The sequence below is a fragment of the Procambarus clarkii genome, chromosome 31, assembly GCF_040958095.1.
Source record: "Procambarus clarkii isolate CNS0578487 chromosome 31, FALCON_Pclarkii_2.0, whole genome shotgun sequence".
NCBI classification, from domain to species: domain Eukaryota; kingdom Metazoa; phylum Arthropoda; class Malacostraca; order Decapoda; family Cambaridae; genus Procambarus; species Procambarus clarkii.
In genome coordinates, this window is record NC_091180.1 from 29,133,198 (window position 1) to 29,193,813 (window position 60,616).

General features: G+C 42.0%; 2 protein-coding genes across 5 annotated transcripts; one reads left to right on the forward strand and one right to left on the reverse strand.

The window, feature by feature from the left end:
- Positions 1 to 15,011: 15,011 nt before the first annotated feature.
- LOC123758796 (tyrosine-protein kinase Src42A) lies at positions 15,012 to 28,710 on the reverse strand. Of its 4 annotated transcripts, XM_045743497.2 has the most exons (12): positions 27,652 to 28,584; positions 26,277 to 26,490; positions 25,493 to 25,625; positions 24,257 to 24,369; positions 23,251 to 23,372; positions 22,330 to 22,493; positions 20,160 to 20,328; positions 19,369 to 19,527; positions 18,722 to 18,894; positions 16,707 to 16,863; positions 16,035 to 16,254; positions 15,012 to 15,899 (listed from the first exon to the last, which is right to left on the reverse strand). In XM_045743497.2, exons 1-11 carry the CDS (start codon positions 27,758 to 27,760, stop codon positions 16,049 to 16,051), a joined length of 1,719 nt encoding a protein of 572 aa, XP_045599453.1. In that variant the 5' UTR covers positions 27,761 to 28,584; the 3' UTR covers positions 15,012 to 15,899; positions 16,035 to 16,048. The 4 variants fall into 4 exon arrangements, with proteins under 4 accessions (XP_045599453.1, XP_045599455.2, XP_045599452.1 ...); XM_045743499.2 differs by lacking the exon at positions 27,652 to 28,584 and adding an exon at positions 28,608 to 28,710 and having other exon boundaries at positions 15,012 to 16,254; XM_045743496.2 differs by having other exon boundaries at positions 15,012 to 16,254.
- Positions 28,711 to 31,487: 2,777 nt separating this feature from the next.
- On the forward strand, positions 31,488 to 55,011 carry LOC123758797 (protein DEK). Its single transcript, XM_045743501.2, has 8 exons — positions 31,488 to 31,645; positions 36,294 to 36,570; positions 37,427 to 37,584; positions 42,031 to 42,185; positions 43,322 to 43,463; positions 48,493 to 48,822; positions 52,707 to 52,859; positions 53,161 to 55,011. Exons 1-8 carry the CDS (start codon positions 31,610 to 31,612, stop codon positions 53,170 to 53,172), a joined length of 1,263 nt encoding a protein of 420 aa, XP_045599457.2. The 5' UTR covers positions 31,488 to 31,609; the 3' UTR covers positions 53,173 to 55,011.
- Positions 55,012 to 60,616: the final 5,605 nt, after the last annotated feature.

A 60,616-nucleotide genomic window follows, 5' to 3' on the forward strand; every position in this document is an offset into this window, starting at 1 on the left:
CTCATACATAATGAAATGGGTAGCTTTATCATTTCATAAGAAAAAAATTAAAGAAAATATATTAGTTCATGAAAACTTGGCTTATTAGGCAAATCGGGCCTTGCATAGTAGGCTGAGAAGTGCGTTCTGGCTACTAGGTACGACATATATATATATATATATATATATATATATATATATATATATATATATATATATATATATATATATATATATATATATATATATATATATATATATATATATATTACACACAACTTTAGAACACTTTCCCACCAGGAGATTCGAACCCTAGCCAGCACAGAAGCCTTACAGCAACTGGCATAACTGGTAAGCCTTTAACCCACTGCACCACAGCTCAGACACTGAGCTCAGAGGCAACATTAGAACACTATATGCCCTGCAATACGAAAGAGTGTTCACTTCTCCTACCACCCCCTTTTTTTTTATTATGATGTACACTTTATTATGCAAGGTTATACAGTTACATATCTGATTTTATACAAAAAATGAACATTAAGAGGACACAAGAAAAAGTTCGCTTCCTAGAGGCTGTAGATTTCCTCGAACTCCTCCGACGCCGGGCAGGAACCGAGGATGCAGCGGGCATTTCCCCTCTGGATCGCGACACTGAGGCGCTGAAAGAGAAAACTTGCTGCTCTAGGGTCTCTTGTGGTGTCAATGAGCTTGGAACCAAGATCCTTAAGAAACCTTCTTGCACTCTCACCCCATGGGCCTAGGGTCTCAGACCCTATTGGAACGAAGTTGTACCTTTGATCTAATTGCCTGTACTTGACTGACTTTTGTTTTTCTCTGTGTGTCGCTGCGGCTCCTGCCGTGCCGGCAGAGAGGGTGATGTATGTCGTTGCCAGGGTGGATACGCAAGTATAGTCCCATGCTAACTGCCTGCCACCCTTCCACGGACGCAGTGTGTCAGTGTCACACAGTCAGTGTGTGTCGTCCGCAGTGTGATTCCACGGACGCAGTGTGATTTGATATATGTATATATATATATATATAATATGTAAATAAATGGTATCAAAGTTTTATTATTTTGTAAATACCTGAAAATTCCCTGGTATACATCATCCCACAACATATATCCCCGCCACACGACCTCCCCCCCAACACACACCCCTCCCCCACACATACCTTCCATGTCCCCCACCATCACTGTAGCCATTTTGCCTACATTATCTCCATCACTGTAACCTAAAGGCTGCACCCAAAAAACAAATCTGTCATCTGAACATACGTTTTGCAAGGCGATATCTGAATACACTAAAGTTTATACAAATGCTAAACTCCACGGACTTTGGGCGACATATTTCATATCCACCAACTTGGTGAAGGGTGTATAGGTGGCTGACATTGAAGGAGGCGTATGGGGCCGACCCCGACCCCCCTCCAACACGCATCGTAGTCACCTTTAACCCTGCAAAGTTTAGTGAAGCTGGCCCCGAACCTCAGTCCTCCACCTTCGGCGAGACCAACAGACACACACACATACACTATTATATGTAAAGATATGTGAGACATGCACATGATACACATATGTGAGTTTGTAATTTGACAACCCATGGTTTAGAAAAGCGAGGTCCAAGAGCTAACTGCTCGTTCTTGCAGCAACAAATCAGTCAGTGAGTCGGGTCTACCAGTCAGTGAGACAGGGGCCACCAGTCAGTGAGTCGGGTCTACCAGTCAGTGAGACAGGGTCCACCAGTCAGTGAGACAGGGTCCACCAGTCAGTGAGACAGGGTCCACCAGTCAGTGAGACAGGGTCCACCAGTCAGTGAGACAGGGTCCACCAGTCAGTGAGACAGGGGCCACCAGTCAGTGAGACAGGGGCCACCAGTCAGTGAGACAGGGTCCATCAGTCAGTGAGACAGGGGTCCACCAATCAGTGAGACAGGGTCCACCAGTCAGTGAGACAGGGGCCACCAGTCAGTGAGACAGGGTCCACCAGTCAGTGAGACAGGGGTCCACCAGTCAGTGAGACAGGGTCCACCAGTCAGTGAGACAAGGGTCCACCAGTCAGTGAGACAGGGGTCCACCAGTCAGTGAGACAGGGTCCACCAGTCAGTGAGACAGGGTCCACCAGTCAGTGAGACAGGGGTCCACCAGTCAGTGAGACAGGGGTCCACCAGTCAGTGAGACAGGGTCCACCAGTCAGTGAGACAGGGTCCACCAGTCAGTGAAACAGGGTCCACCAGTCAGTGAGACAGGAGTCCACCAGTCAGCGTACAGCAGAGGTCTACTGTGTGGCAACAGCTGTCCGCCACTTACCGGACGTGCCTTTAAAAGTCCAAAAATTTACAACTTCCTTCACTTAAGTCTGGTCTTGAGGGCGCTAGAGACGGCTCAGTCCTGGTAGCTGGCTACCATGGTGTGTTACTGTAGCCCAGGCAGCTGGCTACCATGGTGTGTTACTGTAGCCCAGGCAGCTGGCTACCATGGTGTGTTACTGTAGCCCAGGTAGCTGGCTACCATGGTGTGTTACTGTAGCCCAGGCAGCTGGCTACCATGGTGTGTTACTGTAGCCCAGGTAGCTGGCTACCATGGTGTGTTACTGTAGCCCAGGTAGCTGGCTACCATGGTGTGTTACTGTAGCCCAGGCAGCTGGCTACCATGGTGTGTTACTGTAGCCCAGGCAGCTGGCTACCATGGTGTGTTACTGTAGCCCAGGCAGCTGGCTACCATGGTGTGTTACTGTAGCCCAGGCAGCTGGCTACCATGGTGTGTTACTGTAGCCCAGGCAGCTGGCTACCATGGTGTGTTACTGTAGCCCAGGCAGCTGGCTACCATGGTGTGTTACTGTAGCCCAGGCAGCTGGCTACCATGGTGTGCTACTGTAGCCCAGGCAGCTGGCTACCATGGTGTGTTACTGTAGCCCAGGCAGCTGGCTACCATGGTGTGTTACTGTAGCCCAGGCAGCTGGCTACCATGGTGTGCTACTGTAGCCCAGGTAGCTGGCTACCATGGTGTGTTACTGTAGCCCAGGCAGCTGGCTACCATGGTGTGTTACTGTAGCCCAGGCAGCTGGCTACCATGGTGTGTTACTGTAGCCCAGGCAGCTGGCTACCATGGTGTGTTACTGTAGCCCAGGTAGCTGGCTACCATGGTGTGTTACTGTAGCCCAGGCAGCTGGCTACCATGGTGTGTTACTGTAGCCCAGGCAGCTGGCTACCATGGTGTGTTACTGTAGCCCAGGTAGCTGGCTACCATGGTGTGTTACTGTAGCCCAGGCAGCTGGCTACCATGGTGTGTTACTGTAGCCCAGGCAGCTGGCTACCATGGTGTGTTACTGTAGCCCAGGTAGCTGGCTACCATGGTGTGTTACTGTAGCCCAGGCAGCTGGCTACCATGGTGTGTTACTGTAGCCCAGGTAGCTGGCTACCATGGTGTGTTACTGTAGCCCAGGTAGCTGGCTACCATGGTGTGTTACTGTAGCCCAGGCAGCTGGCTACCATGGTGTGTTACTGTAGCCCAGGCAGCTGGCTACCATGGTATGCTACTGTAGCCCAGGCAGCTGGCTACCATGGTGTGTTACTGTAGCCCAGGTAGCTGGCTACCATGGTGTGTTACTGTAGCCCAGGTAGCTGGCTACCATGGTGTGTTACTGTAGCCCAGGCAGCTGGCTACCATGGTGTGTTACTGTAGCCCAGGCAGCTGGCTACCATGGTATGCTACTGTAGCCCAGGCAGCTGGCTACCATGGTATGCTACTGTAGCCCAGGCAGCTGGCTACCATGGTATGCTACTGTAGCCCAGGCAGCTGGCTACCATGGTGTGTTACTGTAGCCCAGGCAGCTGGCTACCATGGTGTGCTACTGTAGCCCAGGCAGCTGGCTACCATGGTGTGTTACTGTAGCCCAGGCAGCTGGCTACCATGGTGTGTTACTGTAGCCCAGGTAGCTGGCTACCATGGTGTGTTACTGTAGCCCAGGCAGCTGGCTACCATGGTGTGTTACTGTAGCCCAGGTAGCTGGCTACCATGGTGTGTTACTGTAGCCCAGGCAGCTGGCTACCATGGTGTGTTACTGTAGCCCAGGTAGCTGGCTACCATGGTGTGTTACTGTAGCCCAGGTAGCTGGCTACCATGGTGTGTTACTGTAGCCCAGGTAGCTGGCTACCATGGTGTGTTACTGTAGCCCAGGTAGCTGGCTACCATGGTGTGTTACTGTAGCCCAGGCAGCTGGCTACCATGGTGTGTTACTGTAGCCCAGGTAGCTGGCTACCATGGTGTGTTACTGTAGCCCAGGCAGCTGGCTACCATGGTGTGTTACTGTAGCCCAGGTAGCTGGCTACCATGGTGTGTTACTGTAGCCCAGGCAGCTGGCTACCATGGTGTGTTACTGTAGCCCAGGCAGCTGGCTACCATGGTGTGTTACTGTAGCCCAGGTAGCTGGCTACCATGGTGTGCTACTGTAGCCCAGGCAGCTGACTTCTGAGTGGCCAGCTGCCTGAACGCTAACAATTTGCTTGGGGATGAGGTACGGCTCTTGGGTTCCATCTCTCAACCCTTTGTCGACCGGTGTATAGGGTCCAGAGTGTATTAGGCACTGCCATATATATATATATATATATATATATATATATATATATATATATATATATATATATATATATATATATATATATATATATATATATATATATATATATATATATATATATAAAGCTGAGCATGGAGTCTACCTCCAACAATTCACCTCTCAGTACCTTCCGCGCATTTGCTAATTTGAAACAGAATTTGTTTTTCTAATGTCTCTTGTTGATTTTAGATACTTAGTTTCCATGTGTTCCCCCCCTTGTTTGTCTGCCTCCCGACGTGGTATGTTAATGTCTGTTCTGTCTATTTGTTTACTATATATGTGGTATTAATGACATCGTCTGATATGATAACATCGACCCTCTTGACGCCACGGTGCAAAGATGTCATGCGCAGTTACAAAGGTGTCTTGTAGCGCCGGTAAGAGGAGTACAGCGCCCAGGGCCCGCGGGGGGAGTACAGGTGTTGCTATGTAACACCTCCATCTCTCATGGCTGTAGTCTGCAACTTGTAAACACCGAGGTGCAACGCTAAGCCGTGTGCTGGTTAAGGTCCACACTAACTTAACTGTGTACCACACTTCCACACTGTGTACACACTGCTGCTGCATATGTTGAGAGTGCAACTGCGTCAGCAACACGCTGACTTGCTGAGATAAACAGATATTACGGTTCAGTTGGTGAGTGCGTCATGTGTGGGTGTAACCTTCCCCCTCACCGCTCACACCATGGGTACGGGTGCTCTCATTACTGGTGGTAGTGCTGGTCCTCTTGTTAATATTGATCTTACTCGTGTTCTTCAGGTTGTTGCTCTCACCGTTTGTGTTGTTGTGGTGGTTGTTTGTGTGGAGTGGTGAGGTCCACCTTGGCGAGGTCCCGCCTGCTTGTCTCTGTGCCACTGTTGCCAACATTAACGAGGCCATAATCATTAAACAGCAGGTGTGCAGTGCACGAAGGTCAATACATAGTCAACATGTGTGGTGTTCTCTCGCAGACACACACACACACACAAACAAACACACACACACACACACACACACACACACACACACACACACACACACACACACACACACACACACACACACACACACACACACACACACACACACACCAGTCTCCAGACTTACAGAAGGACCTCATTCAGACAAAGGCAGGGAAACTTTGCCAGGGAGACATTAAACACTCCCCCCCCCACACACACACGTTTGTGTGTGTGGGGGGGGGGGGCTGTGTGGCCCCCACGGTGTGTGAGGCTTTTTGGTCACACATTGACCAAAGAGCCAAAGCACAACCCCCGCAAGCACAAATAGGTGAGTACACGGTATGCCAAAATGACTTGTCCCGGAACTGAAAGGTATGAGCTACGAGGAAAGGCTGAAGGAGGTGAACCTCGCGTCCCTGGAAAACAGAAGAGTAAGGGGAGATATGATAACCACCTACAAAATTCTCAGGGGAATTGACAGAGTAGACAAAGACAAACTCTTCAGCACGGATGAGACACGAACAAAGGGACACAGGTGGAAACTTAGTACCCAGATGAGCCACAGAGACGTTAGAAAGAATTTTTGTGTCAGAGTAGTTAATAAATGGAATGCATTAGGCAGTGATGTGGTGGAGGTTGACTCCATACACAATTTCAAATGTAGATATAATAGAGCCCAGTAGGATCAAGAAATGTACACCAGTTGATTAACAGTTGAGAGGCGGGACCAGAGAGCCAGAGCTCAACCCCCGCAAGCACAACTAGGAGAGTACAACCACACATCTCAGACAGACACAGACAGACTGTGGTTGAGACACGCGGGACAGACATACACCGACGGCAAAAGCTGTCAGTCCAGAACTTCCAACATGACAGTGAAAGGTTTTATACAGAGGTGACGGTGGGGTCGGGTGTTGTGAGGGGCGCCCCGGGGAGGAGGGAGGGAGAGGCATGATGAGGGAGGGATGATGAGGGAGGGAGAGGGAGGGAGGGATGATGATGGAGGGAGAGGGATGAAAGAGAGAAGTGAGGGGAATCGATGTTGAGTTCCTCCCTCACTGGCTAGTGAGGCCGCTTCGCCTGGCGCCAGGACCACCCCCACGAGGCCCCGACCCAGGACCCGCCCTACACCTCTTCTGCTTTATATTTTACACCGGTGGGTAAAGGGAACAGACGTCCTCACACTTCTGTCAGTGGGCTTACAGCCTCCCCTTCATACAGCTTATTCTACTAGTTTAATCTGGAACACAACCCACCAATTGGCTTAGGTCTCTCTCTCTCAAATCTGTGAGATTGCTTTCCTCTACGCTTCATTTGAATGCCTTCCAATCTACTTTGGTATTTTGGAGTCTAGGAAAGCAGGATTTCTGTATCGGGTCTGATGGTGTTAGTGGCAGTTGGTCACTTGTACTTATTGGTCCTCTTTCTGTGCGGTTATGCAGCAAGTGGTGGTTCTTTGTCAATATAATGTCAAGTTTTCCTCTATGGGCATGTTTGGTGTAAGTTAGGAAATCAAGACCCAGATGTATTATATTTCTGTCCCGTGTCAAATTTTATATGACTTCTCCAACCTGGTTCTTTACCTCATATCCTGGGATGTGTGTTTGAGGCACTTTAGGGTGTACTGTTGTAACACACTCTCCCACCCCTAACTCCCCTCTCCCACCCCTAACTCCCCTCTCCCACCCCTAACTCCTCTCTCCCACCCCTAACTCCCCTCTCCCACTCTCATTCTCCCCCAAGCTCCCCTTCACTACCTCATGACTAAGTCATTAGCAGTTCGGTGTCCTCTACTATACAACTTCATCGACTGTGCCAAATTGAATGTGTTAGTACAGTTAGTGTTGTCATGCAGCCCGCTACTCGCTCGGCCAGGTACTTCTTGGTTGTGTTTACGTCCTTCTAGTTGAGGCACCTGTATGCCTGTTTGAATATTCATATTGCGTGTATATTCCACTCAATCTGTACCTTGTAATTCAAGTGTTATACACATCAATTAGGGAACAAATTGCGAATATCCAGTGGCAACAACAGTTGACATTACTGATTCACTTATAAATAATCTATGTCCACATGAGCACTATGCTTACACTGATGGCTCTGTTCAACTATCAATAGATCGCACTGAAGCAACCTATAAGGTATATACATATACTACTAATGTAATACAAAACAGTTAGCTTTACGTATACAGAATTAACTGCCTGCAACTAGCCACTAATACACTGAAAGATAAATGAATAATTTTTGTGATTCAAAGTCAGCTCTTCCAGTATTTGAAAACTCAACACACAAAATAGATTCACAGTATCCTCCTTTGTGTGGATTCTACCTCACACAGGTGTTGTCCAGCATGATTGTTATGTAACAAACGTGAGATTGACCTGAACAAATCCACAAGGGCCGTAACGAGGATTCGAACCTGCGTCCGAGAACATCCCAAACGCTGCCTTAATCGACTGAGCTACGACATGGTCAAAATCCTCGTCACGGCCCTTGTGAATTTGTTCATTTGATGCATCACGCAATTGTGATTTCTGTGTGTGAGGCTGTCCTACACTTAAGTATCCCGCCGTCTATTTTCATAATCACACTATTTCAAGGCACTTGGGCTGACGGATGAGCAATCACTGGCACTCAAAGAGTAGAAAGCGCCAGTAAAACGAACTATGATATGTTTAGAACTTACAACTAAAATAACAATAATAATTTATTTACAATAAGGTACAATGGGTTGGCGAGATTACACAATATTGGTATTTTTACATTTATGCAACACCACTAACACGATTAGCGTTTCGGACAGGTCCTTAATGTAACATATCAGATAAGATGAAAGGTACATTGAAGCAAGGTTTTATATCAACAAATAACTACATTGTAAGTTGACAGAGGTGATTACATTGGTTAGGCTGTGTCCTAAATACTAATATTGGGGAAGTGGGTAGTACAAGAAGCACAAGGTACGAAACTATGAGGATGAAATTAGGTACTTTTTTATTTTACTTTTGAATAAGGCATAGGTTGGACAATTTTTTAATTCGTCATGGAGTGAGTTCTAAAGATTGAGCCCTTTTATTTGAATGGAGAGCTTGCACAAATTTAGTCTGACTCTGGGGATATCAAAGAGATACTTATTTCTGGTGTGGTGCTCATGTACTCTATTACATCTATCAATTAAAAGTTTCAGATCAAGATTAACCTTTAGGAACAAGGTTTTGAACATGCAGATAGCACATGAGAATGTGTGGAGTGAATGTATGTTTAGCATCTTAAGGGACTTAAATAGTGGTGGGCTGTGTGTTGTCTGAAGACAGAGTTTGTTAAGTTCTGATTCATCAAATTTTTGCTAAGTGATGATAGGCTTGATGTAATTTGCAGTGGTTGAACCCTAAGCCCAGATACCGTATGTTAGAGAGGGATAGATTAGGGCGCAGTATAAGCAGAGGAGAGCAGAGTGGGGAGCATTATATCTGATTTTAACAAGTATACCAACCGTTTTTGAGACTTTTTTGGCTATGTGTTGAATGTGGGTGCTGAACTTCAGTCACATTTCTATGTATAGACCAAGGAACATCCCCTTATTTTAATTGGTATTGTTAACATTGTCTATCTGAAATTGAATCTCATTCGATGATTTACTACCAAAAAAAGTAGAAGTTTTTTTCTATGTTTAGTGTATGTTTGTTAGTTGACACCCAGGAGTGGTATATATATAATATATATATATATATATATATATATATATATATATATATATATATATATATATATATATATATATATATATATATATATATATATATATGACAATGTCAGACCACGGAGGAAAATGAAACAGGAATTTCCTTAAGTACTTTCGTATATTAAATATGTATTTATGTAGATGAAGATGTATTGATTCCTTCTGAAGATGTATTTAATATACGAAAGTACTTAAGGAAATTCCTGGTTCATTTTCCTCCGTGGTCTGACATTGTCACATTCTTAATCACGTGTTTATTTTCGTGATATACACACACACACACACACACACATATATATATATATATATATATATATATATATATATATATATATATATATATATATATATATATATATATATGTCGTACCTAGTAGCCAGAACGCACTTTTCAGCCTACTATGCAAGGCCCGATTTGCCTAATAAGCCAAGTTTTCCTGAATTAATATATTTTCTCTAACTTTTTTCTTATGAAATGATAAAGCTACCCATTACATTACGAATGAGGTCAATTTTTTTTTATTGGAGTTAAAATTAACGTAGATATATGACCAAACCTAACCAACCCTACCTATCCTAACCTAACCTATCTTTATAGGTTAGGTTAGGTTAGGTAGGGGAAAAAGTTAGGTTAGGTTAGGTTAGGTAGGTTAGGTAGACAAAAAACAATTAATTCATGAAAACTTGGCATATTAGGCAAATCGGGCCTTGCATAGTAGGCATAGAAGTGAGTTCTGGCTACTAGGTACGACATATATATATACAGTATATATATATATATATATATATATATATATATATATATATATATATATATATATATATATATATATTTCACTGCTGATAATATTATTTAATGTGTGGGGGTTGGGTTCAGAATAGTCAAAGGAAGTATCGTCTGCAAATAGTATATGTTTAAGAATGTTAGAACCATTTGACTAATCATTGATGTATATAGGAAATAGGAGAGGTCCCAATATTTAAGATGATGCCCTGTGGCACCCCTACTATCCATGGTAAAATGGAGTTATGCTATTGATGACTAGATATTGGTGTCTGCCACAAAAATATTAACGAATATATTACAGAGCAAGGCCTCGGATACCATAGTGGTGAAGCTTCACTAAGAGGTAGTTATATATGTAGTGACAACACAAACCATCCACCAGATAGTGGGACATTATAATGACCAGCATTAGGCTGGGATGTCGTTACTCATAGCAGGTAACTGCAGGTAATTAATCTCTCAAGAGTGAACACTCCAATTATGAAATCTGTGAACAAGAGTTAGGACACACTCCAACACTATATTAATGTTATATATATAGTACATATAAAAGGTTGGACCAGTGGTACAGTATTTGGCGTGTACACTTGCAACATGAGTGCACACATGGTTGTCGCCAGTGATATAGGTTGTACACCTGCTATAGGAGTGACACAAGGAATACCACTACCAGCATGAAGCAGTGATCACATCACTCTCTAATATCATAGTCCCTCCTCGTTCGTTTTCTCTGAACGGAAGCGCATATACTGTAAATTCCTACATATTTCCGCTAGATTTTTAATTCATTAGCGGCTAACCCATAGCATGTGTTTGTAACTCTTGCCACCATGATAGAAGTTGATGAAGAGGAGTTTACTTGTCCTTGTTTTGTGACGAAAAAATTCTAAACAATGTCCGAAACGCTATGTGTGATAGTGGCTTTGCAAAATTGTAAGAACACCAATGTTTTGTTCTCTCTCAACCCAATATAATGTACCTTCATAATGTACATTGAGTTGTGAGAGTAATAATGATACATTATGATAATGTATCATTATCATAATGTATCATAATGATACATTATGATAATATATCATCATAATGTTCCAGAACACTTAAGACAGAGAACGTGATGACTGTAGTCTTGGGGAGGACTTCGTAGTGGTGAGGCTTAGAGTCCAGTCTTCGCCAGGCTGTCATTCTTGGTTAGTGAGAACCTGGCAGTGAGTGAGCACACTTGGGAACAAGTATTATCTAGTAACACGGCTTCTGATAACATGTAACGATTATATTCTAGTCCATTTTGACCTTCACAAGTGCTGGGAGATGGAGCGACCATCTCTTGTAAATAGTCGCTAGAGTCAACATTTATATTCTGACAGACTGTATATATCTTGTGTTGAACAAACCAACAAGGGCCGTGACGAGGATTCGAACCTACGTCCGAGAGCATCCCAGACGCTGCCTTAATCGACTGAGCTATGACATGGTCAAAAGAGTAAGTTGTAAGTCTTACGTAAAATATAAGGTAAGCCTCTTTGGACCATGTCGTAGCTCAGTCGATTAAGGCAGCGTCTGGGATGCTCTCGGACGTAGGTTCGAATCCTCGTCACGGCCCTTGTGGATTTGTTCATTTGAGGCATCACGCTATTGTGATTTCTGTGTGTATCTTGTGTTCTATTTTGTGTTGATATGTTTAATACCTTATTTATATCCCCTTTGTTATACAGTTTTAAGCATTTATATATATTAATCGTGTCGCCCCTTACTCTTATCGTCTTTCTAGAAAATGTATATTAAGCTTTTTTAATATCTCTTCATAAGGGAGGGTTCTAATTCCTGGGATTGACTTTGTACACGTTAAAGGGAATTCACGTACATTCTACAGTACGATGACCACAGCTGAGCTACATAATGTAAAGGGGGGGGGGAGAGGTGTAACACGGTGAAGATAACGCTGGACAATAACATTATAGACCCACCAGCAGACCTCTGGTTGCCCGCCCCTTTGACTGCCTCAGTCCGCAGAGGTCTGTGGTAGAAAATAATAATTAAAAAAAAAAAAACTGCTTTTATCTCTGATCTCTCTCTCCTCTAATTCTATCCCCTCTCTTTCTCTCCCATACCTCTCTCCCTCTCGTAAATAATAAAAATCCTCTGTAAAACGGATATTATATTGTCGTTACTAATAAATGCTAGACCTACTGAAGCCACAAAACAATTATTAAAGAAATATGTCAATAATGAATATTTTATGGAACTAGAACCTCTCCAGGATTCGAACTTGGGTCGCCAGGATACCATACTCCTGGCAGCTCAGTACTATAGCCACTCAGCCAGCAATTGCCTAAGAGTGTGGGGGAAGTCTTGAGACCCAAACAGCCGGCAACACTCGTGGCGTGTATTGGACACAGATATTTCACCAAATCCTATAAAATGCTATTAAGATTCGAATCCTGGAGAGGTCATAGAGTCCACAGTTATACATAGGCTTTACACACACTTGGTACTCAGTGCGACCCCTAGCAGGTTCTAGGATTTGATTAAATATCCGTGCCCAACACGGAAGACAGACCCAGACACAGCTGGGTACCTAACCAAAATATATCCAATCCAACAGACACTTGGGACTAGCCTCGCCCAACTTTCCAAGATGACATATGGGGGTATGCGAGTGTCATAGGCCAGTCGGGGTAGGCCCCAGTGCCAACCTTAAAGAAGTATCGGTATCTATAGTGATCGTCTCCGATTTTCAATAAGCCTGAAATCGGGAATAAGTTTATGTAGAGTTTTCGCAAAATTTTCAGTGTTTTGTAATTCTAAATTTTCTGAGAGTGGGGAGGGGGGGGGGTGAGGGCAAGATAGGGTATGTTAGAAGAGAGGGAAGGATAGGAAGGTGGAGAGTCTGGAGAAGGAGGAGCGGAAGAGGGACAGGGGTGGAAAGGGGAGAAAGGGGCGATAGGAGAAAAGATATAAGAGAGGGGGAGAAAAGGGTTATTCGGAGAGAGGTGAAGAGAGACCCGGGCACAGCCGGACTCCATTAAGTTATAAACCCATGGAACCGCCTGCTGCCGAAGCCGTAGATGTCTTCATGTTAATTTTTTTTTGCTTCATTTTAAATTTCAGATACAAAATATCCTCAGGACAAATGTAGGTACCTTTGACAAACTGTCGGCTTCCTGCCCTTTTCGAGAGCCACTATCTCTCTATAGTGGCCCTCAGGTAAATTCAGGTATATATATGTTTAATGAATTGGTTGGGTCAGCCTAGCATCTGTGTTGACTTAAGCCGGACGATTTGGTCATGGGTTGATGATGCTGGATTCAGCTAGGCTCAGGTCCAAACATTGAAAATAAAAGTAAATTTTGTTCATATCCAGCAGCAGTCATTATCCTTCTGAAATGCAAGTTCGATTCGGAATATATAGCTTCATAATTTCAGTTACAGACAGGTTTTTTTAGCGTGGAAAATTGCATAACAGAAATCCCTTTGTTCATTTTTGTCTCTTTGTGATGCGGTGTAAAGTTGATGTGCCAGTAGGTCCCGCAGGCCGCCCACCGGTCGACAAGCCGCCGCCCACCCACACAAACACCCACTAGTCCCTCAGAAAAAACACCCACGGCAATTAGAACTTCATTTCACAAAGAAATTCAAACAACAACAGACTTACATTTCAAATCGGCTATTTTGGGGGAAAAAATATACGGTACAAACGGAAGGTGAGGATTTATAGATAATTACTAATCAATTATTTGTTTAGTGAATACACAGTATTGCACTGAGTTATATAATTTGGTAAGCTGTTCCATATATTTACTTTTTCCATGATTGCAAAAGTATTTTGATTCGTTTGACTCTAAACATTTGCTTGTAATTTGAAATGCTATTGTTTCTGCTTCATGGTAGGTACAGTTTGCATGAAGGTTCTCTCCCGCGATGACCGCATGAGAGGTCATGTTGGGAGACGTCTCACTCGCTGAACTAAGTCGCCTCTCATGCCTGGAACGGCTGAGTGCCTCAGGGCTAACAACACTACAAACCCGGCATGACAGGGCTGACCTAATTGAAATTTTTAAAATACTGAACAATTTGTAGGATGTTGATCCAGACAACTTCTTCAAAAGGTCAGATGTAACACAAACAAAGAGCAATGGTTTCAAGCTCAACAAGCCACAACGTGGGAAGAAAAACAGGAGATGCTTTTTCACCCATAGTTATAAACCCATGGAATCGTTTACCCGCCGAAGTGATCAATGCCAAAACGCTGCTGAATTTCAAAATCCAACTCGACAGAATCATCAGGAAAAATGAGGGGGATTTTCGACCAGCCACCGCTTTCTGTCCTCGTCGAAGCCATTATAACGATAGTGGCCCTCAGGTAAATAATTTGGCAAGGCTTGGAAGTTCCTATGTTCGCCAGTGTACATAAGGATGACGACGAAAATAAACATTTGAGTTAGACTTGACATATTTCTGTGAGTGTTATGTGGCAGGTCAGCGTGGGAGATGGCCTCTGGGCGTGTCTTGTTAAGTCATGTTATACTACTCTGTCCAGTAAGTTTCATCCTCATGTTTATGCCACTGGAAGTTGTTTGGTTGTAATTTGTTGTATTTTACTCTGTAGGTGTATGCTGAGTCAGTCTCAGGGATGGGTTGTAGGTGTACGCTGAGTCAGTCTCAGGGATGGGTTGTAGGTGTACGCTGAGTCAGTCTCAGGGATGGGTTGGGGTGTTGTTAACAGTTTATTCAGGAGCCGGTCCAGTGTATTTTCAATGTCAGCTATGAGTTTGGAGACGAAATCTTCATTTAGGTGAGAGTTCTCTGCATGCTACATGTTTCACATTATTGAATGGTTCATTCCTTTGTCTTATATTTTCTACATAATTCCTAGAAAAGACTAATTAACCAGTTACTACATCATGGATAATTAATATAGGTAAGAAATTATATTTAACACAAATAATAGTTATGTTTAACAGAGATATACAATAATACATGAAACAAATTGATGTTTATAAAAAAATATTAGTCACAAGGGGGGTAGAAATAGCCTAAGCTACTCTATCCCTTTGAGATGTATTTCTTTCTTGTCTCAATAAACATACTTGAACTTGATTAGTCACAAATGATAATATAGTAGTAGTAGTAGTAGTAGTAAGCATCCATCACTCTGAGGAGAGACTGGAGTTGTGCTGTGGTTGTCGGTCTGGAGTGGCCACTCAGGGCACCAAGCCAGGGTAGGTTGATACGGGTCCCCAAGGTTGATAATATAGTTATTAGGAATTTGTCAACGAAATAAAATAACAAACATATATAAGAGCCCGTCCTCTTGTTTAGGTAGTACGATGAGGACCATCGTACATATATTGACGTACAAGGCAATTAGAAAGTAGAAATCGGTACTATTGTATTGTATTTGGACAAACCGGAAAAGTTTTAGTAATGATGTTGCAAAGGAAACTTAACCTAACCTTCCTAGACCTAATACAAGGTATCTGAGACCTAATATAGTACATATATATATGCTATATAGGCCTATGAATATTTGTTAGGTTTTTAGCTTTAACTTTTTGTTTACTAATTTTATGTGAATAGAATCAAATTCTAATATGTTATTGTGCATTACGTATATAAATGTACGATGATCCACATAGTTACAAAATGTATGTAAACAGGAGAAAGGGTTGAGCCACACACACATGTAGCCTAACCCTTGCACATGTTGCCACAGGAGACACTGGGAGACACTGACAGCACTGGAGGCCGGGTGGTGGTCGTCGGGACCAGCCGCAGGCCAGGGAGGTGGACACCGTCAGGGAGGAGGTGGAGGAGGTGCACTTGAAGTAGTCGCTGTAGAAGACAGCAGTAAACAGTTATTTAGAGCGGAGGAAGGATCGTGCCGGATTACAGCAAGTTTGTAAAGAATGACTTGTGTCTCAGTGGAGATTGGCTGGTTAAGAATCAAGAAGTTACGAATTGCTTAACTGTTGAGCAAGCCACTAATGGGCGAGGTCTCTGTAGTCAGACTCCTCGAGGGTGAAGAAGTCGTCCAGCTTCCAGTGGAGGGTCTGGAAAGTGGGTCGACTGTTTGGGTCGTTGGCCCAGCACTCTAGCATGATGTTGTAGAGCAAGTGTGGGCAGGTCTTGGGCTGGGGCATCCTGTACCCCTGCTGTACCTGCTGTACCACCTCTATGTTTGTCATACCTGCAGGGAACACACCCAACTCAGTGTTCACTCTCACGTACGTAATGATTCTGTTTAGCTCATCTTGAATAGTCATGTTATGTGTGCTTATAAAGCAGCCTTGGAGCAGAACACTTCTGCTCCAAGGTTGCCTGGAAACCACCAAAATAGTGGACGTGGTGTGTGTCGACAACCAGATATACATAATGTTGCGCCCCTGTACGGTGATCATGATGCAATAATGTTCAACCCTTCACTCATCCAAATAAATGCAATCTCACATTAACAAAATATCCTCCTGAGACATCACTTAACACTGTTTTGAAACACTCCAAATTTGTAGTGCAATAAGCGTAATTATAATCACTTAATTTACCTAATATTATAAAACATGTTGATTGTAATACTAACAGAAATTTAATTTTATCTATAGGGTGACAATTTGTGTCGCAGTGTTGTGAGTAAAGGCAGACCTGGGTAAGGAGTGGCGCCGAAGGTGGCGATCTCCATCAGGAGGACACCGAAGGACCAGACGTCAGACTTAGTGGTGAACCTACTGAAGTTGAGGGCCTCCGGCGCCGTCCACTTGATGGGGAACCTCGCCCCTTCACTCGCGTTGTACTCGTCCTCCTGAGGGTGAGCTAATGTTTAGGGCCAGTATGGATGGAGTCGTGGCTCCATCTTCAACACCAACTGTCAAAGAGCCTTTAGTGGCTGACCGATTATTAAGGAGAATGACAGAGTGTAAGAGAGGTAAGTCACAGAGAGGGAGACTGACTCAGCAAGGGGCCAGTCATAGGGCCCATGGTGACTGGTCCCAGTCACCACGGGCCCTATGACTGGTCCCAGTCACCACGGGCCCTATGACTGGTCCCAACCAGTCAGAGGGCCCGTAGTGACTGGGACCAGTCATAGGGCCCATACAGTATTGTTTACGATTTATGTAAATAACCTCCCAGAAAAAGTCTTTTAAATGCCGATATATGTAGATAATATCAAGTTGATGAGTAGAGGAAGAGGGGTGATTAAATGGAATATGGATTTAGGAGGACTTAATTGAGATACAAGATCTGCCTAATAAGTATCTGTTCGAAATCAACTCTAACAAATGCAATGTAATGAAGATAGGAGCAATAGAAAGCAGACCATTTGGACAGTATACTGATAGGTAGATCATTGGGACAGTATAACCTGATGGGTAGACCATTGCGACAGTATAACCTGATGGGTAGACCATTGGGACAGTATAACCTGATGGGTAGACCATTGGGACAGTATAACCTGATGGGTAGACCATTGGGACAGTATAACCTGATGGGTAGACCATTGGGACAGTATAACCTGATGGGTAGACCATTGGGACAGTATAACCTGATGGGTAGACCATTGCGACAGTATAACCTGATGGGTAGACCATTGGGACAGTATAACCTGATGGGTAGACCATTGGGACAGTATAACCTGATGGGTAGACCATTGGGACAGTATAACCTGATGGGTAGACCATTGGGACAATGTATCCTGAAGGGTAGACCATTGGGACAGTATACCTTCAAGAGAAGACCAGAGCAGTATAGCCTGAAGCAAGGCAGCACCCAACAGGAAGCATGGTAAACTACCCATGGAAGGACACAGCACCAAGTCTGTCACAAGAAGCACATATAACAAGATAACATGAGTAGTTCATGTGAAACTGGGAAATTTAAGAACAGTTTACTGTATGAGGAGCCTGGACAAGGAGTGAATCAGAACATTATGCACAACATACTTAAGACAGTTATTTAATTGATATAATAAATAAGAGATCTAAGGAGCATTAGGAAACGGAAACACAACGCAAGAGAGAAGAAAAAGACATGTGCACTACATACAAGGTAATTAGATACATGTCTTTTTCTTCTCTCTTGCGTTGTGTTTCCGTTTACTATGAATATTAACATACTTAGTATGTTAAGATAACAGTATCTTACAGTAAGATAACAGTATGTTAAGATATTAAGTATTAACATACTTAGTATCTTAACATACTTAGTATGTTAAGATACTAAGTATGTTAATATGAATATTAACATACTTAGTATCTTAACATACTAAGTATGTTAGGTAAGGTCGGTGTTTTCTATGAATCTTTTTAAGGGTATCTATTATGTTAAGTATGTCACCTATGCACATATTTAATAAGTCAATATTGACTTATTAAATTTGCGAGAACGGGTTGCAACGGACACAGCCAAGTTGTAGTATGGGCAGACATAGTTGGAAGCACAAATGAGAAACGGGGGGGAGAGGGGGTTCGTCTAAGTATTACTTCTGTGTGTAAGTAATAAACAAGTGAAGTGAGCCAGAGGGATGACTACATTCACAGTTTAAAATGTAAACATTGTTCCTGACGAGTTGTAAATTATTTAATCAGACAACCTATAGCTAGGAGGCCGGGCTCAAGAACTAGAGCTCACTAGCAGACTGCACAGTTCATCACAGTTCTCACCAGTACGAGTCGTGAGAGGCCGAAGTCTGCGACCTTGACAGTGTTGTTGTTGCCGACGAGGACGTTCCTGGCGGCGAGATCCCGGTGGATGAAGTTAAGGTTCTCCAGGTACTCCATCCCCGAGGCCACCTGGGCACCCATGTACACCTGCTCCGGCAAGGGCAGCCGACGACCTGACGATACAACCACTTGGGCGGATGGAGTACTTGGGGGTATAACGAGGGTTGTGGTGATGGGGAAGGGATAAGAGAGTCGCTGAGGAACGTCTCCCTGGGACTAGACACCTCGCTTGGTAGGGCGGCGGTGGCCGAGGGCTGACCCCCTACTTCACCAACCAGTATTACAGCCTGGCGCTGACATGAGTACTTTTCACCCGCTCACCCAACACGACGTGTGAGTGATAAGTTTTAATAACCAAAACATGGTAAGTAATTCTGCCTTTCGTGAGCTACCGGCCATTAACTTTTAAATAATGAAGTAGAATGAGTGGTGCGTCCAGAGTATTAGTGATGAAATTTAAAGTTGTTGAAGGGAGCTTGACTCACATTAAGGGTCTTAGATTTCTGTTTAAAATTCTTAACAAATTGTAAATGCAAAATTGTGGTATTTACTCTAAGCACGTTATATTTTATTGAGAGAGAAAATACCTCTGAGATAGTCTAGGAGAGAGCCATTCCTCATGAGCTCGGTGATGATAAGGATGGGCTCCTCCTGGGTACAGACGGCGTACAACTGCAGCAGTTTGGGGTGACGAAGGCTCTTCAATACCTGTGCTTCCTTCAGGAAGTCATGCGGGTTCATCTTTCCTGAGGGGGAAGGGTATTCCATGTTACTGCCAGTACGAATACCTGCGACATGTCTATTTTAAGAACGGGGAATTTGGTAAGAGGAATAAGATTATCTTTCCCCGGCTGCTATGTGAAAATTATACTTTGTGAGTCGGATCATGCAATGGACAGTTCTCTGACAGTTCCCTGCTTAATATTTGTCGTGTAGCATAAGAGGAGGATCTCATCTATGGGTTTGGCCATCTTGCCACATACCTGGGTTACGAGAGGCACACATGCCCTCCATAACGCGTTACATCTGTCACAATATACCACAATTTACCACACACTTCCCACTTTCACAAGGACAACAATACATGACCCACCCTGGCTGGAACTCACTAGACATGGCCCACCCTGGCTGGAACTCGCTAGACATGGCGCACCCTGGCTGGAACTCGCTAGACATGGCCCACCCTGGCTGGAACTCGCTAGACATGGCCCACCCTGGCTGGAACTCGCTAGACATGGCCCACCCTGGCTGGAACTCGCTAGACATGGCCCACCCTGGCTGGAACTCGCTAGACATGGCCCACCCTGGCTGGAACTCGCTAGACATGGCCCACCCTGGCTGGAACTCGCTAGACATGGCCTAATAAGCAAGAACTCACCCTGCTTAAAGGTCTTGACAGCGACAGGGACGGTCTTGTTCCAGAGGCCCTCGTACACTTCGCCGAACTGACCGGAGCCGAGGCGGCGGACCAGCTGGATCTGATCCCGGGGGATCTCCCAGGAGTCGCGGGTGTTGTATGACAAGCCTCCCGTCGCAGGCTTCTCCGTCTGCAACACCAACGTGTATCAACTTTCACGGGAAACTCTGCTGAACTGAAAATTTGTTCAGTTATGGTATAATGGTGGTTCAACACACGCAGGAATGGTCAACGAGCTGTTGAAGGCCGGTAATAATTGCTCGGGGCTCTCTCACACATCTTCGTCATTCTTTGCTCGCCAAAGGAAGAGAAGATAACGGAATAGAAGTATATAATGTCCAGTTTAAGTAATAAATAGTATACCATGTCAGCAATATATCTTGTATAAATATTGTTGCGTTTTCTACAGCTTTAGAGCATTTACATTCTAGAGGGACTTGAATAATGCCGTCATAAATGGTGACGCCACCATTCAAACATCAGGGTGTAAGCATTGATTCTGGCACATTATGGTGTCGTTGTATTGGGCATTACCATGCACCGACAGGCATGTAAAATATGGTTCAGTTACTTCACACTGTCAATAAAGCACACGGGACGGTTGTTATCCACATAGTACAGCGCCCAATGAGTATATCCACATATTGCAGCACTCTATAACTCATATGCACTCCTCGAACCTAAAACTAACCTTAAGATTATTTGTCAAAGTATTCAATTGTTATATTAAATGGCGCAGAGAATAATGCAATATCTGTAAGAGTTATCCCTTTATATACATACGTTTTTTTTTGGTACTAACAAGATGAATCCATTTTCTGTTTTTAACATTACCCTCCTTAAATTTTTATAATAATATTAATTTTATTCACAAGAAGGTACAATGGGTTGGTGAGATTACATAAGAAAGATTCTTTTTTACATTCTTGCAACTCGCATAACGTTTCGGGCAGGTCCTTAATAATCTAACATATCAGGTAAGATGAAAAGGTACATTGTAGCAAAATTTTATATCAATATACAACTATAATATAAATTGAAAGGTGATTACACTGGTGAAGATATATGTCTTAAGTACTAATATTGGAGAAGTAGGTAGTACAAGATACAGTGTGAGTTTGAAACACAAGGTTGGAAATTATGAGGATGAAATTATGTACTTTTTGGTTTAACTTTTGAATAAGGCAAAGGTTGGACAATTTTTTAATTCATCAGGGAGTGAGTTCCAAAGATTGGGCCCTTTTATTTACATGGAGTTGTAAATAAAGATTTAGTCTGACTGGGGATATCAAAGAGATATTTAGTTCTGGTGTGGTGTTCATGGGTTATATTACATCTATCAAGGAAAAGTTTCAGATCAAGATTAGAATTTAGGAACAGAGTTTTATACATGTAGATAGAACATGCGAATGTGTGGAGTGAATGTATGTTTAGCATGTTAAGGGACTTAAACAGAGGGGCTGTGTGTTGTCTGAAGACAGAGTTTGTTATAGTTCTGATTTATGATAGTGATTTACCGACAGAGGCGACTAGTTTATTGTGCACCCCATACTCGTCCTGTGAGCGGAGGGGCAAAAGGATCAGAAGGCACAAAAGGTCGTAACATTAACCAGACTCCAGTTAATACTTGACAGTGACTGTTACATAGTCACAGTGACTGTTATGCGTACACCATATATTTAATTATATTGACAGTCGTAATAAGCGAACATTGATTTAACTGCCAGTTATGTATAACACTAATATTAAACACCTGAGCTAAGTCATTTATGTGGTACGGCAACCGCCTCACCTCAGATAATACTACACATATTTCATCTATCTTCTAGAAGCAAAATGTGGATAGGGTGAAAGAATTTCAGGTATTTTATCAATAGCAATAGTGTTGCAGTGCTGCGCTTTGCTACTTATTATATATGTATTACAATAGAAAAATACCAAGACCATGGACAAGTATTTCGAGATTGTTAATATACAAACCTCACTCCATAAGACATCACTCTGACAGTTGGCGGTCTACTGAAGACATCACAACAACTTGACAGTTGACAGTTTGGTAGACATGACAACATGTGACAGTGGAGAGTGTGGCAGAGAGTGAGACGAGGAGGTGGTGGGTGAAGTGACTGACCTGGACGCAAGGTGTGTCAAGCCTGGTGCAGAGGCCGGCGGCGTCGGCGGTGTAGAAGGCGACCAGGTCGTGCAGGGAAGGGAAGGTGTCGCGTCTCCTGATGAAGTAGCCCCCGTGGTCCCTGGGCCGGATCCTGTAGTGCCACACCTTCCTCCCGTCCCGCACTGACACCAACACCACAATAATAATAATAGCAATAATAATGATAATAATGCTTGTCTGTGAATATGTGGAACTTGGGAACACTAATGTGGAATTTTGGCATACTAATGGCAGCACGTGATACTGATGGTGGTGGTGGGTGTGGTACTATGAGGCAGAGATAGTACTAGTAGTAGTAGTAGTAGGGAGGTAGGGAAACGGGTGATGGAGGTACTGGAGTGTCATACATGACCTCTGGGGCTTTAAAAATCTTGCCATAACAATAACATCTGCCACACTCTCGTCAGAAGTAATTATAAAAAAGCATATATTGACTGGCCGGATCTGTTAGGATCTTGGAGACTTGGTGACCTAATCTAACCATTGTCTAGACAAGAGAGCGTCTTTCACACCCTTGTCATGTTTGTCTGTCATATGGTAACACTGCTGCCATGACGTATGACAAACGTTCCCAATCTGTGTTTTAGAGGTGAGAGGAGCCGCCGGGCCTGGTCACTTGTGTGAGCTACTAAAGCCATATGATACACACACAGACTGCTGCTTCACAACAAGTACTGCGGCGTAACTAAAAACGATAAAGAGGCCCCAAATGACCTGGGCTAAATCACTTCACTCTATTACTCAACGATGAACTCAACGACCTAGAAGTCATCTGGCCAAGGATTTAGCCAACAGCTAGAATGACTTCTCAACCAAAGAGTGGACATGGCGGAGGTAGACCTGGGTTCGACGGACCTGACTGGAGTGGAAGTGACTCACCTGAGAGAGAGAATTCATTTCTTCTGGACTCTGAGTTACGGATGAGGAAAGCTCCGTGTTCGTTGAGGCCTGACAAGAGAGACCGCTCGCACTCGCCTCTCTTGATGTCCCCGAAGTACCACCTGCAATATCACTTATTATATTGTACATCACAAAATAACGCATGTAGCACAATACATCATACAATATAGCACAACACATTCTACCAAACGTTGTAAAACAACATGACAATCATGTGTTAAACCCCGAGTGTGAGGTGTGAGACAGAGAGGAATGTAGGGTGTGTCTAAAACACTCATGATGCATGCGGATCCTCCATCATGTGTGTGAGGAGCCCTCCTGACATATGTAAGTAAATAAATAATCCACCGCACCTGTGAGGTCCACGCTGACTGTGCCACATGTAAGTTTACAAAGTGTTCTTTGGTCAGAGGACAGGTTGCCTCTCCACCTGCGTCCTCAGGGACCACTGAGGTAATCACTTCAAAACCGCTACGTAATTAGTGATATTAACTACTCCCCATCCATGGTTAGGTTAGATTAAGGTTATTATTATGCTAGGTCACATTTAGTTAGATTAGGTTTAATTATGTCAAAACAGTTTCATATTTTACATGTTTAAGAATAATAAATTCGAAAGTTACTTGAGTGTCACCTAGAATATCGTTTACAGAAAACCAAATTCTTCAGATCGTTTAAAAGAAAACGAGCTAAGCATAGGCTGATTATATCATAAACAAACTATTTATAATACAATACAGGTATAACTTGAAAAAAAACATATTCTCTGTTTAGGACAAAGGTTTACTTGTCAGTTTACAAGCAGACTATTATTGGAATCTTTCAGACCATCACAAATATCTAGATAACTATCCAAGTGATGTGAGACTGGGTTTAGTGTCTGGCTGTATGGATGTAATCACTTTACTTTGAGGAGAGGATACAGTCCCTGAGAAGAGTAGGAGAAGTATGAGGGAGACTGTAAGGAGGGGGGAGGGGTACTCACGGCTCGGCGTCGATACTCTGTAGTCTGGCGACGTAGGTGGCTGGGATGTAACCCTCGAGGCCGGTCACGTGACTCCTGGCTAGCCACCAGTCAGCGGACACCTTCTCCAGCACCTGTACCAACACAAGCAATACCTGCATTACCACATTGGTCTGTTGATGTAACCTGACGCGTGTGTCTGGTCTGACTCTCATGTGCGTCCTCTCACTCGCGTGCATCACGCAGCGCACTGGTGAGCACAATCTGGTCACAGCGTTTGGGCAACCTTTCCTTTCATCTGATACCTCTGTAAAGGTAAACAGGTACCTGAGAGTTAGCCAACTTGTGGGTTGTATCGAGGGGAATGTCAATAGTTGGTGGTGGGGTGCATCAACAAATCTAATATGTCTCCTGTCCCAGACCATGGAAACCCATACAGTGACTCATGTACGTGTGTGCTGACTCATGTACGTGTGTGCTGACTGATGTACGTGTGTGCTGACTTAACTGACCAAATGAATTATCTACTAGGCAGATGGCTCGAGCTTCATAATAAGAGTGTAGCCTATTACGACTAGTCGTCACCTGGACACTAGCGCACCGCGTCACAGTTCTGGTGCTGTAGTGACATATCAGCACCGTAATGTTGACGTTCTTAGGACCAGTGAGTCTGGCCACGATACGTTGGGTGAGTTGTATAAGAGAATGTCCGTCCGTATGCGCAGTAGGAGGCCGGATGCTTGGGGTTATCCTCACACAATTCTTCAACTGACACAAGGAAGTGAGTGGCACAGGCCAGCCAGGCTCGGCCTCAGTGCCGCCTTCTAAGTAATATTGGCATCTATAGCGACCCTGCAGTTTTTATGGTCTGAAATCAGGGAGTGTTTTCCATAGAGTTTTCAGATGTTTTTTCCGTATTTTGTATTTTTTTTTTTGTAAGAGAGAGAGAGACGCGGGGGTGGGAGGGGAGAGAGACGGGTGGAAAGGGGGGAGAAGGAGGGGAGAATGCAGGAGATAGGAGGATATTGGAGGAGAAAGGTGGAAAGGATGGAAGAGGAGTGGGGAAGAGGAAGAGAAATGAGAGAGCAGGAAGAGTGGGAGAGATGAGGAAGATGAGAAAAGAGGGGGAGTGGGAGAAATACCCGGACACTCCATTTAGTGTGTAATGAAGAGCAGGGTAGCGGCGCACTGCTGTATGTACCCAAGTTTGTTAATAAAATAATGTGACATTGGGAGCGAGGGGGAATACTGGCTTACCTCAAGATGCTCGTGCTTCCTGAAGGCAAGGTCCTTGTCGGTGCGTCCCTGGTAGTCGTGTAGGGCCACCACCATCCTGCCGGTGGCCAGGCCGCAGGCGCTCGAGCACCCAGGGGAGCCAGACACCGTGTGGCTACACCATGCCGTCGGACAATAACAAATAATATTAACATTCATGACTGAAGCATTGTGTACCGTTATAGTCAGTTATCGTTACTACAGTCAAGGTGTACTATGATACACTTTGTTCTAATAGGTGTACATGTACACCACCAGTAAATGACAGAGTAAACACACCGCCATGTATCTAAACCTGGAGCTTTTCCACTTAGTAAACTGAACCGCATTAAATTTATCAATAGCCAACACATTTGCCCAGACATGCTTCCTGGTGGGGCCCGCACTAGTTACTTTCTCCTGCACTAAAACCTGGAGGCAGAGATGACCTTCCTGGACAAGATGACTTACCTGAAGGTGGAGGGAACCTCCTAGCATGTAGAGATGCCTCACTTGCCTGCAGGCGGTGAGGAACAAGCACTAATGAAGAGTCGACTTCACTTAAATCTTTAATCTTTCTGTGAGGACCTACCTGAAAGCGAGGAGGAGTAGGCGAGTTCTTGAGGAAGAGCGGATCTACCTGGTTGCGGAGAGTCCCTAACTAATTAGGAGAAAAGATCTTCCTTTAAGCAGAAATGATCTACCTGATAACAAAATGAGACTGCTACAGAGCAGAAAGACCAACTAGAAAGTGGAGAGAACATATCTGGAAGCGTCGAGGACCTACTTAGAGGAGATGACGGTGTCCTCAGTGGTCCTCGAGCAATTGGCTGTGAGGTCCTGGACGACAGAAATGATGTCATCAGCCTGCCTTGAGGGAATGGGAATGGAAGCGTCCATATTGTGGACGGTGAGGTCGTCGGTGTTGTGAGGCCCCGGGTCCGCTGCTTGGGTAGTGACTGGCTCCTGTCCCGCCGCGCTCCTCTGGTTGTGACCGCCACCTGCCACCACCACGTTAAACTACTGTGTAATTATTGCCAGGGAGGAAAATAATATGAATAATGAACTCATACATATTTTGCATATTAAAAACTTTATTATTTAATTGACAGCCTAGTACAAGTCTGAGGGCCTTATTTTGTATTTGTTCCAGTCTGTCAATAATTTTTATATAATATAGGACTAAGGCTAGTGCATGATAGTATATCAAACACCTTACGTGAGCTAAATATATAAGTTTAACCATTTTAATATTTACACCGTATTGAGGACTATTCCCTACAGTTATTAAGTCTCTCGATTATCTTCATGTTATTAATGCATTTTTCAATCACATTTAAGGAAATAAAAGACTGAGGTATCAGAACAATTCAGAGCGATATAGTTAATTTGTCTGTTGGACATCTTAATTTGTCTTAGTAGAGTACAAGACTAGGCTGCCACAAGCAGAGTGTGTGCAATTTGAGATTGTTTACCTCCCATGATGGGTTTCGGTATGTGGACCTGCAAGGATATCCTCTGCCCAGCTAACACTAATATTTTTGGGACGTTGGGATTGATGATTTATAAGGCATTTATTAATACATTGAACAAGGCAGGGTTAAGACTCCTCCTTGAGGAGTGTCTATAGTTGCCCATAGTTCAGTACCACTTTCATGACCTTGAAAGAGTATCGAGGACCTCCAGATGGCAAGACAGCCTTATGTCTATTGTAGCTATTAACCACCTATATCCATTTAGATAATTTATACGATATAATTTATCTATTAGCAATATTAAAGGTATTTTTCAGGTCAATAAATATTTGTACCTTTCATCTCTATGGGCAGTGTGAAAGGTTAGGATACAATTATACATATTGTTATATGTATAAAAAAAAACATTGATATCGGTGACATTGCTCTTTAATTCTCTGTAATAATCTTTTACGCGTCATTTTGTCAAAAGTTTTACAGATGCAACCGATTATTGAGACGGGAGGACACACATGAGGTTAGTAAGGTTGAGGTACTAGTGGAGATGGTGGTGGAGGGGGACTGGTGGTGGAGGGAGACTGGTGGTGGAGGGAGACTGGTGGTGGAGGGAGACTGGTGGTGGAGGGAGACTGGTGGTGGAGAGACACAGGAGGTGGAGAGAGACTGGTGGTGGAGGATGGAACTTACCTTGGGAGAGTCGACGAGACGCCGGCTCAGTCCCTCTCTCCAGTGGGCTCTCCTCCAACACCTCGCGGTCATCTCCTTTCATCTTCTTCCACAGCCAAGAGAAAGACATGGTGTGGCCGCGGATGGGGAGGTGCTGGCAGTGGTGTGGGCCAGCTGCAGCAGCCGAAGAAGTATTGAAAGTACTGGAGTCAAGGAGGGGAGCTGGCTACACTACCCACACCTCAACCACCATCATAGCTCCAGGTACACACCACGTCTTGGTCTACACTCTTGCTCTACTCTCAGCCACAGTATTTAGGATCATCAGGCTTCTAGTTCAACTTACATTTTTCAAGATAAAATTTAAAAATCACTTTCGAAGAAAACAGTAGCTTCCACGGGTCTGTAGCTTTCTCGTACGGTCAGTTTCAAATTCTTTTCTCCTTCAGAAGCTACCAGTAAGCCTTGTCAATGCCACCTGCAGTTTAGGACTCGCAAAGGTGACGATTTCTGGCGAGGTCTCGCTCTCGGGTCCGCTAAAGTCAGCCTCCTGTCAGGGCGAGGCGACTGACAGTAGGTGGGCGAGGCTCGCCGACTGTGACGTAGTCGCCACTTAACCTTATCAGCTCCGATAACGCTTAAGACGTTTTATCACGTTACTTACACGGAAGGGTGTGTGTTGTCCGTGGCTGGCGGTGTGTGTGTTGTCCGTGGCTGGTGGTGTTTGTTGTCCGTGGCTGGCGGTGTTTGATGTCCGTGACTGGTGGTGTTTGTTGTCCGTGGCTAGAGATACAACCCTCAAAAGTTATCTAACTTCTAGGTAGGTATTTACTGCTAGATTAACAGAGGTGAAAGAAAACGCAGCCTACGTACGTCTCCTTCCTGAGCGGGATTCGAACCAAGGATCTTCCGGTTGTAAAGCGACCGCGCTAACTAGGAGGACAAGACCCCGGGTGATATCTTATGACAAGACTTACCTGTGAGTGAGGTGCGTGTTGATGGTGTGAGTGTGATAGGAGACCAGGGTGAGTGAGGTATGTCTGACTGAAGGAAGGTGACAAACATGTACAGATAACACTGATTAGATATGCTAGGGACGCTCCTATTTTGTCCTGGACTACTACCTAATAATAATAATAATCATATACAACGAAATAAGTCACAGTCATTGTGGACTGTTTAGGTAGAAGACATTTTTGTTGACACAAGATACGCCCAGAGCCAAGGTCTTCTACCACCACCACCACCATTACCAATATCACCACCACCACCATTACCAATATCACCACCACCACCACTATCACCACCACCACCACCACCATATCACTACCACCACCACCACTACCACTATCACCACCACTATCACATACTCTTACTCCGCCCAAGTAAAACAGAAACAAGCAAGTTAAGTATGCAGTTTGTAAGCCTTGGATTGATGAGTAATTTAACTCTTACTCATTGTGTGATGAGGAGAGGACAGTGTGTGCTGCAGACATAGGAGTTTGAAATTAAATGTCTAATAACACATGTGACTTCCTTTTTGTCTCACAATCTAGGATCCCGGGTTCGATTATCTATCGGGACAGAAATGGTTGGGCACGTTTCTTTTCACCTAATGCTTATCTCAGTAAGTAGGCATCCGGGAGTTGGGCAACTATTGTAGGATTGCATCCCGGGGAGGTTAGAACCCATCCTAGAGAGACCTCCATACAATCCTAAACTAATATTATATATATACATCATGTTATATATAACATGATGACACATACAAGACAACTAAAGCTGTAGGCTGCATGCAACAAACATGATATCGAATTAGACCTCGACATCTCAATCTTTATATTGTTAAAACCTTTACAGTGTCCAGATGCGGCTCCCATCTTCCTTCATTACTGCGACATTCTTAAGACCTGACTAACATCTATTTATACCTCTCATTCAGCTGTAGACACATCTTTAGTACCAACACAATCTATGGCGTTCACACTCCTCTCACTGAGGGTATAAGAACGTAAATATTTAGTTAATAGTTAATAATATGCCACGAAAGTCTTCTTGGATGACAATTTTCAGTGTAATTCCCAGTTTCGGGTCAGCTCGCCTACACATTTGAGGCTACACTACACTCTAAGTATAACCGGCTATTATAAACCATAGTTATGGAAACACCAGTAACATTGCCAATGAAGTTTGTGATTAACATAATAATAATAATTAATAATAATAATAGTAAGAAGAAAATAATAATAACAACAATAATAATAAACAACGTTATGTAGGCGTTATAATGGTTCAGCCAAAATGTATATCACCAATCATCGAAATATGTACATGAACACGAAGGCATAAAATCTTGACTTTTATATTGTATGTAGTCATAGAATATTACCTGTCTCTTATGTACTCTCCTGACCATGTATGACTAACCATCCTGCGAAATGAGAGTCCTGCATGAACTCATAGCTCTTGGTCACTCTCTGTAATCCTTCATATATATAGAATAGAGGCACATTGCTGTGTGTACCTAAGTTTCTTAATTCTCTATATATACTTTCGTAAATCATTCTACCTATATAAACCATTCTATCTACATAAATATATTACATAACATAATATATTTATATAGAACACATAATGACTACACTAGAAATAAATATATCTTTTGATATCTCCAGAGTCAAACTTAATCTGTGTAAACACTATGCAAATAAAGGGTGGTCTATGGAACTCTCACTCTAACGAATTGAAAAGCTGTCAAACTTTTGCCTCATTCAAAAATAAAACCAAAAAGTACCTAATTTCATCTTCATAGTTTCCTACCTAGTGCTTGAAACTCGCACTGTATCTAGTGCTACCCAATTCCTCAATGTATGTACCTATGCCACATAACTTTACCATTGTAGTCATTGCTGTTATCTTATATCATGTTATACACATAGTTTGCTACATTATATCTTGCAATAATCCTCAAATTATGCTAAAATGTACCTGTGGATAACCCTTAATTTACTTTAATGTACCTACTTTTTTTTTTTTTTTTTATCAAATTTCTTATACAATATATTTTTTATAATCTATTACAATTTATTTTTTTTATTCTTACAATGTATTTTTTTTATTCTTACAATGTATTTTTTTATTCTTACAGTGTATTTTTGTACTTTCTTACAATGTATTTTTATTCTTTCTTACAATGTATTTTTATACTTTCTTACAATGTATCTATACACATTTTTTTTAATTTTGCTAAAAATTACTTCTTAAAATTATATGTTAGATTAAGGGTTAGATTAAGGATCTGCCCGAAACGCTATGCATGCTTGTGGCTTTACAAGAATGCATAACTTCAATGCTCTCATAAACCCAATGTATCTTCTGGTATATATATATACAGTAAGTTGAGTAGTAAGGGATATATGAGAGGAGGAAGACTAGGAGGATCTTAGACAGCTTCCAGCGTACGGAACCTTGCAAACAATTTTGAATTTTAACAAATTCATACAAATTTTTGTGTTTGTTTTTGCTTTCCCGGGATCCTTGTAAGATGATTTCTCACCTTAGTGAGATGAGAGGAAGTTAGGAATAATGTGTGAGAGAAGAGAGGTAAGGGAAGAGTAGGGAGGGAGAGAGAGAGAGGAGAGAGAAGATAATAAAACGCAGTGAGGGAGGATGTTGCAGACCAGTTCCCCGTGCAATACGCACACCTCCCTCCCTCTACCACTCTACTCTCTCCACTCCTAGCCTTAACCCTCACACGTGCTTGTGGAAGGCTTGGATGGTATGAGTAAGAAGTGTATGAGCGAGAGTGAGTGTATAAGGTGGTGGTGAGGGAGAGATGAGAGCGTGCGGGGCGGCGCGCGTCACTTGTCAGGCCCGGGCGCCCTGGCTCCTGATTGGTCAGTTTTGACAAGCGTCGTTTACCCGCCATTTCTCTCGCCAGTCGATTATATACAGGTTACGGAGCCTCTGCCACCCAGCCATGTCTGACGACGAGACCAAACAGCCAGTGGAGGAGGTAAGAGGCTGGGAGGGTGTTGGAGGAGTGGTGGAGGCGGGTGTTGGAGAGGAGGAGTGGTGGAGGACCGCCTCTCACCCTCCAACACCACCAACCACGCCAACACCAACCACTCAGGCACGCTCGGGCTATTTTTGAATTGTGGCAGCTTGCTCCTGGGGGCAATGATGATTACGCGTGGCTGGTTAATAAAGTGTTGGAGGAGGTGGTGGTGGAGGAGTAGTGTTGGAGAGGGTAGCGTGGGGCCGTGAGGGAGAGGGAGACAGGACCCGTACCTGCAGCCGGGCACGTCCATGCTCGTCAAGGTTCCCTCCTGGTGGTGGTGTCCAGGGTCAGGGTGAAGGGTGAGGGAGGAGGAAATGAGGGAGATGGTTGTGGTGAGGGAGATGGTGCCCCTCTGGGGGTGAGGGAGGTGAGGGCAGGGCATGCCATGGTCCTCCTCCCTCGTGGGGCCCAAGCTAACTTGACCTCAAGCATTACTGTTGCAGCAGTTGACATGTTGCATGAGGTGTTGCCACCGCCAGGATATGCACTACACCACTCTCCTTCATCAACTCCTGCCTATACCGAGGCTTGTGGCCACTTGATGCCAGTCCGGGGTTTGGGTAAAGCTTATTGTTACCTACACTATATCATTGGTCCTATTTTGTGTTTTCCTGCATCAAAGTAGCAGTATCTCGTGGGATGGGAATAAAATTATCCTCCCCGTGTGTACCACAAGTGTACCACAGAGCGGCGCCCTATGATACCACGCATGAATGCATCGCCAACGGCCCAGTACCCGTGTAGCGCACGCTCCCCAATGTGTTCGCAGTGTATTCCGTCCGTAATCGGGGGACAGCTCGTCGCAATTCTTGTAATTACAAGAATGCTATTATTATAGCATACTGGCTTACTCCTTTCTCCTGGTAATTACTTTATATTACATACATAAAATGAGATCTTTTAAATCCTGTACATATTTCATAACCGTTTTGTGCAGGGTATATGGCATGAGGATGCAATGTACATTACCATCTGAGAGTAGCTTGCATGGCCGGCTAGCTCTCCGGGACGCGTCGCCCCAGCTTCAGTAGAGGTTGCTCAATGTAAAGTGATAAATTGTTATGCTTTTCATTTATTCCACATAAAGACCATGGCAAATTAAATGCTGCCGTATTTAAGCTATACCACATCTGTTAACAGGTCTTTTACAAATTACTATACCAAAAGCATAACAATCATACAAGAAAATTAATGAATGTGCACTTGTTATATAATGATTTACCAAGTGCAGCCAACATTAGTATATATACTGTATATCCTAATGTGAGAGTTCTATATGTGTACAAATGTTTTGAGTACTGTATATATATCATTTAAAGTAATGAAGGATCTAAAAAGTTACAAGCAGCATACAGTTTATTCAGTAACCTGAAAAGTGTGTTTTAACCTAATAATTTATGACGGTAATATGGTGAAGATATTCTGCATATAGTCAACTTTATTTACCTAAATTAAATTTAGTTTCTTGTTAAATGTCATGCAGGTCAGTGTTCAATCCCCAACTCTTTGTTTGTTTATTTATTTATTAATTTATACAAGAGTTCTTACATTCTTGTACAACCACTAGCATGCATAGTTTTTGGGCAAGTCCTTAACCCTAATTTTCCCTGGAATACGGCCCACCAAATCAAATAACAACCGGGTACCTGCTGGTACCTGGTTGTTAAACGATTCACGACACCCATTAACTGCTAGGTAGACAGAGGCTACAGGTAATGATTAGTGCCAAGTAAATCCTCCCTGGCCAGGATACGAACCCAGGCCAAAGCGCGCGTGAAACTCCAGGCGAGTGTTACCAATTGCGCCACAGGGAATGTTCAAGTGATTGCACCATTCTTTTCCCCAACTCATCCCTAAATCCTACCCGAAAAGGCAACCTGGTTGTTGTTGAGATTCTTAATTTAATAAATTATGGCCACTCGATTCTTACTGTCCAAGAATTCACCAAAAAACTTATTGTAGCGGTGATTGCTGCTTGACTTCCCACTCCACTCCCCACTCCACTCGTGCTTAACACTTCTAGACGTTGGTGAACATTAACACCCTCATTCAGTTTACTGTGAGTATAATGATTACATTCACACATTAATAAAATATGTCTCTCCAAAGTTTTAAATTCTTAATATTTATTGCAAGGTTGTAACTACATTTTCATAACTTAATCACTTGCTATACAGTATTCACTCGGCATACAGAATTGGTAATCCTAATGTTGCCATAAACAAAATTCAATACTATCAGACATCCTCTGGCTTATGTAATATGCTTGCCCGAGACTTAATGAGTGACTTTGGTCGGATTCTAGATGTGGAGGGAGTCAATTTGAAGGGAAGTGGACAATTATTATTAACTTAATAATTGCCCATATTCATCATGTAGGAATTGTAGACCTGGTTGTAAACCAATTGGCAGGTCATGTTAAAGGGAAAACTAGTAAGGTAAGATGAGATACAACAGGGAAAGCTCTTGAGCCTGCAAATCATTATTAATTGTATAAATTACTGCAGAATGCTCCTGAATTGTGTTCATTAGTACAGTATTCCATTTTAAACTTAATTTAACTTAAGCTATCAGTAACCATTACAGAGGTCTTGGTATTATGTACCTAAATGTTCTACAGATTGAATTACAATTAATAATTTTGCAGTCCCAGTGGTAATGTGCTTGCCTGGCATTTCGTGAGAGCTTTGGCCTGGGTTCGTATCCTGGCCGGGGAGGATTTACTTGGCGCCAATCCTGAACTGTAACTTCTTCAGCCAGCAGTGAATGGGTACCTGGTTGTTAAACGATTTGGCAGGTCATTTTTCAAGAAAAATTAGGAATAAGGATATGCCTGAAATGCTGTGTACACTAGTGGCTGTATAAGAATGTATGAGCTCTTGTATGTACAGTATTAAAGAAATACATTGGCAAGTGCCCAGCATACAGATATATCACTAAAAACAATACATTTAAACCTAAAGTCTTGGCATGGCACGTGACCAAAGAATAACACTCGGTATAATGACGTGAGTGTAATGTGTATAAACATATATAGTCTATGCTTACTAATTTGAATCACATGGGGACGACCCCTATTCGAGTCAGACGAAGATTTTAATTAGCCAAATTTCTTATGATGTACTGTATGTCCAGTAACATTCTCTTTTTTTTACTACAACCCACATAACTTGTATTTTCACATACAATAAACATAAATTTTCAAGTTTAAGGAAGGATCTTCAGAAGATAAATTAAAATGAAAACAGAAATTTCAGTTTATAATAACAATAATTAATTTTGTTGGGACAGGAAGCCAGAGTGTATTCATACACTGACTTTTATCGACGTCAATCTCAAGTCGAATTACTTACCCCGCCCAGGATGCAACCCCACAAGAAGCTGACTAATTCCTGAGTACCTATTGAGTGCTAGGTGAAAGGAAATGTGCCCAACCATTTATGTCCCACCCGGGATTCGAACCCGGAATTCTTGATTGTGTTCTTGATAATGAACCTATAATGGGTTGGGTTCTTGATAATGAATAATTCTAGATAATGTCTGCTTGATTGATGAAGGACTTCATATCTGTTGATTTACCTAAACTAATCTAATTGCAATCCTTCCTGTTGCAGTTCTTAGTTCTTCACTGCAGTTTGTCTTACTAACTCTGCTTTGCAAACCATTTACACAGCTATGTCTAACTACACACGCACATTTCAAGGTTTTTCTGTTAGTGCTTGCTCCCTCATTATTGTTTACGTATTACAAGTATTCTTTAAGTTTCCTGTTATCATATGCAGTACTTGTGCCTTCTCCTCAATCATGGACAGCACTCCTAGTGGAATGACCATATTCACACGGTTCAGTAACTTTTAGCTTATCTTTAATTGATAGTGTAAGTTTGTTCCTTTTAACGACCCCCCCCCCCCCATCCCTCCCAATGTTGATTACTGCTGCTTTCAGTGTTAGAGAAGAATTCTTGTTTTTTATATACTAAACTTTATTATAATAAAGAAATTTTCAGTACTATAGTGTAATACTATGTATGCTCATGTTAAGAGAGAACACAAAGGTAGGTAAGTTTACTGGGCCAGGATGGGTTAGTTCAGGGCATGATTCATAGGCTGCCAGATAGAAAAATTAACCCCCCCTTTTTTTAGCAGGGAAATACACTATACAGCCTGTATGTGTGTTGTTTTAACACTCGACTATTATTTGTTTAAATAAAGATATAGTATATCTAATATTAATACATTCTTTTAATGTAATTTGTGTTATGAACCAGGGCTACCTCATTTTGTTCATTAACCCGACAACAATGCCCAGTATGTAATATTAAAATACCTCTACCACAATTCAACAGATGGGTTGTTTCCATTAAAAATGTGATGTACAGTATTAGGCAAGAGGACATGTATTATGGCAAACACATGCATGTTGGACCTACTGTAGATAAACTTAGACCTATGTCTAATTTTTTTTATTTTCAATGTTAGGTATAATTTTTATTTACATTTTGTTAGTGAAGTACAGTATTATGTATTATCAACAAAATATAATATATTCTGGTTAGTGCCAACATGTCAGACTGGCTGTTCACTTTGCCATTTACTCCTTTCAGACAACAGATGGTGAAAAGAAAAAAGATGAGGAAGTTAAGGAGAAGGAGGAGGAGGAGGGTGAAGAGGAGCGGCAGGAACCTAAAACTAAAGATAAAGAGGACAAGTTAGATGAAAAGGAGGAGGAAGAAACAAAAGAAGAAAAAGCAAATGAGGAGGAATCAATGAAAGAAGAGGAAGATAATGAAGAGGAGGAGGAAGAGGATGAAGAAGAGGACGAAGTGGAGAGAAAACCCCAAAAAGAGGAAGTAACCACAACACCCAAAAAAGAAAAAGATAGTGAGTTATAATTTTTCCTTCATTACAATTTTTTTTTTGGTAGACCTATTGCATAAAATTTGGGGGATTGTATGTAACAATTTGGAAAACATTTCACTCGCATCATCACCCCTTTCTTTTCACTTTTGTCAATTTCAGAGCCTTTGGTATGCACAGAAATTTGAGTCTTGTTCTTAACCCTTCTGCTGCTCAGGGCTTAATGGCCTTCAACACTGCCAGGTGCAAAAAAAAAAAAAAAAAAAAAATCAACTTATAAAAGTGTTCATTTGTGTTCCCAAAGCATAGGGAAATTTTTTATTGTATTTTCTAATGATGTAAATGAGCCGAGACCTTTGCCGATGACTTCATCAAACATGATCACTCGAGTGTGGTGCATCTCTGAGGCGTCGCACGATGCATTCAAGCCACCCGAATTGACGCGAATTTATTTTTGCGGCATTATTTACAGTATCTATGGCATCTTATTTAAAATCTTATTTAACATGGTGTTCTGTAGATTTTAAGGCAACGAGATTAGGTCATTTATTATGCACCTCATATCCATCTCAATGGGAGGTAGTGGAAAAGCTTTCAGCACATAATTGGCTCAGGAACCGGATCCTAAAATTCATGTAGCTAAGCAAATTAGTCTTGACAAGCTAGTTGAAGCTTTTAGTGAATTATTACATCAAAAATTTTTGCGAGAACTCGACCAGCAATAAGGTTGTATGCATTTTTTTTCTCTTTTTTTTTTTATAATCTTTTAATAATTTTCTTAATGTTTTTTCTGGCTGACTAGCTAAAAGTTCTGTGTAACAAATTAGTATTTGGAGGATATATTAAAAATAAATGTTATTGCATGTTTTTATTTTTGCAGGTGAAGTCCCCTTGTACGATCAGCCACTAGAGATGAGTGGCAAGCGGGACAGAAAGAAGGTTGAACGTTTTGTCCAAGAAGCGAAAAAGGAAGAAGTAGAACCTACAGGAGCAGGAGTACCTCTTGGTGACATTCCCTTTATTGATGCCATGATCACTGTAAGTTGATGATGACTTTATCATTGTAAATTTTCTTTCCTGTAATCACCAGTAATAACAAGACGAGTGCCACTCTTAGTTTTATAGAAATGTGACCACCTAGGGATACCTTATGTTATCAAAACATATTTAGATGACACTGGCCTTCGTTAATATATATGAGAGAAAGTCTGTATCTAAGATTGGAGGTCAGATGCATGGGACTGGCCTGGCCCAAATTTCACATATGAAGCATGTGGGCCAGTTGATGTAGACTCCAGTGCCAATTTTAAGAGATATCAGCATATAAAACACAAACGGCCTCTTGGTTGAGTGGACAGCGCTTGGTGGGAGGTAGTCCTAAGGGCCCCGGGTTCGATTCCCAGTCGAGGCAGCAACAATTGAGCAGTCTTTCACCTGATGGCCTGTTTACCTAGCAGTAAATAGGCACCCAAGAGTTAGCTGCTGTGGGCTGCATCCTGGGGATGTGTGTACTCGCCTATTTAAGCTCACAGAGGGTTGAGCTTCGGCCCTGGTCCCATCTCTCAACTGTCAGTCAACTGGTGAACATATTCCTGAGCCTATTGGGCTCTATCATATCCACATTTGAAACTGTATGGAATCGGCCTCCTCCACATCATGTCCTAATGTATTCCATGTGTTAACTACTGACACTGAAAAAATTCTTTCTAACCTCTTTCTATGGCTTATTTGGGTACCAAGTTTTCACTTGTTCCCCCTTGTTTGCATACCACCCATGCTAAAAAGTTTACCTTTATTTAACCTCTGAATTCCTGAGGATTTTATAGGTGGTGATCATGTCTCCCATAACTCTTGTCTTTCAGTGTCGTGAGGTTTAGTTCGACTAATATTTTCTTGTAGCTCATAGACCTCAGCTCGGGGACTAGCCTTTTGGCATATGTCGTGACTATGGGTGGACATAACCTAGACTGCTATGTGAGAGTTGTTTTTGGGCGTTTCCTCCATATTCGAGGATCTATGCATATAGGAATATGGTTAATAGATGAAAGTAGATTAATAAAATAAAGAATTATGAGGTTCTGGGGAGTTAAGAAGAAAATATTGTTAGTAGTAGTCAGAAGTCGTTGTGCTTCCTCCTGGTCAAGGTGGGGATTTCCCAGGAGGTCTAGTCTGTTTGCGAAGTCTAGAATGTGTTAGAGGAAGTGGTGTGGTCGAATCGGCATCTTTCAAGATGGATGCCCAGAGGATGACACAAAGCTGTGACTTGTATTTTTGTCTATATCTGATATGAGAATAAGGAAAAGCAGTGGTGCAAGGACTGTAACTTGAGGTACAGAGCCTTTAACTGCGCTTGGGCTCGATTTTATTTGATTGGCTGTTACTCTTTGTGTTCTGTTCGACAGGAAATTGAGTATCCAGCGTCCTACTTTACCAGTTATTCCCATTGACCTCATTTTGTGTGCTATCAGTCCGTGGTCACATTTGTCGAATGCCTTTGCAAAGTCTGTGTATACTACATCTGCATTTTGCTTTTCTTCTAGAGCTTCTGTGATTTTGTCATAGTGGTTGAGTAACTGTGACAGACAGGATCTTCCCGCTCTAAATCCATGTTGTCCTGGGTTGTGTAGTCCATTATTTTCCATAAAACTAGAAATTTGATTCCTAATCACTCCTTCAAAAACTTTTATTATGCGAGATGTTAGTGCAACTGGTCAATAGTTTTTTCTTTTTGCCAAGGCTTTACTACCCCCCTTGTGCAGCGGAGCCATATCTGCTGATATCCAGGCTCTTTCTCCATATGCTGAGCACTCGCACTACTGGTACTTTACATTTCTTAATGAATACAGTATTGAATTCCACGAGTCCAGCCCAGGAGCTGAGTGCATGGGCATATTGAAATGGTAAATGGTGGTTTTTTTTTTTTACACCACATGCATATAGTTGAGTGATAAATTACTAGAATTTTTAAGTAGCAAGTAGTTCCGGACTACCATGGATGTAATCGGGAGAAATTTAATTCTTTGAATAACATATTACTGAGGCGAGTTTGATGATTCCACATAGATTAGGTTAGTGGAATGAATGGTGCAGTGAATGCCATTGTGTGAGTGAGTACCATTGATATTGATATATACTACATGATTTATTAGTCTTAAGTAGGAACAAAAGAATTATTGAGAGACTAGGATTTTAGATGTGATATTCTCATAGATGTTTATTGACATTATCACAAGTTGGTTTATGATATTCATATGTATTGATTGTGTTATTGAAGCTATTTAGAAAATTATATTTAAATTTGATGGACTGATATAAAAATGTTTATGTACTACTGAGATGAAGTGCTAACAGTTTTATGTAGTTGATTTTACAGTGTTGATATCCATGCTCTAAGAGAATTTATTATGAGATTAATATAGAATGTGATAGGACTGTGTGATTTGCAAGAAACAAATTTGTCAGTAGAGAAGCTTTAATGATACTTGAGTGTAATGATACTTAGTGATAGCACAGTGAGTAAACTTGTGGTTAAATATAGAGCACTTGGCTGTCGAGGGCAAATCATATTGTGAAATATTTATATCTAGAGAAGTAGTGGTTTTGCAGAGTAGATATATTAGATATCTTAAGTACATATTTCTTGATTACTGTTGAGTATTGAGTGAAGTGTCTTGTATATATTTATTTTCTAGTAAAGTATGAAAATCAGATTAAGTGTTATTGTTCCCTGCTTTGGCAACCTTGTGGTGGAGTTAAACTTACCAAATTGGGTCTGTACTTGCTGGCTAGCCTGATATAAGACTATCTTGGGAAAGTTTTGGAGTTGAGGCTTTCAGATAAATTGCAGGAAACCAAGGACATCAGGAAAACCAACTAGTGTGATTTCATGACTGGGTGGTTGGCAATTCCCACACCCTGATTTGGCATTTCCTGGAGTAGCATACTTGAAAATGTAGCCACCTCTCTCTCGCTGGTGATAGGTGTGTGTGTTTTTAAGTAAGGCCTGGACTCACTGTTCCAGTCAGGAGGCCCTGGTTAACCATTACATCTGGAGGCTCTTGCTGGGATGGCTGGCACAGTTCTTGTCAGTAATGTTCATCATCTACATATGATCTACCAGAATACAGAATTATACGAACACATTTGCTGATGAGGCTTGGTTGCAAGGGCATATACGAAACCTAGATGATTGTCATGCCCTTCAAATTTACTTAGATAAAATAAGTGCTTGGAGCACCATGTGTTAAATGGAATTGATTGTGAATAGATGCCATGTTATGGAATGTGGGATAGGAGGAAATAGACCACACACAACCTGCAAATTATGTGGAAAGGACTTAAAGAACTCCAACAAAGTAAGATCTGGGGTGGTTCTGGGTAGTAGATTGTCACCAGAGGAACAGATAAAGGACATTGTGCAAGGAGCATATGCTACACTTTCCAACTTCAGAATTGTTTTCTATTACATTGGCCCAACCACTTGGACTGGACAGTAGGGCGACGGTCTTGCTTCATGCAGGTCGACGTTCAACCTCCAACCGTCCAAGTGGTTGGACACCATTCCCCCCCCCCCATCCCTTCTCAAATTCTTATCCTGACCCCTTCCAAGTGCTATGTAGTCGTAAATTGTTCGGAGCTTTCTCCTGATAGTTCCCTTCCCCTTCAGTTACATGAATGGTGATATACTAAAGACTTGAGACCAAAAATGGAATATGCAGCAGTTGTATGGTGCTCATATCTCAAAAAAGCACATCAATAAACTGGAAAATGTGCAAAGGCATGCTACAAAATGGCTTCCTGACCAGAAAAAAAGTTATGAAGAGAGACTAGAGGTATTAAATATGCCAAACTAAAAAATGGAAGAAAAAGAGGCATTTTGAGTGCCGAACAGGAATTGACGACCATACTGTATTGACAGAGGAATTCCTGGAACAGCAAAATAATTTTTCTTTATTTGAGGAAGAGGAAAATAAAAAGATAAATCCTAAACAGAAAAAAAAGGAACAAGAGATCATAGATTTATGCTAAGGAAACAAAGAAGACAAAAAAATATTAAAAAGTTTTCTTTTGCAAAAAGTGGTAAACGATTGGAACAAATTAAATGAGAAAGTAGAGGACAAAACCGTCAGTAGTTTCAAAGTGTTACATGATAGTGCTGGGAAGATGGGACATCTTGAGCGTAGCGCCTCATCCTGTAATTACACACAATGGTGCAATTATAATTAAGTCTGAAATATTGGTTGTGTTGTCCCATAGACTTAGCAGATTAAATTCATTACATAATTTTTGTGAATGTTTGAAGAGACTGGAAAGGAGACAGAGGATGGGGGAAGGATCAGGGCAAAGCCAGACCCCCTCTTATTACTGTTACAAGTTTTCTAATATAAAGTACTGTACAGTAGTTCTAATAGTTTCATTTGGAGAAAATTTATATGAAACTTAAAGCATTGTTTATGTTAATAAAGTAATATTTTTCTTCTACAGAAAATGCAAGCAGATGAACTTAAAGTTTTACATAGAGTTGCTTACAGTCGACCAGGAAGTGGGACTGAAATAAAGAAAAACCTTCGTAAATTCAATGGATTTCCCTTCACAAAAGATGACAAAAAATATCAAAGCAAATTAAGCACTGTGGAAAGGTGAGTACCCTAGTAATATTCTGGCATCCAAAAATATTTAAGCAGAATATTACGTTTTAGATAATTTTACTTATTTTGTCACTCGTTTTCTTTTAAATTCTACAAGAACATATGAAAAATAAATTGCACAAATTTTAGGAACTACTGTAATATCATGGCTGCATTTCAATTTGAAATTTGTATATCTTAAGATTATTTTTTTTATTCTATATTTTTAAACCTGAGCACAATTGTTCCATGTAGGCAGCCCTCATATCTGCAGTTCTAAATATACTGTATATAATTTCAAATGTAGTTTATAATGGGAATACTATATTGTGTATGGCAAAAGTATTTCAACGATTCTATACAGGTATATTTCTGTGGATATAAAGAATTTCATATTAATTATACTGTATTTTAATTTTATCTTATTAAGTCATGATCATTTTATCTATAATACCTATATAAAGTTTTCCCTTCTAGGATTTTAGGCAAATCATCAATGTTTTATAATACTCTTTAAATATTTATGTGAACAATTCCACATTAAAATTCTTTTAATTATTGACTATGTATAATAACAAGGTTCATCCATTTATATGGGTGACATGTATTTTGTACCTAAACATCCTATTGGTTAATACTGTATAAAAAATGTTGGTACCTGTATTTATATACTTGACTAAGATAATCTTGACTAAGTAGTCACTGAAACATTCTGTTAATAGAAGACAGTACAGCGATGCCTCCTGAATGGAGGTGTTGTAATAGTAGTAGAGAAGCAGTGTGTGTGTGTGCTTGTATCTAATGATTGTATGTAATAAATATTCTGAATATTTTGTTGTGGTGCTTTCTTGTGAAGGTACTGAGATTTTATCAGCTAGTTTGAAAGACAATGCATTGCTCTCTGCATCTTCTTTTTAGTCTTTATATGCTTCCCTTTCTTTCTTGATACATATTTGATATTCCCAAGCAATCAAACTCTCTTCCAGAAAAGTATATAAATAGGTTGCGATGGTAAAATAGTAGCATTATTAATATTTTTAAAAGATTCATGTAGTTGTACATTTTTTGCATTAATCTAATTTATAGTTACTAATTTGGAAGTACAGTCTGCTATATTTTGTTAATAACTGAAATCATTTTCTTGACAGAATAATAATGTCCGAGCTCAAGAAGATATTGATGATTTTAGGCTTGGAGCGGTCTGGCATCAAAGGAGAGATTGTAGAAAGACTAATGGCGTTCATGCTTGACCCACAGGATACTGGGAAGAGACCTCCGAAATCTGTAAAGGTAGCATGATGTTTGAGTGTTTTATGTGCACTCATTGTTATTTATTTTTGTGTGTGTTTTATTTTTAAGTTGAATATAGTTGGATGAAATTTATTCTATCATTAGGTGTAGGTATATAGTTTGTTAAAATGAACTGTTGTGCTTTTATTTATATACTCTGTGTGTGTGTTTGTGTATGTATGTGTGTACAGTATATATATATAATGTCGTACCTAGTAGCCAGAATGCACTTCTCGGCCTACTATGCAAGGCCCGATTTGCCTAAGAGGCCGAGTGATTTTCCTGAATTTCAAAAAATTGTTTCCAATTTGGTTATTTGAATTATCATTATTATATTATATTAACACTTTGGCGTACCCCGCGCGCCACCCCTCAACTGTGCGATATGGGACCCAGGGTGCCACGGGAGCGCGCGTAAATTTTGAAAAGTGTATACTCTCTTCAACTTTGTCACCTTAATTCTTGTCCTACAAGATTAAATTTTGTATCATTGTGTTCGCAATAGAATTCTCTACAGCACTAAATGCATATAAACTCCAAAAGCCCGGCTAATTACCCGCAGCAAAAAGAGAAATTGTTAGAATTTTTTGTTAGTTAGAAGCGATTACTAACCCATTGTTAGAAGCGATTACTCTAGATGAAAGACTCAGATATAGAGGTGACAGCAGAGGAGGTAATGAAACAGTTGACAACACTGGATGCAAATAAAGCTGTTGGACCAGACAAAGTATCACCGTGGATACTTAAAGAGGCAGTGCAGGCTCTCAGCGTGCCTCTGGCAATGATCTTTAATGAGTCACTTATGTCAGGAGAATTGCCCAGTTGTTGGAAGGAGGCAAATGTTGTACCGATTTTCAAGAAAGGTGATAGGGAGGAGGCACTTAACTACAGACCCGTATCACTGACAAGCATCCCCTGCAAAATACTTGAAAGAATAATTAGGCTAAGACTTGTTGAGCACCTGGAGAGCATTGGGTTTGTAAACAAGCACCAACATGGGTTCTGGACAGGGAAATCATGCCTAACAAACCTTTTAGAATTCTATGATAAAGTAACAAGGATAAGGCAGGACAGAGAAGGCTGGGCGGACTGCATATTTCTTGACTGCCAAAAGGCCTTTGATACAGTACTGCACATGAGACTGCTAAACAAACTTGAGAGGCAGGCAGGAGTAAGCGGAAAGGCCCTAGTATGGGTGAAGAACTACCTAACAGGAAGGAGCCAGAGGGTAATGGTAAGGGGCGAGAAGTCAGACTGGCGAACAGTAAGAAGTGGAGTACCTCAAGGATCGGTGCTGGGACCAATCCTCTTTCTAATTTACGTAAATGATATGTTTACAGGAGTGGAATCATACATGTCAATGTTTGCGGATGACGCAAAATTAATGAGAAGAGTTGTGACAGACGAGGATTGTAGGATCCTCCAAGAGGACTTAAACAGGTTGCAGAGATGGTCAGGGAAATGGCTACTGGAGTTTAACACCAGTAAATGTAAAGTTATGGAAATGGGATCAGGTGATAGGAGACCAAAGGGACAGTACACAATGAAGGGGAACAGCCTACCTGTAACGATTCGAGAAAGAGACCTGGGAGTGGATGTGACACCTAATCTAACTCCTGAGGCACATATAAATAGGATAACGACAGCAGCGTACTCTACACTGGCGAAAATTAGAACTTCATTTAGAAACCTAAATGAGAAGGCTTTTAGGGCGCTTTACACTGCCTACGTGAGACCTGTCTTAGAGTATGCCGCGCCATCATGGAGCCCCCACCTGAAGAAACACACAAAGAAACTGGAGAAGGTTCAGAGGTTTGTGACGAGCCTTGTCCCAGAGTTATGAGGGATGGGATATGAAGAGTGTCTGCAGGAACTGAACCTTACGACACTAGAGAAAAGAAGGGAGAGAGGAGATATGATAGGGACATATAAAATACTCAGGGGAATTGACAAAGTGGAAATAGATGAAATGTTGACACGTAATAATAACAGAACGAGGGGACATGGGTGGAAACTGGAAACTCAGATGAGTCACAGAGATGTTAGGAAGTTTTCTTTTAGCGTGAGAGTAGTGGAAAAATGGAATGCACTTGGGGAGCAGGTTGTGGAAGTAAATACTATTCATACTTTTAAAACTAGGTATGATAGGGAAATGGGACAGGAGTCATTGCTGTAAACAACCGATAGCTGGAAAGGCGGGATCCAAGAGTCAATGCTCGATCCTGCAAGCACAAATAGGTGAGTACACACTTTTCATAGGTATGCCACTTGGCTAGTCTTAGAACTAAGAGGCATGAGCTACAAGGAAAGGCTGCGTGAGATGCACCTCATGATACTGGAAAACAGAAGAGTAAGGGGAGACATGATCACTACTTACAAAATTCTCAGAGGAATTGACAGGGTAGATAAGGATAAACTTTTTCAAACACGGGTGGTACGCGAATAAAGGGGGACAGGTGGAGACCGAGTACCCATATGAGCCACAGGGGTGTTAGAAAGAACTTTTTCAGTGTCAGTAGTTAACAAGTGGAATGCATTGGGCAGTGATGTGGTGGAGGCTGACTCCATACACAGTTTCAAATGTAGATATGATAGAGCCCAGTAGGTTCAGGAATCTGTACGTCAGTTGACGGTTGAGAGGCAGGACCAAAGAGCCAGAGCTCAACTCCCGCAAGCACAGCTAGGTGAGTACACACACACATACATAGTGGAACCTCAGTTGAAGAATGCCCCTCTTTACGGATGATCTCTCTTCTCCCCCCCCCCCCCATCATCCTCACAACTATTTTCTTAGATTGAATTTACCACTGACTTTCTTGGGACCCATGGCGTGATATATAATAACTTTTGTTAAAAAAGCAGGCAAACAATGAAATTTTTCACAGACTTCAAGTGCAGTTGTTATTATGCGGGATTGACTTTTAAACAAACTGAGAGTGCTTTGCCCCACGCCTGCAGCACCACATGCTTTTTCAACCCATACACGTACGAACAGACGTCATCTTCCAAGTAAACCATTGTACACCAATTCAAATTTTACGTTGAATTTGACGTCGTATGCCAAAAAAATTGTGCTCTAGGGTAGTGGTCAACCGAAGTTCTACTAATTGTAATAAAAAATCTATAAAAAGAGTGTGTGCTTGGTGCTATCCTTGCCCAATATTCCAATATGACACATGGTAGTGTGTCATTCAGTTAGGGTTAACCTAACTGGTTCTCATTGCTACCGAGAAATATGAGCATCAATAATTACCTCCCCCCCCCCTGCAATTTTCATAAAGTCTGAAATTGGAGCATTGCCTGCACTATACTGGGTTATGCCTCAGCTCTGATTCCTTTTATTCATCATCTACCCTGAGCCTGTATGCTGAAACAGGAGTCTTGTCTCTACAGGATTGTTGTGATCGTTACTGTCTTCGCTGCCTTGCGAGCTCCCTGTAGTATCCTCACTTGGTTCTGCTGTGCTTTGACTGTTTCCCCCATGTGGGCCCTCTTCCCTTTCACAACCTTCCTTTGTTCAGATGTCTCACTTGCAAGATTCCATCCCATTTTGTTTGCAATATTTCCTCGTGTAGTTCCATCTGCCTCCGTGGAGGGTCTGACTTGCAAAGTTTTGCAAAACCTTGACCCACATCGTAAAGGCTTCTACCTCTCCAACCGTTATGAAACCCCATTTTCTTGAACACTTTTTTTTGCATTCTGTTGCCCTCTTCACAGATGGGTCTCAATCTGCTGGTGGTGTAGGCTTTGTTTTTCCTGAACAAACCTAAATGCACCACCTGCTTCCCGTGCCTAGCATCTTTATGGCTGAACTTTATGCAATCCTGTATGCACTTCAACTGCTTTCCGAATGTAACGTTCCTTTGTCATTGTGTTTGACTCCTGCCCTGGAGTCATTTAATCCTATGCATCCTGTAGTAGTAGACATTAAATATCGGCTATTTCTTATCTCCAGCAGATTTAAGACTGTTGAGTTCCCAGCCATATTGGAATTACATTAATTGAACATGCAGACACTGCCGCTAAAGAGGCTGTCTGTTCTTGTCCTATTTCAAAAAAAGGCATTCCTTATTCAGACTACTACCCACTTGGTCATTCCACAATCCGTGACTGCTGGCAGGGTCGCTGGTTCGAGGTTACAGGTAAACAGCACACTCTCAAAAGTAACATATCCTCAAGCCTCTCTCCTAACATTTTAATAGATGATGGGAAATGACTTTGGCCAAGTTACATATGTCATACATGCTTAACTCCTGGACATTTAATAGAATGCTATCCTGCTTCTTACTGTCTGAACTTCATTGCCCCACTGACAATCCTGCACCAACCTTGTAGAATGTCCCAATTTTCAGGACGATCGTATGTCTTGCTTTCCTAATTTCCAAATGTCTCGAAAAATCTTTGGTGAATCTGATTCCTTTTGATATTGCTCGCCTTATGTGTTTTTATTCTCATGTTTGTCATCCTGAGTGATATTTAGCCAAAACCAGCGATACTGATGGTGCTACATAGTCTCTCCAGTTTGGTGCCTTATTTTGATGCTGTACTTTCCATAGCATTTTTAGCTGTCTGTATTAAATTTTCAGGAGGAGAGGGGATACTGGGAGAAAGGTCGAGAGGGAAATGGGAGAGACGTGCACAGCCAGATACCCCATCTAGTATAATATGATATGAACGAGTTATTGTAACTAAAAAGATACCCGGAGCAGGTGTGGATGTGGTTTTCCTGGGAATAAATTATCCATATGTAAACTATCATTTACATATGTATGGTCAATGTGTACTTGACGCAGGAACAAATTATGCTCAGCTATACGTGTAGTACAAGTGCTAAATGCAATTTTTTAGTGAGAATAGTGTGGAGGTATGTTAAAAGATACTGTATAAATATTAAAGAATGCCTTCATTGTTTCTGAGTAGTAGTTATAATGCTGTTTAATTGTTGGTGCTGTTATTGGGCATTTCTAAGGTAATAAATATAATGTCACTGCAGAAATATATGTTTTTTAATTAAAATTCAAACTTTCAGAAAGGTAAAGGACCAAGAGGAAGACCAAGGAAAGGGCATGATAAAAAGAGAGAAAACAACACATCTGTGAATGACTCTGGAAGTGGTGGAAGTGAGAGTGGAGAGTCAGACTCTGAGGAGCAGGAGGAGGAAGATGAGGAGCCTGAGGAGGAAGAGGAGGAAGAAAAGCCTAAGAAGGCACCAAGGAAGACCCCGGCCAAGAAGGCACCAGCAAAGAGAGCAGCATCTGCTAAAAAGGCTACGCCTGCTAGGCGATCCAGAGCTGCAGAGTCTGATGATTCAGACTCTGATGATGAACCATTGGCTAAGAAAGTTAAACAACCTCCCTCAGTGAGTATTTTTGTGGATTTATTAAATGCATGGTGATTTCATGGGATAATTTATTTACTTTGTGAGGAGACACACATGAAAGCATTCACAAGATATCACACATCAATTTGAAGATGTCTGCATGTGTGTGATTTAAATTCTAACATAAATTTTCATGATTGTGATATTGCAAATAACATAAATTAGCTATCAAACTAGTACGGTCCTCAGGCTATCTGGATTATCTCAGGTTATCTCAGAGTCTAACTCAAATATTTTTATGAATTTTTATGAAGTATTTGTCATAGTAGTACTGTTGAAACCTCATTCCTATCCTAATGACCTTGCATTTGTTTGGTAAGCGTGCAGCCTGGAAGAGGCACCGCCGTCAGCAGACGACCGATTCTTTTCTTTTCTTTCAGAAAGCGAGTGCGGTGGCCCGTAGGGCCATCCGTACGGCTAAACGTGAATGTTGGATTTCTTATGTCTCCACAATTACGTCCGAAACTTCCCTGCCACAGATCTGGAAGCGTATCCGCAAGATTGCGGGCAAGTTCGTTCCCGATGTTTCCCCGGTCCTTCACCTCCGTGGTACTCTTGTGGCGGACCCGTTGCAGGTCGCTACCGAACTGGGTTCTCACTTTTCTTCTATTAGCTCTGGTCTTCATCTTCCCCAATCTTTCCTTCTTCGTAAACCTGTCCTTGAGTCTCGTCCTTTAGATTTCTGCACTCGTCTTCGACTTTCCTATAACGATCCCTTCTCTCGCTGAACTTCGTTCTGCCCTGGCCCTCTGCGGTTCTACGGCGGCGGGCTCCGATGGTATTCATTATGAGATGCTTCGCCATCTCCCTCCGTGCACGTCTCGGTATTTACTGAGTTTGTATAATCGGATCTGGGAGTCGTCGTCAGTCGCTGAGGACTGGCTCGATGCCGTTGTCCTCCCTGTTCGCAAACCAGGGTCTCTGGGAACTTCCCCTAAGGACTCGCCCTATTGCCCTCACAAGTTGTGTCTCCAAACTCTTTGAACGTATGGTTAACGTTCGTCTGATGTGGTTCCTGGAACACCATCACCTCCTCTCCCCTTCTCAGTTTGGTTTCCGCAAGTGCCGCAGCACGACAGATGTCCTGGTGAACTTGGAGGTCTATATTCGTACTGCTTTTGCTGCGAAGACCTCCGTTGTTGCCGTCGTTTTTGACCTGGAAAAGGCTTACGACACCACTTGGCGATATCATATTCTATCTCAACTTCATTCTTTTGGCCTTCGTGGTCATCTCCCTCTCTTTCTCCGCAGCTTCCTCTCTCGTCATTCCTTTCGGGTGCGCCTTGGTACCGCTCTCTCTGCCTCTTTTCAGCAATACGAAGGTGTGCCCCAGGGTAGTGTTCTGAGCACTATTTTTCTGGTTGCCCTCAATGGTCTTCTTTCCTCTCTTCCTTCAGGTGTCTTCTCCGCTCTCCATGTCAATGATCTTACCCTTTGCTGTCAGGGTGATGATTCGCCTCTCCTTCAGCGCCGGCTTCAACTTGCAATTGATGCCGTGTCATCTTGGGCCACCGATCATGGCTTCAAGTTCTCTACTTCCAAGACTTGTGCCATGACTTATACGCGGAAATGGGTCGTTCTTCGTCCCTCTGTCACTTTATGGTCATCCCCTTGAGTACAAAGATTCCGCGAAGCTTTTGGGGTTATTCCTTGACACTCGTTTGTCTTGGTCTCCCCATATCTCTTACCTCCGTGTTGAGTGCTTTAAGGCCCTTACCCTCCTTCGGGTCTTGTCCCATACTTCTTGGGGGGCAGATAGGCGCACTCTCCTTGCTTTACATTCCTCTCTCGTCCTGTCTAAGCTCGATTATGGTTGCCCTGCTTACTCGTCTGCTTCTCCTTCTACTCTTCGCTGTCTTGATACTTTGCACCATACTGGGTTGCACCTCAGTTCTGGTGCCTTTCGTTCGACTCCCGTCCTTAGCTTGTATGTTGACACTGGCTTCCTGTCTCTCCAAAACCGCCATGATCGCTACTGTCTTCGCTATCTTGCGCGGTCTTTACAACATCCTTCCTCTCGCCTCTGTCGTGCTTTAACATTTACCCCTCCTGCGGGTCCTGTTCCTCTTTACCTTCTCCCTCTTTCTGTCCGGTTATCTCGCCTACAGGATTCTCTTTCCGTTCATATTTCTAATGTTTCTCCTCGTGTTGTTCCTTCTTTGCCCCCGTGGAGAGTCCCTCTTCCGCGGTTTTGTACTTCCTTGACCCGTATCACTAAAGCTTTTACCCCTCCTACGGTTCTAAAACGCCTTTTCCTTGAGCACTTTTCTTCTCACTCCCGCTCCGTTTGTCTTCACCGATGGGTCTAAGTCTGCGGACGGTGTTGGCTACTCTGTTGTTTTTCCTGATCGCACTTATGTGTGTCGCTTACCTCCGGAGACTAGCATCTTTACAGTGGAGCTTTATGCTATTCTCTATGCTCTTCGTCTCCTGCTTTCTCGTTGTCAGTCTTCCTTTGTAGTTGTTGTTGACTCTCGTAGTGCCCTCATGGCTCTCGGGTCCTTTAATCTGGTTCATCCAGTAGTTGTCGAGATGCAGCATTGGCTGTTTCTTGTTCACAGTAAATTTAAGTCGGTTGAGTTTTGTTGGGTTCCCAGCCATATTGGTGTGTCTTTAAATGAGCGTGCGGATGCTGCCGCCAAGGAAGCTGTCCGCTCTTGTCCCGTCTCTCGTAAAGGTATTCCATATTCTGACTTACCTGGTTATCCATTCCTCCGTCCTTACCCGTTGGCAGGCTTCTTGGTCGTCTGTTACTGGTAACAAACTACGTACTCTTAAATTTTGTGATTCCTCGTGGCCGTCCTCCTACCACCGTAACTGGCGATGGGAAACAGCTCTGGCGAGGTTGCGTATTGGCCATACTCGCTTAACCCATGGTCACTTGGAGCGCCGCCCAGCTCCTTATCGTCCTAGTTGCATTGTCCCTCTTACGGTCGTGCATGTCCTTCTTGAATGTCCTGACTTCCAGGACGAGCGTGTGTCTTGCTTTCCGACCGCCCCTTGCGGTCACCTGTCCCTCAATAGAATTCTTGGTGACTCGGATACTTTGATATCGTTCGCCTTATGCGTTTTTGTTCTCGTATTGGCATCCTTGGTGATATTTAGCGCCCTCTGATTATTCTGCGCATTTGATGGTGCTACATAGCCTTCCCGGTTTGGTGCCTTCTTTTGATAATTACTTACTTACTTGCATTTGTTTGGGTTAAAGTTTAGTAGCCATTTATCAGACCATTTCTGGAGACATTCATTTTTCACTGGACTGCAGTCCTCCAATTCTGATCCTTCTCATTATTTTAGCAGATCACCAAAAATTATACAAAGGAGCTTATTTCCTCTCTTCAGTAGCATGCAGATATTAATCAACAGAATTGCATTCGGTGGCGATACCTCATGTGCAGTTGGACATAATGATAAATCTGTAGGGTCAACACATTATTTGTTGATATTGAATAAGGTCAGAGTCAAGATCCTGGTCAAGAGTTTAACACCAGTTAAACTATTTTATTAAAATACCTACTGTAAATGAAAATGGTTCTTTGCTAGTTATGTATCTGGTGTATTTATACATCTTGCCATTCCAGTTGTCTTGAAGTTGATAATGGTGGTTACCGCCACCACCACCTCTGGTTCAAGCTCATTCCACTTGTTTGCTGCATCTCTCTATTTATCTAAATTTGACCTGAACTGGGATGTTTCGAATGCTCTCTCTCAAAAAGGAAATAAAGGCATTTGGTAAATCCCCCCCCCCCCCCCCCCACACACACACACACAAAAAAAAAAAAAGTTGGATCTGGTCGAATGAAATTGAAAGGTTAATACATACATTTTTTAAATTTACTTTGTATACTGTGTAACTTTTGCAGGATGCTGAACTCAAAATAATGGTGAAGAAAATTTTAGAAGGTGCCAATTTGGAAGAAGTGACGATGAAGAGTGTATGTCGACAGGTGTATGATAACTACCCAGACTTTGATCTTACACACAAGAAAGTCTTCATTAAGGAAACTGTGAAATCTGTAAGTATTATACATCAGCTAAATCATTGTACCTTCCTGCATATGCTATTTTACTATAAATTATATACCTATACCATTGCCCCCCCCCACCTTCCTCCTTTTGAAATAGATATATTCAACTATTGGCACAAGAAAAAATCTGCAAAATAGCAAAATTCTACATTTTCAAGCTATCTCAGAAGATGGCCTTGTACTAAAATTATTTTATTGTAAATACAATTTTAGTTTAACTTCATGTTCAGTATATACAATACAGTATAGAATTTTTCCCATGTGATGAGGGTTGACTTTCTCTTTTCAGATAATATCGTGATTGGTCAGCGTTACCAGCGTTAAGTATAGTACAAATTGTTCATATAATGCTTTTTTATTGTAGAGTTACACAAAATTATGAAAACCTGTACCAATATGGCAGTTAAAAATCTTTAACAAAGACCCCATCAATTATATGAAAATTATTTAATACATAGTGTTAATGGCACCTGCCTGTTTGTCACTTATCTTTCCTCCCTCACTCCATTTTTCTCTGTAATTGCTTTGACACAATTTATCAACTGAGCACATGAGAAGTTTTCACCTAAAACTTGACCCATTTATGAGCAACTGTGTTGTTTTCTCTCATTGTGTAATAGTTTTCCCAGTTTTTTTTTTTTTTTTCCAGTTCATAATATGAACACAGTTACCTTATTTGGCAAATAATTTGGTTCCTAAATTATAGCACTGCAGCTCACTTTCTTGCTTTTACAGCATTTTAATTAAACGTAGAATTAGGATTTACGATGACATTTCTTGGTTAAGCCTAACAGATGCAAAACATCAATAAAGTTTTTCTAATTAGTGTTGTTGTGCTTAAGATTGACTGGTTAACCTGGCTGTGTGCTACCTTAATTGCTCTTTTTGGCAAGAAGTATCACATGACATTTTCACCCCAAGATGGGTGCAGTGACAAATTATCTAAATTAGGCAGTGTTAAGAAACTATATACATTTATCTTGTTCATCTCTGGTCTGGTGATACTTTTTTGAGCCGAGATTGTATCAGACTATTAATAAATGTTAACTGTGAAGTAACCTGGGAATGTGGTTGACTTGCTTGGGGTAGTAGTAGTATTGCCCAGTGAGTGTAATATTCAAGTACATTCTTCTTTCAGTACTGCTTGCAGCTTTTGTGGCCAGCTGTCTATTTTCCCATAACTTATTTTCCATAGTTAGCCCACCATTCCAACTGGTATTCCCTAATATTTGAACACTTGAGTTTTATCTATAATGTTTACTGTAAGATGGTGAAATCTTTTTAATTTGCATTTACACTGCATTTTATTACCAGTTTTGGTGTATGTTGACCATGTTTCTCCTGTCATGCTGATACAAATTATTTGCCCCAGATATTACTTTTGTGCCATTAAAGCATTTTATATAATTGTTGGTTTTCATGTTACCATGAAACGGTTTTTATCATGAGAATCAAAGTTGAAAAATGGCAGTTTAATTTCTACTGTTTAGGATTCTCTTAAAAATTTTATCAGCTTATGTTAATATCAGAATTGTAAATGGGAGTTCTTGTACACATTATTAAATGTACCTCTAGACTATTTGTAGAATACATATATATATTTTTTTCTGTCCCTGCAATGCTGTATTTTTTTTTTTTTTTTTTTATACATGTGTAATAACTCGCCTATGCTCTTAAAGAATTTACATAACTTATAGAGATGTTAGGGATTTTGACACAAATTATGCGTGATGCACTTGTCATTTATATTAGAAAAAATATATATTTTTTATTGGCCTATTGTAACAGACACATTGGACAACATAACATATCTTATATTTGCAGTAAAAATTAATCTCCTTCAAATACTAAATATAGGGTCACGTCATTGGTTGTGTTAACTATAAAACTCCGTCAACTATATGTATACAGTACTGTAAATTACGATATTATTTGGAATCCGATTGTAAATGCTGTGGCATGTAGATATATTAATAAAATATTTTAGTCCAAACAAATAAAAGGGGGAATTGTGATCTGACATACACTTGGATCAATGTCCAGTATAAGGCTGGCAGGCATTTTACATAAACATTTTTTACCAGATGAGAGCATACCAATTGTAAGATTATTCTAATAAAGTAAGTTTTAGTTATTCTAATGTCTGTTTTACTGTGTGCTTTGCTGCATATCTTCACCATATGTATAAGAAATGGTAAGTAATTGTTAACTGGTACCAAACCTGGAAGGCTTTACTGTAATCTGTATATACAAAATTTAAATATTGGACATTACTAACAAGAGCCAAAAGACAAAAATCCGATTCCTTTGATATCGCTTATCAACGTACACATGAATAAGAGGAATCGACAGTTCCAATTGGCTTGATAAAGTATCAACAAATACCTCCATACCCCTGCCAAGCTCTCCCTTTCTTATTTTATTTATTTTTGTATTTATATATACAAGAGTTCTTACATTCTTGTACAGCCACTAGTATGTGTAGCGTTTCGGGTAAGTCCTTAATCCTATGTTCCTTGGAATACGACCTTCGAGAAGAATCGTTTTTACAACCAAATACCCATTTTCCTGTAGAGTTATACAGTTAAGGATTTGCGCCCAGTAAATCCTCCCCGGCCAGGATACGAACCCAGGACAAATCGCTCGATGAACGCCAGGGAAGCGTCTTACCACTACGCCACAGTACTCTCCCTGTACCAGATCCTCCCAGATCCCACGGGTCCCCCTTCCTAGGCCCCTCACATCCCAGACCCTCCCTGTTTTCCTGCTTCAGGGGAATCAATAGAACCCGAGGAAGGACAGAAGTCAGTTTCAGGGTGATGTACTCGAACATAGTTCACTTGCCTTGCTTGTAATCCCATCTAAGGGAAAGAGCGCAAGAAGTGAACCCAGATGTAATTGGATTCACAGAAACAAAACTCAGGAATCGTAACGAATGCAGGGTTTCCCCAGGACTACACAGTAATAAGGGAAGGTAGGGGAGGAGGCAGAGTGGCCCTACTAATGAAAAAGAAATGGAGTTTCAAGGAGATGGCTATCCCGGGCTGCGAGGGATTTAGAGACTTCATAACAGGCACCATGACAATGGGAAGACCAAGAATAGTAGTAGCAGTGATATATAACCCTCCACCAAATGACAAGACCCAGGCAAGAGTATAAGAACAGCATGGTAGTTAACACTAATTGAGAGGGCAGCCTCTGCTGCCTGTAGAAATGCATCTGCTCATCATGGGGGACTTCAGTCATGGAAGGATAGACTGAGAGAACAAGAAACTGCATGGAGAGCTAAACTATTGGAGGTGGCGACAAAAAATTTCTTAAGCCAGCATGTCAGGGAACCCACAAGAATGAGAGGAAATGAACCTCAGAGACTTTACCTAGTCTTTACTTTGAACGACTCCGACATGAGAGATATCGGTTTCGAGGCCCCGGTAGGAATGAGCGACCACAGTGTACTGACGTTTGAGTATATGGTTGAAGTTGAAATGAGCGACCACAGTACTGAGTATATGGTTGAAGAAGGGTTAAATAAATCGGAGGGGAACTGAAAACAAAAGTCTGGCATTCCGAAAGGGGGAAACTATGAAGAGAAGAAAATTCCTAACAGATATAACATGGGAAAACAGAGCCGAGAAGAAAGACGGCCCAAGACATGTTGGACTACATCACAGAAGTGTAAGGAGGCAGCAGACAAGTTTGTCCCGGTCCAAAAGGAAAACAACGAAATGCAGATGAGAAACCCATGGTTTAATCAGAGATGTAGGCTAGCTAAGCAGAAAAGTAAAAGGGCGTGGAAAAACTATAGAAATAATAGGACACTTGCGAGCAGAGAAAGATACCAGAGTGCCAGGAATATGTCAGGTTGAGAAGAGAGGCAAAAGTGCAATACAAAAATAACATTGTAACAAAGGCAAAGACTCAACCTAAATTGCTGCACAGCCACATCAGGAGAAAAACAACAGTAAAGGAACAGGTAATGAAATTGAGTTTACGGGCAGACAGATTCACTACAAACGACAAGGAAGTGTGCAAGGACCTGAATAAGAAATTCCAGGAGGTCTTCACATTAGAGCAAGGGGAAGTTCCAGAGATAAGAGGGAATAGTTAACCAGGAACTACTAAAAGAGAGATTACCAGTGGGGGATGTAAGGAAGCTCTTGCTAGAGTTGGATGTGACAAAGGCTATAGGCCCAGATGAAATCTCTATGGATACTAAAGGAAGGAGGAGAAGCACTGTGCCTGCCACTCTCCATAGTCAGTGTTTTTACATTCTTGTAAAGCCACTAGCACACGTAGCGTTTCGGGCAGGTCCTTAATCCGTATGTAACAAATCACTGGTAACGGGAACTGCCAACAATTTGGAAGATGGCTCATGTAGTCCAGATATACAAGAAGGGGGATAGATAGGAGGCACTGAACTACAGACCAGTGTCCCTAACTTGCACACCATGCAAGCTGATGGAGAAGATTGTGCAAAAAAAGCTAGTGGAACGTCTGGAGCGAAAGAACTTTGTAACACAGCATCAACATGGGTTAGTCTCCGTGGTGTAGTGGTAAGACACTCGCCTGGCGTTCCGCGAGCGCTATGTCATGGGTTCGTATCCTGGCCGGGGAGGATTTACTGGGCGCAATTCCTTAACTGTAGCCTCTGTTTAACGCAACAGTAAAATGTGTACTTGGATGAAAAAACTATTCTTCGCGGCAGGGGATCGTATTCCAGGGAACTGCCCGAAACGCTACGCGTACTAGTGGTTGTACAAGAATGTAACAACTCTTGTATATATCTCAAAAAAAAAAAAAAAAAAAAAAAAGATGCAAGTCCTGCCTCACAGGATTAATTGAATTCTACGACCAGGCAAGAAAGAAGAGGGGTGGGCAAATTGCATATTTTTGGATTGCCAGAAAGCCTTTTTGATACAATACTACACAAGAGGCTAGTGAAAAAGCTGGAGATGCAGGCTGGAGTGAAAGGGAAGGTACTCCATTGGATAAGGGACAGAAGCAACAGAAAACAGCGGTTCACTGTGCGGGACGAGGCCTCAGATTGGCGAGACTTCGCCAGTGGAGTCCCGCAGGGTACAGTCCTTGGACTTATACTGTTGCCGATATATGTAAATGATCTCCCGGAGGGTATAGAATCGTTCCTCTCATTGTTTGCTGATGATGCAAAAATTACGAGGATTAAAACATAGGATGATAGTAAGAGGATACAAGATGACCTAGACTGAATGAATGGTCCAACAAATGGCTACTAAAGTTCAACCCGAGTAAATGCAAGGTCATGAACCTAGGCGGTGGAAACAGGCCAAACTCAGGATACCGAATGGGAAATTAAGTACTTTATGAAACGGATAGAAAGATCTAGCTAGGAGTTGATATCACACCAAACCTGTTTCCTGAAACCCACATAAAAAGAATAACGTCTGCGGCATACGCGAGGCTGGCTAACATCAGAACAGCCTTCAGAAACCTGTGTAAGGAATCATTCAAAACCTTGTACACCGCATATGTAAGACCAATCCTGGAGTATGCGGCCCCAGCATGGAGCCCGTACCTTGTCAAGCACAAGACGAAGCTGGAAAAAGTTTAGAGGTATGCCACTAGACTTGTCCCAGAACTAAGAGGCATGACTTACGAGGAAAGGCTGCGTGAGATGCATCTCACGACACTGGAAGACATGATCACTACCCACAAAATTCTCAGAGGAATTGACAGGGTAGATAAACTTTTTAACACGGATGGTACGCGAACAAGGAGACAGGTGGAAACTGAGTACCCAGATGAGCCACAGGGACGTTAGAAAGAAATTTTTCAGTGTCAGAGTAGTTAACTGATGAAATGCATTAGGCAGTGATGTGGTGGAGGCTGACTCCATACACAGTCTCAAATGTAGATATGATAAAGCCCAGTTGGCTCAGAAATCTGTACATCAGTTGATTGACAGTCGAGAGGCGGGACCAAAGAGCCAGAGCTCAACCCCCGCAAGCACAACTAGGCGAGTACACACAAAGCGTTCTTACATACTTGTACAACCACTAGCATACACAGCGTTTCGGGAAAGTTCTGAATTCTAATTTTCCCTGGAATACGACCCGCCAAATCGTTTACAATCACTGCTAGGTGAACAGAGGCTACAGTTAAGGATTGGCGCCCAGTAAATCCTCCCCGGCCAGGATACAAACCTAGGCCAAAGCACTCGCGAAACGCCATGAAAGTCTATTACCACTTCGCCACGGGGACGGAGGCTGTCAAAGGGTTGTCGGGTAAATTCAGGTGCACGTTTAATCAATAAAGGAGATTATGTACATCTTGGATTCGGTTATTTTCACAAACTTATTAGTGCGGATGTGGTTACTTTGCTAAGACTGGTACCATTGCAATGTTGTTTCAGGGAAAAAGTGTTTGATGATCGTATCACAAAATTTCTCAGGAAACAGATACTAGACACTAGTACTCGGGTAAATAGGTAGACACCAAAACAAAAGTGCTTTTCCCTAGCTACGTTCAACACACTTCTGCATGGCCGCTGTACGATGACTTAGCGTATTACCGTGTCTTCATGAAATTTGAAGCAGACAACAGTCAAAAATATATTTTTTATATGAGCGGGAGTAAATGTTGCCGTATACCCCAATACAACACAATGCGCCAGTTGTACATGCAGGGTCACCTCTTGGACCAGGGACACACACGGCGTGACGAGCGGGTCCTGCACACCACCTCAGTGAACTCCAACACACACGACAACATAGTTTGCAGTACAGTATCAGCTCTTCTGCAGTCCTGCAGAAGAGCTTTTCTGCTGCCCTCTGGTGGCATCCAATTTCTTATTAGATAAAACAAAGATAAAGCGCGATGGGACTCCACTGACGGACATGTTATGTATACTAGATATGTATCTTGTGTATATATTCATGTCGCCATTACTTCCCCCGAAGTCCACTACGGGCTCACCATACTACTTAGAACTTTTTGTTCCAAGTCAAAACTTGGAAGTTTTGTTCATTACAATAGCAGACTCTAAAACAACATCCTTCCCCCCTCCCTCCCTGCCTCCCTAGTCCCTGCTTCACTAAGCAGGCCACCAAGGGAGAGCAGCACAGGGGAGCCAAAGACTTCAACGCAGCACATAACTGATCCTGGCCCGGGAGGTGGGCAGTGCCTGGGGCTCCCGGGAGCACACTCTCCTGAACATTGTTCCCGTGTTTACAACCACTCTTCGTAAATCTAGATTTGGTCATTAAAGTGTCACACACTTCAATTTTTTTTACGTTTCAGTGCGTAACGACATATTTTGATATACACGAAATTTGACATTTCTGGCTATACGCGTAATCATACCCGTTTTAATTTAAACATACCATGATAATGTTCTTAGGCATGGTATGTTTACATATCATGCCTAATTACATTAGGCATGGAATTAGGCATTAGGGCAGGTACCATGTTCTGTCCTCGTCGAGGCCACTAGAGTGTAAGTGGCCTCAGGTAAATTCAGGTATAATGTAAGCATGCCTTCCTATAATGTGAACTACAACATAAGATAAACACATGGGGGGGGGGGGGAAAGACCAACGATGCTCAACTCCCACAAGCACAACTAGGCGAGTACATTCTGCATTTCCGTAGTTAATACAACTGGGGATCCCTCTTACTATTTGCTTTGTTTGATTAATAAAACATAAAATCATAACAAGAAAGGAGTATAAAATTGTTCTACAAATTGGCATTTGTAGAACACTAAC

Excerpts from the sequence above, each read along its gene's own strand:
- LOC123758796 (XM_045743497.2), bottom strand. The coding sequence starts at position 27,760 with ATGTCTTTCTCTTGGCTGTGGAAGAAGATGAAAGGAGATGACCGCGAG. Across the intron at positions 25,626-26,276 it reads GACACCGTCATCTCCTCTAA|CCACACGGTGTCTGGCTCCC; the intron begins GTAGGTCCTCGA and ends GGCATGGTGTAG. Across the intron at positions 24,370-25,492 it reads GGAAGCACGAGCATCTTGAG|GTGCTGGAGAAGGTGTCCGC; the intron begins GTAAGCCAGTAT and ends GTGTTGGTACAG.
- LOC123758797 (XM_045743501.2), top strand. The coding sequence starts at position 31,610 with ATGTCTGACGACGAGACCAAACAGCCAGTGGAGGAG. Across the intron at positions 42,186-43,321 it reads AAATTAAGCACTGTGGAAAG|AATAATAATGTCCGAGCTCA; the intron begins GTGAGTACCCTA and ends TTTTCTTGACAG. Across the intron at positions 43,464-48,492 it reads GACCTCCGAAATCTGTAAAG|AAAGGTAAAGGACCAAGAGG; the intron begins GTAGCATGATGT and ends TCAAACTTTCAG.